Consider the following 72089-nt stretch of genomic DNA (forward strand, 5'->3'; position numbering starts at 1 on the left):
CGAGAGGGTTTGAAGCACCGTCTGAGTTGAGAAGCAAATCTTGGCAAGGTTAGGCGAGAAGTGAGAAAGAAGGATTTTGAGAGGGTTTGTACCTTTCAGAGAAGCCTCCTCGTGTGTCACTTAATCCTCAAGCACGTTAGAGTTTAAAAGAGGGTTTGAGTAGGGGTGTAAACGGACCGGATTCGGATCGGATAGTGGTACATCCATATCCGCATCCTATTATATTCGGACGGATCCGGATAATATCCTATCGGTTTTCGGATGGATTCTGTTGGATTCGGATGATAATCGGATAGTTATTTTCTTAAGTAAATTCTTCTAATTGAATACAAGTTTTCGGCCACCTGTTTACATCTTTACCTTTTTATTTGTAAGGCCTAGGTAAGAAATTTAAGAATTTAACTACTTTGGTAGTTATTTTAGTAGAAAATTTAGAAAAATAGTCACATATCATAGGTAAAATTTATAAAAATAAGAATAATAAATCTAAATAAGTAACTTAATCGGATAGTTTTATCAGACGGATAATAATCGGTAAGAAAGGGGTATACCATATCCGCATCCTATTAATAATTGGACGGATTCAGATACCCCTAAACGGATGCGGATGCGAATTTGTAAGCGGATTTCGGTTGTCCATTTACACCCCTAGGTTTGAGAGTGGGTTTTATAAACTTATGTGTATTTATTGTTAAACCCTAGCTTAACTTTAAAATTTCAAGTAACCCAGCGCATAAATGCCAATGGTGAGAATAGGGGTGTCTAATTATAGCCTGAACCGTTAAAACCGAACCGCACTGGCCCCAACCGAACCTTAATGGGCCGTAATTGGGCTGAGGGTTGTGGAGCTCGCACCAACCCGAAACCGAACCGCAACCCGTTATAACCCGTTTGACAACCCGTTTTGTAATTTTACATTAAATAGTATTTGAATCATTATATTACCAGTAAGTAGCTCGCACCAACCCGTTTTGTATAAACAATTAAAAAAATTAATCATGAATTCAAAGATCAAATAATCATTTTACTACTTAATATCTAGGTTTTTGATTTCTATAGAATGTATGGGTTTTTTTTTAATGGAAATTGACCGATAGCAACTTTGTTTTCCATATTATTTTCGCTTTTGTTGTTGCATGCTCAATTGTTTCTTCTTATTCTTTTTCTTACACACCATAAACCATTAGTCAACTCGAATCTAAACCATTAGCCCGAACCCAAACCACACCAAACTGAAACCGGCCTGAAATCATTATTTTTCTAATGGACCGTGTTTGGGCTAGGTGTTTTTCAGCCCGAAACAATTAGGCCCAGCCCGAAATCGCCCCAAACCACACCATTGACACCCCTAGTTGAGAATGAATTCTCACGCATCATATCATATCATATCATACTACTATTTAAATTATAAACTCCAAACACTTGTGGTATGTATTTTACTTGACCAAAATACCCTCCTTGGACATGTAAACATACCCTCTAGATGTACCTACTCATAAAACCCACAAGCTACACGCCCCTCCGCTTAAAAAATACCCTTCCAGCTATACACTCGTCGCTTAAAAACATACCCTTTTCACGTACCTGCTCATAAAATCCACTAGCTACACACCCCACTGCTGTAAATCGAGGCGCCTGATCAATGGCAGCATCACCAACAAATGCACCCGTCCACACTCCCGCCATTAAAAAAAAAACCCAAAAAACTACGCACACCACCACTGTTAAAGCCAAATTTAAAAAAAAATTATTGTTGTTTTCTAAGATAGCTTCATGTCTTTATCTTCGAGGAAGCATCCCTTCAAAATTGCTCTGAACCATGATTACATCGCGAGGACACTCTTAGGAACCTCTATGTACACCATCAGTAACTGAAAGTTACGAGGTCGTTTTTATTTCCGATCCCAAAAGCCTCAGGAATCCGGATCTTCTCCCCGTCGGGGGAGCGCAGAGCCATGGCTTCCTGACCACAAAAACAGTAGGTCCCACTGATGAAATTTTTTTTTATTTTTTATTTTTTCCAAAAAATATTTGTCACCGTAGGCCCCACTGATATTTGTGGTCAGGAAGCGTAGGGGGAGCACAAAGGGGAGCTGATCCGGACTCAAGCCTCAGACCCCGTTTGAGACCCAAACTTCGGCTCCAAAGACGTCGCCTCCAAAAAATAAATCTTCAATGAAGCATGCCATGCCTTTGAAATTGCTCCAAATCCTGGTCGCTAAGATGCTCTCAGGAAGGTTGGATCTTTTCATCCCTTTGCTGAAATTGATGGATTGGCGGGTTTGTCATCAATGTATTGAGTTTCTTTTTTAGATTCATTTCTATCGTTCTGATTTGTTTCTCAGATAATTAGAAGTTAACACAGAAATGCTTCGTTTTGTTTTTGCTAATTTTGAAGAATGTGGGTTTTCTTTACAAGTCCTTAGAGAGGATAAAATGTTGTTTCTTTGTAGAGTTAGATTTTGGCAAACAAGGATTTCCCCTAATTTAGTGTCAAAAGTACCAGAGTGCTTTTGGGATAGCTGAACTTGCTTGGACTCCAACTGAGTCAACTGTGTGATATATCGAGGTAGGGATGGAGAGAGCCGATGAGATAAGTAGAGTGCCTGAAATCAGCGGCCTGGGTGCTGGTCCGTCCTTCTCAGGCAGAGACGCTAAGTCAGTGGGAGGAAGAGGAGGGCGTCAGGACAAAGCTCAGGCCTCAGAAGCAGATGGCCCTCAGCAGTAGAGGGGTAGAAACCCTGCTGGCAAAAAAGAATAAAAGATTAAAAAGGTTGCGTTTCAGTCACTGCTCCATTTCATTTCATTGTTTTACACTAATATTCCCGCTAAGAACAATGATACTGACCACTGGACACTACCATTTTCACATATTCTCGGTTACCTTTTCTTCTTCTTCTTCTCTCTTGCTGATGTTTATCGTTTATTTCTTATTTGCATTGTAACATCTTCTTCTTTGCAGTCCCATTTTCAAAATCTGATTTCTTCAGGTACAGAAAGAGTCTCATGGACTGCTAGACTGCCATCAGTTCAGGTTAGAAGCATTTGAGTTTAATCTTGTTTGTGAAGATGATTACATGGAGTTGGGAAGAACTGGTTAGGTGCTTGTTGGCTTGATGGTTTGCATGATTGGCTGCTTGTATATTCAGCTCAGCCGGTTGGTCTTTTTGCTGCCTTTCTTCCTCTCTATCTGAATTAGCCTTCTCTGTTTGGTGTCCGAAATACTTGCATATGTGGTAGAAGGTCAGGTTTAGGAATTTTGAGAGGACAAATTCCAGCAGAGATTTTGACCCATAATATGGAAGAGAAGAATTTCTCTGGATATTTGCCTAGAAACTGAGAAGACTGAGGTGGAGGTCCAAGTAATTTTTTTTTATTCTACTACCAAAGACTTCAAAAATTGACAGTAACTCTTGACGAGGTGCTTGCCTTTCTTCCCCCAGTTAAGCCTTCCTGGTCACATTATTGCATTATGAACTTAAACTCCCTGGTTTGGTTCATTTACACCAAAAAACATTTACCCAAGGTTATATTGGTGTCTCATTATATTTGTTGTCTAAGGATTATTACTGTATTGTTTCACATTTCTGGTTTGCACGTTCAAGATTATTTTGTATGCTACAATCTGTGCAGGACTCCACTTTTGAGTCTAGCAAAATACAAGTTTCTACCAGTTCCTGTTGCCATCTTGTATGAAGAAGATGTTGATGCTTTCCTCTCTTGCAGCATATTTGAACCTCAGCTAGGTAATGCTTTTCCTGTGCTTAAAATGTCTATAGGAGGCTATAAGACACTGAATTAATGATCAGATATATGCTGTTATGTGGTTAGAATTATGAGTTCATTTATGTCTGCATAGATTTGATTTCTTTTTCCTTTTCTTCCCTCACCAGATGGATAAAGTAGTTGTTAAAACTGATAAAGATAAAAAAAAAATGTGGTGATGGAACAAAGCAACGTAAAAGGGCTAGAACTGTAAAGAAGGCCAACCTCTTAATTTAAGCAAATTGATGTTCTTCCTTGAAGTAGGAGTTCAAGAGAAGGTTTACGAGGATGAAACTTCAAGGACAGATAGAAGAAAGCAGCAGAAAGTAAATAAATCTGAAAATATTATATGTTTGCTCCTTCTAGTATATCAGATATACCAGTAGCAATTCCACACCCCCCCCCCCAAAACCAAAAAAAAGAGAGATATCTTAGTAGAAGTAGAAATTATAGAAATATATTATGATACGAGGGTGCAACTGGACTATTTAAAGAAATAGAGATACTGATAAGGAAACGGGACTTGTAATGGGTGGATTAGAGATGGATTTTGTGGCTGGTTCTGACTTCTAACTGAGTTGGAAGATCTAGAGACAATGTCGATATTGCTGATACTTTCAGGGCTTTTTCCTTGAAGTGCTCTCATAGGGAAGACTGATATTGGAGGGTCAAAAGAACTAAAAGATGAAGTTGTAGGATGAAGAACCAAAAAGTGGTGGGAAGATATGAATGGCTTTGGGGTTGACAGCAACATGGCTTTAGTAGAGTTGCATGGCTGAACATGATTTAACCCTACAGTTTTTTTTTTTTGGATCTGAGGTTCATCCGGGCCAGCTTGCGCGCACCTTGATTATATCCTCAGGGGAGCTTGTTATATTAATGCCGCTGAATGGGTGCGAACCCAAGACCACCCCTAGGGAAGTTGGGTCTTTAAGGATACATGGTCCTTTCAACCAGACAGCTCAATTGAATGATTTTCCATTTCAGACGTGATGCGTTCAAAATCTGCTTAGCCCTTAGATCTCCTCGTGATGACCTGCAAAACGAAAGCGTCAGATGTGGCCCGACCGCGGGGGTCGGGAGTCCACCTCCGAAGGCTAAGTCAATTGATGAACTTAATCACAAACGGCTCTGCTAGAAGCACAGAGCTAAGGAATGAAGAACTGGGAAAGGTGACCTAGATTGTAAGCCGCTGATAGTTTAAGTCTATCAGTATGCATCTGAAACTGAGTCTTAGATTGTGTGTTTTCGATCTCCCTCACCTCGTATGGTAGTGAGGTTTATATAGAGTGTACCTTCGAATCTCCTTCGTTGGATGCACTTGAGCCTTCTTCGGGTAGTCGTTGGATCTTAACAGATAGATCCGTTGAGCAACAGACTACTACTAGTTTGGACTAGTAGAGGACTCCTGAAATAACTCTTTAGGTTATGCGATGGTTATCCCTTCGATAATGATTAGCTGCAGCCGTCAATTCGAGTCTGCCATCATTAGGGTAATTACCCTAATCCATAAGTAGGATTAGGGCGTGCTTGTAGCTGAATCAGTTTTCTTCTTCAGCAAGCCATCTTCTGGATCCGGTTCGCTCGGGAGCGAGTCGGTTCCCTTTGCCTCGACTGGGGTCGAGGGTCGAACTAGGTATGAACCCGGTTTGATCATAATTTCTCCGTATCAAGACGGTTGCTACCATTTCGATGATATTAGAAAATTTGGGAATCTATTTTAGAAATATTCTGAGTTTTTACTTTGGCTTTGACTACTGAGATTGTTTGAATTCCCATGGGCTTAGCCATGATCATGTGAAAATTAAATATTTGATTCCTTTCAACTTGTAATTTGGATATCAAAAGAAAAAGGCTCTGGTCATTGAAATTAAACTATAAACAACAACTCACCGATTCAAGTATTTGGGGCCAGGTTTGGATTTGGCAATATAACGATGAAAACGAATTACAACAAAAAAAAAAGATCAAGATATATATTGAAAGGGAGAGAAAGATATATATTAAGGATTTATGATAGTGAATGAGAATTGTGATGAATAAGAGAGATAAATACAAAGGTTGCAGTTTCTTTATGATATGAAGTTACACACATGTTTGTTAAGAAATGAAGCATTGGGTGTTAAGTTGGCTTGAAAAAACAAGAATGAATCTTTTGATGGGTTGGAAGATGGGAAGGGAATAGGAAGTAAAACGGGGCTTAAGGTGTCTGAGTTATGTTCATTGCAAAGAAACTCCATTTCCTTCTTTAGCACCCAACTACATTCATGTAAGTGTGATATAGAAGTGTTCTTTAAGAAGTGGGATCACTTATCAATATAAAAACTCTAATGGACTACTATGTAGATTGTAATGCTCATTCATTTAACTAATTTAAGATGGAGACTTGTGGAACATTCGTACAAAGAAAAGACATACATAAGTCTTAAGCTTTCCTGAAGAGGGGGTTTGGTTGGATTGTATTGCTGAGTTTTTTAAACAAGATAACATGGATGGTCATGGATGATGTCCTTCCTAAAAACCAAGTTTTATAGTAATGAAACAAATTAGTTTTCTATTTATGTTTATAATTGAGGTACGTGGTCTTTAGTAACAAACATCTTATCTTGGTGTCTTATTTTCTCTTTACTCTTACTCCTTTACCAAAAGTTTTACCTCTAATTTCCCTGAAAAGAGGAATCATTACCTTTTCTTATCATGATATTTCAAAATGGGCAAGCTACCATTTGTTTTTATCTCCTTAGTTGAATATGTTGATTTTTAATCCATTTATCTTAGTTTTCTTCCTCATTTCCTTGCCAATTTTTTTTATAGGGATTCATTATACATGACTTACATGAAAAGATTTTGCAAACACCATAGCTTTTTCTTTCTTAATTATAGAAATTTTTTTTTTTCTTTCTCTTTTCTTCTCTCTCTTCCCCCATGTATGGTCTCACGTGCATTTGCACGTGTTACTTAACTAGTAATCCATAATGGACAAAGAGTCCATTATGAATTTTGGATACTTTTCTATTATTTCAAAATAAAATTAAAAATGATAATAGCTGCCAAACAATTTTAAATAAAGAAAAATTCTCATAATAGAGAATGAGAATTGATACAAAAAAGAGCCTTAGACCATTGGTAGAACGCGGTACGAATTGGTAATTCATGGCTTACCCATAACATGAGCCCCCAAGCTTGCTTACCAAGTTGACCTTTGTTTAAACTCTGGTTTGGAGGCTTAAATTATATTCTTAATTAGCATGATGAATCTTCGTCCAACTCACTTAAATTCATTATGAGTTCATCTCTATTATAACGATTGAGGAATCTGCACGCACACTATAACTGTTATTGTAATCACAATACTCCTTTAGAGCTGAAACGTACATGAAGTACTTTCTTTAAGGTATTTAGACACCCCGATTTGTGCAATACGGGTTCTAAAAGTGTCTTCACCCCAAGATCAGTTAGCCCAAACCTTTAAGGTTGCACCCCAGAAAGGTTTACTCAAGGTATAATTAGGTTATGTTCACTGCTTAACAGAATAACAGGGAGAGAGAGAGAGAGAAAGAGGAGGAGGAATTCTGTGTGTCAAGAATGAGCACGAAAATGAGTTTATATAGAGCCCCAAAGGCTGTGGGTGAAAGGGTAAGGCTGTGAGGGTACCTTTCAGCTCAACTCTCTTCAGGAAGGTACCTCCAGCTGACCTCCCTACATGAGAGTGCCACTCAAATGGCTTCCCCACGTATTCACCCAGTAGTGGGCTATCCAGAATAGGGCCCATGACAAAATGTGCCTTCCGGACCAAAGTCCCAAGTCATATAGATTTATTAATATTAATATATATCTATATAACCATAGCAGGGTCACAACAGGATTCAAGCTCGGTTCGTCTTGCACAAATTAATAATACATGGACCCTTACTATATATAAACCATATAATCAAATCCTCTCAACTCGATGTGGGACTAAATAAAACCATAGATAAAAGACACGATTTAAAAAAATATTTATATAAAATAACTTTAATAAGTTTTAAACATATTTACAACAATCTCTAATTATGAGAATCCATCAGCACTAAAGTTCATCCCCGATTAAGAGAGTTCATCAGAGGTATCTTTTATGTCTCAATGCAATCCATTTGATCACATCTTCATCTTCGAATTTTTACTAACTACATGGTTGAATTTGGACCCTTTGACACCTGAGATTCCTTGGGAACTGATCATGGGTTGCGTTGCATTTTTATCTTGCTTCAGGATTATTCGGAGTCTGATCTTCTTGCCTTGGGAACATGCTCAACCCCTTATCATTACAGCTGCCTAGCAAAAGTTCTGTTGTGTCAGTTTTTGGCACGTTTCTCATAAATGCTAGGTTGTGATTATCCAATATGCTTGGTCCTTTGAAGTACGGTTTTGTACCTTCCTTATTGGCTAATCCGCTAATTCCATGTGTTTAAATGTTTCCCTCCAAAATGTGGATGAACCGTTTCTCCTTCCTCAAGTGTTAGTACAATTTAACTGCGACCGTTGATTCGAAACATCATGTTTTTTCCCTCTAGATCTAGAAAGTTTCCAATCACATCACTTCACCTCCCTGATCTTGTCGCTAACCAATCAAAATAAAATCCTATACTAATCTAGCAAGCAGAATGTACGGGGTCGAACTATGGGGAACTAAAAGGCTAAGTCACTAAGATTGAATTCAACAAAACTAAATTTAAACTAAATCTACTAATTAATGCAAAAACGTTAACTATGAATATGTGAAGATCTTTGGGATTTCGAATCCCCAATGCTTTTTCCTAACCGATATAACTCTACACTTCAAAGCAAATTAGGGATGGTTTTCCTAGATATGCCCTATTTTCGCAACACTATCGTCCTTCGCGGAAGCTTGGCACGCTTAGTTTGCTGAGCTATAGAACATCTTTGGCCAAACTCAAACACAATCAACTAGAAGAGATAGAACAATCAAATTAATGAAATAAACATGGTTCATCTACATCCCAAAGAAAAGGAACTAGCTACTCATAATCACAAAGTTCATAAGAAAAATAAGGTGAAACATAGGGAGAGAGAGAGAGAGAGAGAGAGAGAGAGAGAGAGAGAGAGAGAGCTGCATTCGCTGTCTTCTTTTCTTCTCTGTGGCTGGCTTCTCTTTTATGTCTCCCTCACACAATGAATCCCCTCTCTTTACCCGTCGATTTAACCTTTATTCTTTCGGATTTTGGAAAACCTCAAAACTGGAAAGTTGTAAATATTTTCAATATCATTCCATAGCATTTTGAATAACTGAAATCCAAGCTCATACGAGAGAGATATGTCCAAAATACTGAAGGTAAGTCTGTTTACCCGATTTTTAGATTTATTACCAATTTTGTTCCTTAGACCTCCACCTGTTTCCAATTTGACTAAGATCTCACTTTTCATGATTTCTTGGGCAACAAGATTGAATGCCATGATTTAAAATCCGCAAATATCTAATATATTTTCCAACTTTACTCCATATTATCTCTAATATCCAAAATCACCTTATTCCTGGAAAATACACAAAAATACTTAATTAGCTCTCTTCAATTAAATAAGTATGGGGAATTAAATCAAATAAATAATGGTAACTGCATGCTTATCAAATACCCCTACACTTGAGTGTTTGCTAGTCCTCGAGCAAAACGAAACAATAAATAAAATACGGGAAATAAATAAAAAGAAACCTAACACACTTTCGTAGGAATCACGGTTGCACTTAGCATGTGTAACAAGGCTTTAAACCCCTAGGTTACCCTAGTGGACGAGTTGTGTCTCGTGAGTGTTTGTAGAGAATATACACATAAAATTCTTAAGTGCTCTTCTAATTATTCTGGCAGTAGTAAGAGTAAAAAGATAGATTCCAAGACAAAGACACTCCACTAAAAACTGAAGGGAATATAGGCACCCCTACACTTAAGCTCTTTACACCCTCTCTTGAGTCTAGCTCTAGGCAAACAATTCAATCGAGAAGTCTCCTCTTATCTTCAGTCTACCAGTTCACCCTCAGATTAGACTAAACTAGGTACCAAATAATATCAAGAACTCAAGATCTAAGCAATATTGACCTTCTTAGACATTTCACCTTTATAAGCACATTAACTCACTTCTTTCTTTAATGGTCACAGTTCTAGTCCATGCAATGTCTTGCCGCTTAAGCTTTCTAGATGACCTATGTAACGAGTGTTGGGTCAGCCGCTCTCAAGCCAGATGGCCTTAAGGGACTTGGTGTAGAATACCCCTCGAACTTACTTACTCAAGCCAACTAGGCTACAGGCCAAGACTGGACCAAAGACACCCCAACTGTTTGACGCGAGGCATGATGTTGGTGACACTGAGACCCGGTTACTAAGAAGGAGGTCTAACCTTTAAACTTCAACATATTTTTTTCTTTTTCTTTTCTTTTCTTTTTTTTTTTTTTTTTCACATTATACTTCAATTCACTTCATATTTAAATAGTCTAAAATCGGTCTCAACTTGTCACCATAAGCACAAGGCAATACAAGACAACTAGATGATCAAACCTTTTGGACTACCTGGAGTTCTTATTTTCCAATTCAACCTCAGTCTCAAAATTTAAAACCCATTACTATTCTCTCAAGAGGGTGCTCATTACATCAGATAGGATTTCTAAAACACTTAAACTCTCATTTTGTATCGAAGCAAGGAATTAAAACATTTATCTTACCAAAGCCAGAAAAAATTGGGCACTTTATATCTTTGTAACTATGCTCTACCAATTATCAACAAGTCTTACTCGAGTTGACACCCCTCCACACTTAAATTATGCAATGACCTCAATGCATGCAAGATATATAAAAAAAATGATAGAAGCAAATAGAGGAAAGAGTTTACCCGATGTTTGAAATCATGATAGAGCACGCAACAGTAAAACCAGCAACAAACAAAGAAAAGAGAAGAAAAATAACAAGAAATAACATCTAAACAAATGGGTTGCCTCCCATAAAGCGCTAAGTTTAGAGTCTTCAGCCAGACTTAGTGAGATGCAGCCAATGGAGGTGGAGGCTCAAATCTAAATGTGAATGGTGACTTCTCCAAAGAAGTGGAAGAGTCCAACAATGTGTTGACTTCCTCAATATTTAGGTTAGATTCCCCAAATGGCAAGTAATGTTGTAGGGGATCATCAATAAGTATGTTTGGAATATAATCAACCACTACCTCATCAATAAAGTTAATCGCAAAGTACTCTTCATCTCTATTTGAGCTTAAGGATGCATTGAAGATGTTGACTCTAAGTTTCTTATTGCCAAATGATATGTCCATGACACCCGATCTACAATTAATGCAAGCATTTGCAGTGGCTAAAAAGGGCCGTCCAAGAATGACTGGTGGTAACTTATTTGTATTGTCCATATCTAGGATCAAAAAATCAACAGGAAAATATAGATCCTCAACCCTTACCAAAATGTTTTCAAGTAGCCCACGAGGACGTTTGATTGAGTGGTCTGCTAATTGTAGAATCACATTAGTGGATTTCAAATCTCCTAGACCAAACCTATCATAAACTGAACCAGGTAAAATATTCACACTGGCTCCCAAATCAAGTAATGCTTTACTTATGGATAAATCTCCAATGACACATGAAATTAAAGGTGTACCTGGATCTTTAAGTTTAGGGGGCAGTTGGTTGGAAATTACCGAGCTGACTTGTTCAGTTAGGTGCACAATTTTAGGTGTTTGAGTCTTCAACTTATGCTTTTGGGTGCACAAATCTTTTAGAAACTTAGCATAAGCTAGGACTTGCTTGATAGCATCTAATAGTGGGAGATTGATACGAACTTGTTGGAATAAATTAATCATCTCTTGCATCTTAGCATTCTTTCTAAAATCTGGAATTGAGGACTCAAGAGCTTTAGGGAAGGGGGCTTTGGGAGTGTAAGATTTAGGAGTAGGACCCTCTACAATCGGAATGTTCAACCCCTTACAAGGAAATTGATGGGGAATACTCACAAGTGGTGTTTCTTTACTAGGCTTGTGTGCATCATCGCCAGTCTCATGGGTCAAATCAACCTCCTCTCGACTCTGAAGATCAATGGGCAATGGCTTGGGAGTAAGCAAAGGTGCATAATATTCCTTCCCACTACGTGTCACAATAAAGACTGCTTGGACTTGTTCTTTCCTAGACCCAATTTGATGATTAGGGTTACCTATTAGTTGACTAGGTAACTGACCAACCTCCCTCCTACTAATGGCATCAGCTAGTTGACAAAGTTGGGTTTCCAATTTGTTAATGGACTGAGAATGGGAATGCAACAATTGAGTGTTTTGCTCTAGTCTACTAAGCGCCTTTAGTACCTTATCCTCAAATGATGAATTATGTGAGGGTTGTGGAGATAATGGTTGCTCATTCCTATAGGCATTTTGATGCATATCAAATGGAGGTGGCCTATAAGGTATTTGATTAGAGGGATTGGGCATTGAGTTTCGCCATGAAAAATTGGGGTGGTTTCGCCATCTTGGGTTGTAGGTATTGGAATATGGATCATTCCCCAATTTAGAGACTCCTTGGGCCAAATGTGCATGCTCCTTAACAAACTCAGGGTATTGTGTAGCCAAACAACAATCAGTGACATGATGGGATAGGCTAGAACATGAAACACATGCTTCAATATGATTAGATGGAGAGAAACTTGTAGGAAGTGGAGATGGGGTTTGTTGTCCTAATGACAAGAGATGGTCCAATTTCTTTGATAGCAAGTCAATCTTAGTGCTCATCTCAATGGTAGGATTGATCTCATAGAGACCGCTCCTCTTTGGTTGCCCAATGGATGGAATCTCAGTCCTAGCTGCTGAAGCATGGTGTTGGGAGTTTTCACTAAGGGTCTCAAAAAGTTCCCATGCCTCATTCTCATTCTTGTGCATGAAAGTCCCACCACAAGAAGAATCAATCATTTGCCTATGTCGGTCTCTAAGGCCATCATAAAGGCATTGAACCAATTGCCATTTAGGAATAGCATGGTGGGGGCACTTTCTAAGTAATTCTTTTATTCTTTCCCAGGCCTCATGAAATTGTTCTCCTTCTTGTTGGGAGAAACTCGTTATCGCTCTCCTAATGCTATTAATACGGCCAATGGGGAAGAATTTTTTAAGGAACTCCTGTTGCATTTTTGCCCAAGTACAAAATTCAACATTGTCCAAAAATTGAAGCCAATGCTTAGCTTTATCTTTAAGGGAGAATGGGAAAAGAAGTAACCTTAAAGCACCAACTGAGAGGTTTTGAATTTTAACAAGTGGATGACACCTCTAAAAACTCATCTAAGTGCTTATAAGGCTCTTCATTGGCAAGTCCATAAAAAGATGGTAGCATTTGAATCACACTAGATTTGATCTCATATTGAGCCGTCTCTATGTCAGGCAACTTAATACTAGAAACCGGAGTATATATCGAAGGAATGAAATGCTCACTCAAGGGCCTCATTGGAGGCTCATAGTTTGCCATGGTTCTTTGCCTTTTAAGGTTGGCCAAGGTCTCTTCTAACTCTAAGTCAAGTGGGGTTAACTCAAGGTTTAGGGACCGACGACTATGCATACACACAGAAGAATATAAAAAGAATAAGCTAAATAAGTAAAATTAAAAGAAAATAACTATAGCAAAAGGGAGAGTTTAGGACGTACCTAAAGGGCAATCCACGTGATCTTTCGAACAAAAGTGACACATGTGGGATCTGAGGGATGGGGATTTTTAAAAATTAACCTAAACAACCCAATCTAATGCAAATATTACAATTGAAAAGTCCTAAATACAATTATATCTAAGAAAGAAAAGATAACAACCTAATCTAATTATCGAATCGCTACTCTTGCAGTTACCTACAAAACAAAAGAAAAAGAGATTAGTTAAATAATCAAAGAAAAAAATTAGAAATTAAAAACTCTAAGATTACTCTAAAAATTATGTCTAATTGAAAAAAATCAATCCTAGCAACCGTGCTTTGGTTCCCCGGCAACGGCGCCAAAATTTGATCGTGTCGCTAACCAATCAAAAATAAAATCCTATACTAATTTAGCAAGAAGAAAGTACGGGGTTGAACTATGGGGAACTAAAAGGCTAAGTTACTAAGATTGAATTCAACAAAACTAAATTTAAACTAAATCTATTAATTAATGCAAAAACGTTAACTATGAATATGTGAAGATCTTTGGGATTTTGAATCCCCAATGCTTTTCCCTAACCGATATAACTCTACACTTCAAAGCAAATTAGGGATGGTCTTCCTAGATATGCCCTATCTTCGCAACACTATCGTCCTTCGCGGAAGCTTGGCACGCTTAGTTCGCTGAGCTATAGAACATCTTTGGCCAAACTCAAACACAATCAACTAGAAGATATAGAACAATCAAATTAATGAAATAAACACGGTTCATCTACATCCCAAAAAAAAGGAACTAGATACTCATTATCACAAAGTTCATAAGAAAAATAAAGATGAAACATAGGGAGAGAGAGAGAGAGAGAGAGAGATAGTTGTGGTCTTCTTCTTCAGCAATGAGAGATGAGAGCTACATTCGCCGTCTTCTTCTCTTCTCTGTGGCTGGCTTCTCTTTTATGTCTCCCGCACACAATGAATCCCCTCTCTTTACCCTTCGATTTGACCTTTATTCTTTCAGATTTTGGAAAAACTCAAAACTGAAAAGTTGTAGATATTTTCAATATCGTTCCATAGCATTTTGAATCACCGAAATCCAAGCTCATAAGATAGATATGCCCAAAATACTGAAGGTAGGTCTATTTACTCGATTGTTAGATTTATTACCAATTGTGTTCCTTAGACCTCCACCTGTTTCCAATTTGACTAACATCTCACTTTTCATGATTTCTTGGGCAGCAAGATTGAATGCCATGATTTAAAATCCACCAATATCTAATATATTTGCCAACTTTACTCCATATTATCTCTAATATCCAAAATCACCTTATTCCTGAAAAATACACAAAAATACTCAATTAGCTCTCTTCAATTAAATAAGTATGGGGAATTAAATCAAATAAATAATGGTAAATGCATGTTTATCAGTTGATCCAGGTTGTTAACCGATGGCAAACCGACTCTGACCACCAGACCCTATTCCAGCAATCTTGTTTGGAGTCAGATTTTGGTTCGGTATTGTTCCAATTTGTAATCAAGCTATTCTTCATAATTTTGCTAGGCTCTAGGTGATTGTTTGGCTTTTTAAATTGCACATTCTTGGTTCCCTTGGTGATTACTAACATCGTAGTCAAGTGAGGAAGACCATCTTATATAATAATGTGTTTAAATTCATGTTCTATTCATGTATATTATGCTTGTGTGTGATTGTGCAACTTTGTTATAGGGCATGTATGCATGAGTAGCAACATGCGTTATATTTTATTTATTTTGTGTTATTTACTTTCAATTACAATTATGACGATAATGATATGATGGGAATGAAAGAATGATGCATACATGTATATTAAACTCAAAGTTGTGGGTTCATCCATTATTCTTGGTACCAGCATTCCATTTGATTCTTTATTGTGCATGCTATTTATGTGTCTAGATGCATGGCTAGAAACCCATATCATGCCATCACCCTTTTTGTATGGGTATTGAAGCCGAGTGACCCGTGACAACAGTGCTAGGTGAGGGGACACAACAAAGCATGTGTTATTCATGGTAGGGTTGCATATGGATAAAGGAGGCATAGTTCAAGTTGGTTGGAGCCATAGGATGCGACCTGGGCCATTTTATGCGGATGACCATAGGGTTAAGGTAGGCATAGTCTGAGTTGGTTAGTGCCATAAGATTCAACATTTCCTAGATAGATGAGGATATCATATCGAGTTGGCTAGTGTCATAGGAAGGATATCCAATCCTAGTATGTCATGACTACATAGATAACCCCCTTTGCATTGGGCTAGAGAGTTTTCGTGACACACGCCAGATCTCATGCCAATGGTCGTGATGAGAGAATGTGGCCATATTCCCCAACCATGGTCAATAATTGGACTGTTACTCCATACCTCAGTCATGATGCCCATACGGTTGGAGCCGTTGGGGTCTGTGTGAGACCTTCTAGAGAAGATTAGTGTTATGTCTTAAAACGTGTCTACCTATAGAGATTGGCACAGTTAGATTCATAGGAGCATATTCGTACTCACATTTCATTTGAACATCATAATATATACATGAATTAAATGCTTGGTATATGATATTGCTGCCTTCACTAAGTTCATTGGAATTCATCCCTTGTGAAAATATTCTTCTTAGACTTTTATACAGGTTATGAGGACACCGTCTTCTCGGAATACATGGTGCTACCGGAGTCTTGCGATACACTAGTGAATGAGGAGATTGAGACCCATGGCAAGGCATGTCCATGAATGGAGTGTTCGTACGCTATTTGACTATTTCAATCATCGTGTGCTTTTCTTTTGGAACATAGTAGAGTTTGATTGGGGATACATAACTTTAATTAGAGTTATTGAGGGTTTACCCTTCCAGACCTTTGGATAACATTTTAAGACTTCCGCTATTATAACAATGAATTAAATGTTTAACTTTGATACTTAATCTTTGGATAACTGTAATAACTTATATTTAGAACCTTTTAATTGCTTGCTCTTTGATTATGCTATTGTATATTATGTGTTATGGGTTGGCCGCGAACCTAGATCTTGTGATTATGGATCACCTCCACACGTATGCGGATAACTCCAATATGGGCTGAGTGGGGTGTGACACCCAATGTCCTGAATGCAAGATGGTTATAGAAAATTTGACCACTATCAACTAAACGAACAAGATGCAATATGGAACTTGTAGTGGGATTCCTACTTAAGTGGACCTTCTCCATTCTTCTCGGCATTGTCCTAAAGAATGATTTAGCAGCACCCTGGAAAAGACAACATAGTCATCAGAAAATATTCATCAAATCAAAAGGAAGATATAAAATAAACTTAGTCCCAAACTATTTTACTGGTATTAAAAGTAGAATACAATACACATGAACTTCTCTCAAGTTAAAGGTATCTCACGAGAGATTAGCTATCAAATTTCATCTTAAGCTCTATAATGGAATTATACCTCCTAAAAGAAGTAATGGATGTTATTGTTGGAGTGGAAATAAATTGCTTCATAACCACATGGAACAAAAAAACAACAGAGCCAAAATGAAGAGTGCAACATAACCAAGCACCGAATGAAGAAACGAATTGAGTTAGCCAAATACTCTAGTCTCTTAAAACATCCACCAAAGGCAAACATATCATACCAGCCAAATTTCCCAGCTAGGGGATTTGCATCAGCCCAACAAAAAAGAGAGCATGGGAGAATGTGTTGGGTTCGGAATACTAGTAATCTCCAACAGCATTGTTTACTGCTTCTTCCTGAATTTCTAGTTAATCTCTGACGTCTTCAATCATTTAAACTAAGGCAAAAATAAGCATCAGTTAAATGATATAATGATAGGATGAGCTTTTTTAAAGAAATTTGAAGGCAAAATTTCACAATGAAGATAAAATAAAACAATTGAAGAAGTTTGACCCGTCTAGAGTTCAAACGTTATGTGTCATGCACTAAAAATGATTTTCAAGAATAAGATCATTAAAAGACATGAAAATGGGCGAGAAGTAGTGATGCAAACCTGATAGCAAGAATTTTTTGATCCATCTGTATTAGAACCATCTACATACTAGAACAAATCATGTCAAATAGAAGGTTCATTTAAATAGGTCTGAGTATATGACCGCATGAAACACAGAAAATGTCATCTTCCACAAGCTTTCAGCGTTCAACTGAGCTGGTCAGTGATTTCCAAATTTGCTTCTCCCTGCAACTGGAAATGACTCTACACATTCCCCACCCACATAATGGATGTTGGCTATCAGCTAAAGCGTGGTGCACCCTGTAAAAATGAGATTTAAGCATTGGGTGAGAAGAGGAATTCACTAGAAAGAGATGAGAAGAGGACTGATTAACCGAAGGGGAAAGATGATCGCATTTGGCTGTGAGAATACAGGAGGAGTAGGCTAAATGAATAGGAGTGTCTATCACACGAAGAAGAAGAGCAGGTTGGTTTAGAATAGCTAGGGGAGAAACAAAGAATTGTTACATTGACATTTTTATCCTTTGGAAAAATTAAAATCCCTACTTTCTAATATTTATATGATAAGTCTATATAGGTCTGAAAAAGGATAACATGGACTTATAACAAATTTATTTAAAAACAATGAATGAATATTTTTACCCTAAATTACAATTAGCATCTAAAATTCTGAATAGCCATGTATGAAAAGTCATTTTGGTGGAGAAATATTACAATTTTGTTCAATGAAAGATTTGTCACAAATGAAAGTGCATACTTTTATATGATAGTGATAAGCATGCATTTATCATTATTTATTTGATTAATTTTTCATACTTAATTAAAAGAGAGCTAATTGATTTTTTTGTGTATTTTTCAGTAAAAAAGTGATTTTGGTTATTAGAGATAATATGGAGTAAAGTTGGCAAATATATTAGATATTGGTAGATTAAAATCATAACATTCAATATTGCTGCCCAAGAAATCATGAAAATTGAGATCTTAGCCAAATTGGAAACAGGTAGAGGTCTAAGGAACAAAATTGGTAATAAATCTAAAAATCGGGTAAACAGACCTAGCTTCAGTATTTTGGGCATATCTCTCTCGTATGAGCTCATATTGCTATGATTCAAGATGCTATGGAACAATATTGAAAATATATACAACTTTCTAGTTTTGAATTTTTCCAAAACTTGAACAAATAAATGTCGAATTGACGAGTAAAGAGAGGGCATTCATTGTGTGCAGGAGACATAAAAGAGAAGCCAACCACAGAGAAGATAGGAGGACGGCGAACACAGATCTTGACTCTCATCTCTCTCATTTATGAAGAAGAAGACCACATCTCTCTCTCTCTCTCTCTCTCTCTCTCTCTCTCTCTCTCTCTCTCTCTCTCTCTCTCTCTCTCTCTCTCTCTCTCTCTCTCTCTCTCTCATCTTTATTTGTCTTATGAACTTTGTGATAATGAGTAGCTAGTTCCTTTTCTTTGAGATGTAGATGAACCATGCTTATTTCATTAATTTGATTGTTCTATATCTTCTAGTTGATTGTGTTTGAGTCTGGCAAAAGATGTTCTATAGCTCAGCAAACTAAGCGTGCCAAGCTTCGGCAAAGGACGATAGTCTTGTGAAGATAGGGCATACCTAGGAAGATCATCCTTAATTTGTTTTGAAGTGTAGAGTTATATCAGTTAGTGAAAAGCATTAGGAATTCGAAATCCCAAAGATCTTCACGTATTCATAGTTAAAGTTTTTGCATTAATTAATAGAATTAATTTAAATTTACTTTTGTTGATTTCAATCTTAGTAACTTAGCCTTTTAGTTCCCCATAGTTCGACCCCGTACTTTCTGCTAGCTAGATTAATTAGTATAGGATTTTATTTTTTATTCGTTAGCGACACGTTAAAAAAACTAGAAATTAAAAACACTAAAATTACTCTAAAAATTATGCATAATTGACATGCTTTGGTTCCCCGGCAACGACACTAAAATTTGATCGTGTCGCTAACCAATAAAAAATAAAATCATATACTAATCTAGCTAGCAGAAAGTAAGAGGTCGAACTATGGGGAACTAAAAGGCTAAGTTACTAAGATTGAATTCAACAAAACTAAATTTAAACTAAATCTATTAATTAATGCAAAAACTTTAACTATGAATACGTGGAGATCTTTGGGATTTCGAATCCCCAATGCTTTTCCCTAACCGATATAACTCTACACTTCAAAGCAAATTAAAAATAGTCTTCTTAGGTATGCCCTATCTTCACAAAACTATCGTCCTTCGCCGAAGCTTGGCACGCTTACTTTGCTGAGCTGTAGAACATCTTTGGCAAGACTCAAACACAATCAACTAGAAGATATAGAACAATCAAATTAATGAAATAAGCATGGTTCATCTACATCCCAAAGAAAAGGAACTAGCTACTCATTATCACAAAGTTCATAAGACAAATAAAGATGAAACATAGAGAGAGAGAGAGAGAGAGAGAGAGAGAGAGATATGTGGTTTTCTTCTTCAGAAATGAGAGAGATGAGAGCCAAGATCCGTGTTCGTCGTCCTCCTCTCTTCTTTGTGGTTGGCTTTTCTTTTATGTCTCCTTCACACAATAAATGTCCTCTCTTTACCCATCGATTCGACCTTTATTCTTTTGGATTTTGGAAACACTCAAAACTAGAAAGTTGTATATATTTTCAATATCGTTCCATAGCATCTCGAATCATAACAATCCAAGCTCATACGAGAGATATATGCCCAAAATACTGAAGGTAGGTCTGTTTACCCGATTTTTTGATTTATTACCAATTTTGTTCCTTAGACCTCCACCTGTTTCCAATTTGGCTAAAATCTCACTTTTCATGATTTCTTGGGCAGCAAGATTGAATGCCATGATTTAAAATCCACCAATATCTAATATATTTGCCAACTTTACTCCATATTATCTCTAATAACCAAAATCACATTTTTCCTGAAAAATACACAAAAATAATCAATTAGCTCTTCTTTAATTAACTAAGTATGTGGAATTAAATCAAATAAATAATGAAAGTACATACTTTTATATTATAGTATGATAAATTATAATTATAATTCATAATTCTGAATAACTATATATGAAATATCACGTGGCATTTTTTATTTGAATTATCAACTGGTACCATTTGATATGATTCTAAAGATGAGGGCAAATTGCCACTAAGGTCTAGTTATAAGTTGCAAATTAGTTGCAAGATCACAAAATTTTACTAACATGATCTCTGACATTAGAAGAAACAGAGGTCCTCCAACAAAACTGAAATGTGAGGGTCATAAATTTTAAGATAGAAACTTTGATACGAAGAAAATAACAGAGGATGCAAAATTGATAAACAGAGAATCTAGGAAGTCAAGTGTAAGGAAAAAGTAAGCACCAACCTTACATGAATAATAATGAATGATTGAGAAACAAGAACCTTTCTTTATGATTATGAGGATGAGCACAAATTGAAACCAAGGTCTAGTTGTCGAATGTATAGAACAATTGCAAGAACTGAAGAATCACTCAATTTTACAAACATGATTCTGACATTAAAGAAAATAGAGATCTTCGAGAGAAAATCCAAGACACCCATGTCATATTCTCACGAAATTGATTTGTAGTACGAAACAAGAACTCAGCAACTTCATGGTATACTTTAAGAATTACAGATAATTACATAAAGTTTCTAACATCCAGAGATGCCCATTTCGAGGGAGCTAATACCACTAATAAATGCACTTCCTTTCCTCAATATAGATTTAGTCATTATTTTTTTGTTTGGTTTTCTTATTCTTTTTTCCATTATGTGATTGAGGCAATGAACTTCATTTAATTTTGATGCACACCCCCAATAAAGATATTAAACTCTTTGGCAATGCATTTTCTTGAACTTAAGATTCTTTTAGCAAACTAAGAAACTATAAAACCAGTGCATAGGATGTCCTGTATCTGCAATTCTTTGTTACTAAATTCCATCAAAATAGACAACTGAACCATGATCGGAGAGGGCTTATAAAGGCCATTTTTTGAATATATAAATGTAATCAAATGAATGTACAACAAAACTTACAATAACCAAAGAAGAAACAAAGAACTTCTTTGATTAATTTTTAGCTGACTAAGAAAATAGATAAGCAATGGATAGGATTAAGCCATTAGAATAGATAATTAAACCATGATCTGGACAAACCTAATAAGGTAAAGATTTTTATATCATGCAATGAATATTTAGAATGCATCACATCATAACACATGTGGGTACAAATTTCCTACCAAAAAGTAATTGAATAGAATACTTTTAGATGATTTCCAAAAGTTGAGTTATCAATCCTCATAGAACTCGCCTCTTCAAGGAAACTAAACACCATCAATTGCCATCATATCTCAGACCCCTAATTCATGGATCGATATAGTGAAAACAAATATTTAGCAGCAAATATAAATAGGCATACCAATTTATTGATCTAAAACATCAATGACGCAAAAACATTTTAATCTCTAATTAGAAGGCGATCATACCTTCTAAGATGAAAAAATAGTTTTTTTTTTTTTTTGTGTGGAGAAAATGAGACTTTATATTAATAGAAATAAATAGAATACAAACAATAATACAGGATTATGTTCTAAAGAACTTACGACCCTATCGCTCTTCTACAACATATTGAGAGAGCTGAGTAGGCAAAGAGAGAGGATCCAACAAAATTTCTTGGTCCGACGTTGCCAATCCGGTCAAAAAATCCGTGCATCTATTAGTCTCCCTAACACCATGCACCAAAATATACTCCTGAAACAAAGATCTCAAGTGAAGAATATCCTCAACAATGTGTAGTATCCCCCAAAGTGGGCGGTAAGTACCTAGTAAAGTCCTAATTGCCACTTCGGAGTTTGAATGCACCAAAACCTTATTGCAGCCGTATTGTTGCGCAAATTGCAAGCCACACCGAATTGCAAGCATCTCAGCATGAAAAACACCCACATTAGCACAGCCACCAGAACAAGCAAAAATAACATCACCTCTGCAATTTCGAGCCATAGCACCATACCCTCCAATATGTCCCCGGAGAGAACCGTTACAGTTGATCAGGATCCAACCCCATGGCGGTGGTAACCAATAATGAACAGAACTCTTAACCTGGGCAAAAGAAACCGAAATACCCCAACTAGAGAAGAATTGTCTCTGTCTCGGCCAATCCTCCACCACTAGCTTTGCAAATTGAAACCGTAATCAGGTCATCTTAGCCACTAAGTAAAAGATGTCAAGGTCACTCTGAGAACCCTTCTGAAAGGTACGATTATTCATTTCCTGCCACAAAAAGTAAATCATGGTAACACAGTTGAATCGTCTCACATCATTCAAGCTATCGGATCCCCTGAAATGCTCAATGCACCATTGCAAGGCCTTTGCCCACGAGAGAGGACCAGGATCCTTAAGCGCATGAAGGATCATGAGATGGCTCCAAACACCAAACAAGAAAGGACCGGAGAAGAAGATATGAGCATGTGATTCTCCTACCGATTGGCATAATGAGCAAGTTGGGTCAATATTCTTACCCCATGAGATTAATCGGTCCTTGGTAGGAAGGCGCTCAAGGCAGGCTAGCCAAACAACAAAAGCGAACCGTTTTGGATTTTTAGAAGACCAAATCACATTATACCAACCCACTTCTTCACTTGCTTGATGAAGCATACTATAAGCCAAACTAATAGTGAAATCACCTGAAGAACTGGCTGTCCACACAGGCTTGTCCCCCTCCAAACGACGAAATATGGGCGTCTTAGAAAATTTAGGCCACTTGTCATGAATCACAGGATCATTTACCTCTCCATTCCACATTTCATGATCACCTATCAAGTCTGAAACACGAGAATGAGGCACCCTGCCAACCGCAGTAGACACCAACAACCCAGGGCTATAAAGTGGACCCGATTCCAATCATGGATCAAACCAAGTTGATATGGTGGATCCGCCATGCACTAAGTATCGAATCTTATGAATAATCAATGATCTAACCTTCAATATGGCCCCAAGAGAGAAAGAACATCGACTCGGCAGAGGAAGGGACCAAATAGTGTTCTTCTTCAACCATCTATGTCGAACAAAGGTTTGCCACAGAGATGGCGAATTCATGCATATCAGCCAAATTTGCTTTGCCAAGGCTGCCAAATTCCAATTGGAAATATCCTTGATGCCCAAGCCACCTTCCTTAAAAGGTCTGCAGATCTTTTGCCAATAAACTTTAATTGACCCACTTTCTCTATCACCCCACCATAAGAAGTGAGCCATGGATCGTTCCAAGGACTGCACGACCTTGCGATGAAGGACTTGTGGAAATACGAATATATGAGTTAGCAAAACGATTCTTCCATTTGCCAAGTATTGATTTAGATTTTCAGTTTCGATCTCCTTTGTATTGAAGCTAACCTTTGCTAGAGATTCATGTGAAATCGACCATTGGGAAGGAGAGCTACGCCTAAACCTAGCTTTGTAATTTTTATATTTTTTTGGGTGGGAATGGGTGATTCTTGATCTATGATATTTCATTACCTTACTCATAAAGAGGATCATATTTTAAGAGTAAGATTCCTGTCTAACACTATATTCCAATAACATTTAAATAAATACCAATAATAAAGTCAGAAAAAAAAAAATCTTTGGTCAAAGTTAGGAAAGTTTTAGGGGAGAGCATTAGATTCTGGTAATAAAATGGAAATGAAAATCATAGAGGGAAGTTTGGAGAAGATTTTTTCTTCTTCTTTTGAAGGGTATATAAATCTTGTAATTAATAACCAAAATGTCAAAAATATCCAACAAAAAAATAAGTAAATCAATAATAAATAATAGAAAACTAAAGGTATTTCAAATAAAAAGAAGGGCAGAAAAAGATTTGACACGAAAACGGAGTATGTGCTTTTATATAATAGTATGATATGATATAGTCAGATAATTAATGCTTCATAACCAATTATCTATTTTTAAAACCATATATTAACACAATGTATTAAATAACCTAAGGGGTACTTTGGTCCCTTCATGTCTGAAATTTGAATATACTTAACGGTGGCTAATGGTGTTAATCTGCTTGGGACCCATACACAATATATTGCATTAAGGAGACTCAACATTAGTTTATAGTACACTAAAGGGACCCACACGTAAAAAAACTTTATAAAATAATATCCCTTTTCTCAAAAAAAAAAAAAAAAAAAAAAAAAAAAAGAAGAAGAAGAAGAAGGAAAAGATTTTACTCACATATTAAATTCAAACATTAAAATTTTTTTTTTGTTTAAAAGGAGTTTTTTATGTGTAATTCACTTAAGTTGGTGTGAAAGGTTTACAAAAAAAAAATTGGTATGAAAGCCTTGTTGCCTTTCATAGGATGGTTATGTTACATGTAACTCAATCCAATATTATATGTAGCACACAACTTAGTCTTAGTTAAGTCCCATAATGAAATGATCAAAATGCCCTCTTAATATCAATTTACTAAACTACACTTGTGTCTCATTCCATACCCAACATTTAATAGGGTGAAGGGAGACCCATAAATCGTAAGCTATGTTGGTTTACATGACTTACCCTCTCTCTCTCTCTCTCTCTCTCTCTCTCTCTCTCTCTCTCTCTCTCTCTCTCTCTCTCCTTTGAGCAATCGAATTCGAGACAAAAGAAATGCATGAAGTTGAGAATAAAGAGAGGGGTCCGCGCACACTCTGTCTCGACATTACCTCCGAAGCCTAATAGCTCCGATACTCGCTTTTTTCTCCTTCTAAACCCTAACTTATTCACTCTGTAGATCTTATCATTCTTTGTAGATTTTTTTCGCAATTTTCTGCTTTCATCGTATAATCAAGCTTCTTCCTTTCTAATTTACAGTGTGTTATTATTATTTATCAAAAATTTAGGTTTCATTATCATTATGTTCAGAGGAGTTTGAGGATTTTGTGTGTGATTAGAGTGTGGAATTGAAGAGAAAAAAGGGGGAGGATATGTATAGAGAACAAGGAGAAGGCAGATCTTGGTCAGAGATCGGTGCTATTAATCGTAAGCTAATAAATGATGCATTAGACAAGGTTATGGAGAAATCATCTCCTTCGACGTCAAATGGATTGAATGGAAATGACAAGGATAGGTTGTTTGTTTTGCATCCTAGGTGGTAAGCCACTGGGCTCACAGGGATAGGGGACGATGGTGGCTGATTTCCCGTGGGGGAAGGTGGTGGCAATGGTGGTTTTTTCGGGGAGGGGATGCGGTGATTTCTAACAAAACATATAAAGAACATATATCACTTACCTAAGGGTTAGATTTGAGATGAGACACAAGGGTAGTTTAGTAAATTGATATCAAGAAATTATTTTAGTAATTTATTTTGAAATTTAATTGAGACATTAATGTTAGTTGTGTGTTAAATGTAATATTGGATTGATTTAATTGTAAATCCATTTAATATAATTACACAAAAAAAATTCAAAATTCAAAAAAAAAAAAAAAAACTCCGAGCGTATGCAAGTAGAATTTGTTAGTGAAAATAAAAAGTTTTTTAAAAAGTAAAAATATAGAATAGAAGACCAAAGAGTAGAAGACGAAAAAAAGAGAGAGATGTGAAAAGTCACAACACCGAAGAAGCTTTTGTTCCCATAAAAGTGAAGAAGTAAAGAAGCAAGGACTTGCGATTTTTTGTTTTCTCAAAACAGGAAAAAGGATTTGCGACTTTAAGGTTAGCGTATAACTGTCACATTCCAATGTTCCCAAGCCATTCCGAGGATTTACATTTACCTTCATTCTGGTATTTAATTTTTTTCTTTTGAATCCGTAGGTTGTTGCAGATGTGGAAAAGGATAAAATCATAAAATGGGAGAGAAAATAGAAGCAAAAAAGGGCAAAGGGAAGGGCATTATCGTCATTGTAACTGAAAAGGAAATGTGGCCATGTGGCTGGGGCGAATCGATTTTACGGTCTCTCCACTCTACTCCAGTCGACCCCACCTTAACGCGCACATCAAGCAAGCGAATATCCTTTCCCACTTGTGTTGGTTTTGCTGCGCATCGTTTCGGTTTTAAGTAAGAGAGAGACTAAGAGCTCTCTACCTCCGTACCTCGTGACTCTTTCACGTTATCCAATCCATTTGGCCTGGGGGTATTACTTAGCTTTTTCGGAAGAAGGGCAATGGCGCTGTAGGGTTTTAGGGTTCTTCTTCTTTTACCATTTCTCTTCTAATTCGCCTCATAACTCCACTGTAAAAACTACCGAAAACCCACCTGCACTGCACTGCACTGCCTTCCTCTCCACCTCCTTATCCTCCTCTTTCCTTCTCTGCTCGCCTCATCGGAAAACATGGACAGATATCAGAGAGTCGAGAAACCAAGGCCTGAATCCACCATAAACGAGAACGAGATCCGAATCACCACACAAGGCCTTATAAGGAACTATATCACCTATGCAACTAGTCTCCTCCAGGTAATAAATATCTCATTCATCCTTTTAGAGTGAACCTCTCAACTCTACTTTTGCTTGTAATTTCCTTTCTGTTTGATTTGATGGCTTTGCAGAGACTGTAAATCATCGATTGTTTTTTGCCCGTACGTCGTTCGTATGATTGTCGATGGGTATTTTCAGTTCAGTTTCGTTAGAGCTTTATGGGTTGTTATTATTTCTTCCTTTCTCTATTAACATTTTTGCATGCATGTATGTGCCTGCTTGTTATTTTATCATTGCTTGGTTTTCCCCCCTCTTCCGTTTCAGCTTCCATTCTCGCTCTTTCTCTCTTGTTGGGTTTGCTTTTTGCTTTGGTTTTCGCACACAAGTTTTTGCATTACGTTACCCATTTTTTTTCTTTTCTTGGGGCATAGGTAAAGCAGCGGTTTCGTCCCATCCATCGGCTCCCTCCCTCTGTTGTGTGTCAAATGTTGTATTGAGTAATGAAAGTATTCTAGGATCAGAAGAACATTGCTTATCGGGAAATTGTAATATTTTAGCTGATGGTTGAAACAGAGATTAATATGTTGTTCCCTATATTTTTCTACCAGAATGAGGAACTTGGTGACTATCCTTAGTAAGTTTCCGAGCAAGTCATATGCTTTTTGGTGCTTTGAGTTCCAGAATTACTCCATTTGTTGCTCTAGATGTGATGCTTCCTTCTGCTTGTTCTGGCTTCTTCTCAATTATTGCCAATTAGACTTTGCGAAGTTTAGACAACAAAAAGTAAGTGTAGACTTTTACCTACAGATTATTTGGGAGGATTACGCTCTCAGTAACCACAGTTGGTTACAGTTACCGAAACCAGTTACCATAGGTATTTCTTTTTTTTGGGGGGGGGGGGGAGGAGGGGGAATTTTCAGGTGCTCTAAGATGTGATACAACAGAAGTGTATGGGAAAGTGTTCATGCTTTTCACATTCTCCGACACTGCCTTGACAACTAAACAATGCCTTCATGTTATCTTTATTGGCCTTCTCGTTTTTCCCCATGACATTTCCTTTTTCCTCTGTTTTTGGTTTGGATATCTTCTATTTTAAAATAAGGTTGTTCCAATTGGGGGTTTGAGTCAGAAACCACCGCTTCACTATTTTTTTTTGAGTTGCGGGGTGGGTTGTTATATTATCACTTGACTGGTTGGACCAATAGGACAGGCTTCAGTGACCCAAACCCAGGCCAGACTGGTCCAATCTAGGATTTTGCTTGGAAGTTATTTAGTTTTTCTATTTGTTTGTTCGGATTTTATTAGTGTTTATCTTCTGAATGCTTGCCAGTTCAAGTCCTTGAAACAGAGGTATGGTTGTGTATGTTTGACTCTCCCTAGACCTTGCTAAATAGAGGAGCCTTGTGCATTGAGTACAACATTTATAAGGCTTCTTTCTTTTTTTTTTTTTTTTGGCTTTGGGTTGACTCCAAAGAGAGTTTTGAGTTTAGGTTGCAAGTTATTTCAGTTAGTGAGGGATTCTTGTCATTTCTTCTTTAAATACTTGCATGCAACCCAACAATTTTTTTGAGTTTTACTTGGCGAGTGTTTCCCTCTTCCCTGTGTCTTTTCCCCTCTCTAGTCCAGCCAATTCACCATTGAGGCTGCGTACATCATTACCTTCACCAGATGTTGTTGCAGTGTTGACAGCCTTGTGTGCTGGGTATCCCTTTCTTATTCTCTCTTTTAAATTTATTTACATACTTTACCTCTCTCAATGTTGTGGTCTTGTTTAGCATGTCTTGCCTTTGGACATGGTTGTTTGGCTGGTTCTTGTTCCACCATCATGAAAATATATTCTGCAGTTGCATGCATTTAATGGGTTGTAAGCTTTTGTGTTATCTATTTATTTTCACTTTTAATCATACAAGCCCTGTTCCAATGAATGCAGGCAGTATTAGGTTTTGTTATCAGTTCAGCAATGATGTATTTGAGCTAAATTCTGTGCAATGAATTAACAATATATAAGCATAGTTCAGCTTAAATTTGAATGTTGAGATTGATAATTGGTAATTCTGGGATATATAATATGGTGAATGTACAAATTAGAGTTGATTTGAGTAGCTTCTGATACATTGGAAGTACATTGGGAGAAAGTTGGTTGAAGTGGCATAAACATGTACAGCAGAGACCATTGAATGCGCTACTGCTAAGGAGTGGTATGACTCATATTGAAGGAACTAGAAGAGCTGGGGGTTAGGCCTTACAATCTCTAGGATAAGTGGTGAGGAAAGATGGTCATGGTTTAGGACTGGTAATAAGTATAGTCTAATTTAGTTGATTCACTAAGACTCCCCTGTTTAGTAAGGAACTGGGGTAAGGCTGATTTGAGCTTTAACGAATGCATGCTTCAAGTATGTTGCCTTCTTTTTTTGTTATTATAAAGAATATTTAAAATCTTAGGTTTTGCTTTTGATCATGTAAGGTTGGGCACTGATCTAGGTGTTTGCACCCAAAATGGGAATATCCTATTCCATTCTTGTTTAGCTGGGCTTAGTGAGTAGTAGCCTTTTGCTACTTTCATGCATCCATCTCTGCCTCGGGCTCATTTTCTTTCTATTTGACTTCTCCTAAACTATTCATGGATTCTCTGAGAATCCTGAATTGAATCAAAATTGATTTGCTATAGGAGATCCTTCTGTAAAGAATTGGTTCTTATACTTGTGTACATGGATTACATCATAGCCAGTTGGAGGGATGATCATATAAGTTAGTCATTTTTGTTTACGTAGTTGTATGCTTGTAAGCCAATGGATTAAACATATTGATGTGTGTTGAAATTTAAGCTTGGTGGTATGTGGCCCTGTTCATCATTGTGCCTTCCCTGCTGCCCTTCTTCCCCATCCCATGTGAGTGCTTCTTCTCCATTCCCTCTTTCAATTTTTTCTTCTCTCTTTCTGTTTCTCCATTCTGCCCCTTCTCCTTGGGTATCCTCTTTTTTGCACTGCCCTTGGTTAATGAAAGAGGGCGTTGATCTGTCTGAATGTTGTTTTCGGTCAGCCTCTATTTATAGACTATCAATCAGTGGTTGGGGGCAAGGGCGATTCACGCCTCCTAGTGATTCATCATTCATATCTTCCTGGTATGATCCACTTGGCTTAGATCAAATCTGGCTGCCAGGTCTGATTCAAGAACTGAATATTCCTCGTTTAGTTGGTGAATCATCCTTTTATTGGCTTTACTCGTGAGGTTCCTGAATTACAAACTTTTCCCTGACTGGACTGCGATTTCTCTTTGGTAAGGTTGAAGACAACACCATATTGTGAGTTTACAGTATTCTTCACTTGAACCCCCCAAAAAAAGGGGAAAAAAAGAAGAAGAATTAAGTAATCTTCCCACTTTCCCCGAGTACCCCTTATTTCTTCCTTGATTCTCTATAGTCCTTATCTGGAAACAGCCTCTCTAGAAAGCCGGGGTAAGGCTGCATATATCACGACCCTCCCCAGACTCTGTAGTGGTTGCAACCTGTTGAAGTGACTACCCCCAATTTATTTATTTGTTTATTTTTGAAAAAAATATATTCCCTCTAGTCCTTATTTCCCTTTGAAGTCTACCTAAACAATAAATCCTAATTCCATTCTTATCCCAAAACCTATTTAACTACCAACTTGTCCTTTGGTATTCTGATTATGCAGCTCTGCCCCCCCCCCCCCCACCCCACCTATGAACTCTGAAACTTTTATGATTTCCGTTATCTTTGTACTATTTTCTATTGTGCAACGAAATAGGGTTTTGTGGCCAGATTCCATATCATGAAAGATATCAAGGGAGTCTTCTTATTGAAAAACTGGTTTACCTAGTAGGTTTTTCTGACAAGTGATGCATTGGTTTCACGGTCGTTCCCCACTAGTATATTGGGTTGGGTCAGGTATGGAAGCATATAGCAGGAGTCTCATTGATGGACTTTCAAGTAGCCTAATGTGTAGCCTAGCCTCTTCAAGATCAAACCGATTTTCATTTAAAAAAAGGACAAGTAGAATGAAGTTGCTTTACCAGCTCATCCAGATGCCCATGGGTTCTGCAGAACTTTTGTTGTGAAAATTGAGTACTTTTTACAACTTTTGGGAGTGCTACTTCTACTATTTCTAGTAAAAAAAATAAATTTCAGAAGTGGTATACTCAGTGCATGAGGTTTGTGCCGCTGCTTTTACTATTTCTATTCAAAAAATAATATTTAACAGAAGTGGTATACTCAGTGCATGAGGTTTGTGCCGCTGTTGGTTCTGGGGAGGCAATTATGATTGCAGCCCCTGGCTTCGTGGGAAGGCTGTCTCCACACCAGAACGCATGATCTGCAGGTCCACATTGGAGAGATCTCGCCATTGGATCAACTCTATATGTGAATGGTTGAATTTAATTCTGTTTTTAGTAATTCAAGATTCTGATTACAATTCTTCTCGTGCCTAGTGCTGGATAGGATTAGTTTTATTATGATCAAATGCTCTTTGCTCTCTACCCCCACCATTGGGATCTGCTTATTACTTGTGTGGATGCACTGTTTCTGTGCCTTGAAAAGATTTTTTGCTGGTCTTTATAATTAATATGACACTTTATTCAGGAGAAAAGGGTGAGAGAGGTTGTCTTGAAGGCAATGGGGCAGGCAATCAGCAAGACGGTGGCAATTGCTGAAATTATAAAGGTTTTCCTATGTTACCTTAGTCGATATATTCTTCTATTTTATTGTGATTCTATATTCATGCTCAAAACTGTTTACATACAAAAACAGAAGAGAATGCCTGGGTTGCACCAAGAAACTTCCATCAGCTCTACAAGTATAACCGATGTATGGGAGCCCATTGAGGAAGGCCTTGTACCGTATGTCTCTTGTCCATTTTTGGCTTTCAGTGTATTCATTGAATATGATTATTCATTTGGGTATAGATGTGGTATACAGCTTGGAGATGACTCGTCATGTTTCGATGATTTCAATCTCTTTGTCCACGACGGAGCTAAACAAAAACTCTCCTGGGTAATGGTCAAATGTTCTGATTTTTCGTATTTCATAATAACATCCGATTGACCTGAGAATTATATTCGGAACTTCAGTTGATTGGCATGCTGATCTTTATGGTTGAATAACTTAAGGCAAATATCTTTTGCACTATAGGTATCAGGCTCCATCATATGTTGAGCAGCCAAAGCAGCAGTATCAGCAACCGCAGCAGTATCACCAACCGCAGCAGTATCAGCAACCAAGACAAGCTTCTGCTCAAATTACTGATGAAAATGAAATTTATATATCTATGAATGGTAAGGAATCTTGCTCTGATGTTCCTCTTTAGAAATTCTTAACATGATTTTTGAACCTTCTTTTTTTTTTGCCCTGAATGGAAATAGATTCATATAGCCGGGGACGAGGTCGTGGTAGAGGGAGAGGAAGGGGTTGGGGGAGAGGTGGATATGGGAACCGCATCCAAGGTATTATATTATGCTTGTGCATTTGTGTGTGTGTGTGTTTGTTTTCGGTTTTTTGTTTTGCAGGATTATCTTGTACCTTTTATGTTCCTGCAGAAGTAATTTTATTTTTTTTGGGTCACAGAAAATGGTGGCTATTGGGGTCGAGGTGGGAACAACACACAAGGTATTATATGATTATTATTTAATTTTTTGGGGTTGGGGGTGTGGTTTGTCTTGCATGTTTTATGTTCCATGGGAAGTAATTTTTTTTTTTTTTTTTGGGGGAACAGAAAATGGTGGCTATTGGGGTCAAGGTGGGAACAGCAACCAAGGTATTATATAATGCATCCATCTTTTCCTCCTTAGGGAGGATTATCTCGCATCTTTCTGTTCCTTCAGGAGTGATTCATCTTCTTCTTCTTTTCTTTTGTGGGGTGGGGGGTTGGACAGAAAATGGCGGCTACTGGGGTCGAGGTGGTGGACGAGGCAGAGGTTGGGGTTATCGTGGTAAGTGATCATATTCTAATGTTGTAATCAATGCAATCTTGTATTAGTCTTGAGGTCTATCCCGTTAATAAGAGCTAATTCTTAGGAAATGGCCTGAGACCCCCAAAGTGGGAAAATACCAGATTAGACCGGTTTGCACTTACATTGTCTGCAAGACCTCTAGACTTAACCAAATTGAGATAATAGTTTCACTAATCATCCAAAACATTATCTACCTACATTGTTATCTTTGCCTTAATATCATGTGGAAAAAGCGATGTAGATCCAGCCCCATATTAGGCTCTTTTGCCTAGGATTGGTGATGTAGATGCCAAGCTGTTTGGCGATAAATGTAATAGAAGATTTAAGAAGAATAGGTCTGGTTCACTTTTGAACCAACCTAATGCAGTGTCAGACCTGTTCAATTGCTTCCAGTCTCACCCAATAGAACAAATCCTGTGGGGTTTACTTTTTATTTATTTATTTATTTATATTATTTCTACATAAGAGTGACTTAGACTTTGGTTAGGATTTTGTTTTGGATTTTTTTATTTCAGTTAGGATTTGCATTTTATTTCTTTTAAATATATCGTATTAGGATACAATTTTTACGTTGAATAGATTGAAGAGTTCTTTGTGTTATTGAGAGATTCCCTATCCCCTCTTCTACTTCCCATTTCTTCGCCTCCCTATTCCTCTAATTCTCCCTCCGTCACAGCCACCATTGCAGCCCTATTCCAGCCCTGCATCATCTCTCCCGGTGTTGAGAAAAACTCGTGAGCCGAGTTTTGTAAAATGAGAGTATTATTACCATGTGATTTGTATCTACAAATATGGACTTCAGTGGGGTGAAAATCCAGTGCATCTCAGGGTCCATCAACTTATAGTCTTTTATGGGATGATGTCTCCACATTGGCAATCTTCTTATGGGCTTTGACAACCAAAATTGGACTGTTGAACAATTCTTCAATTCCAACGTTGATTGAACCATGCGAATCAATTTGATTGTTGCTTTTGTGGGCTTCTGTTTCTTCTACATCTGATCCATCTTTGAAGGATTGTAACATACGCGACATTGTTTTGTAGAAATTATGGTTACCATTGGCAAGCTCCAGAAGACTTTTTGTCATGTTGGAAAACTCTTCTTGCATCACCCTTCCTGTTATCCTAATTCTCCTTCAATTTGGTATCATAGTCGAAAATCATCGCCTTCCCCATCATTCTTCTTCTTCTTCCCTTAGGCTCTGTTTTCGTTGTTTTGTGAACCAGTGGTGTGGGGGTGGTACTCTAGGGTTGTGCTGGGAAAGGGAAGGGGTGGGGAGGCTGAAGACAAGGAGGGGAAGGTTGGGAGTCTTCTACTTGAATGTTGGTGATGCTTGCTGGGATTAATGCTTTGAATGCTGAGAGCACACTTGAAGGTTGAATGCAGAAGATTAGAATGCTTCACTAGGCACCCCCAGGGTCCCCTCAAAGGAACACTGCCACCTCATGGCAAAACACTCAATTCATTAATCATTCTGCCCATAACATTCATGAAGAGGCTATTTATAGCCTGAAAATAAAAGACTCTGACCAACTTGGAACTACTCAAGAGATATGGATCCAATTACATCTTGGACTGGACTCTTATCTTATCTCAATTGACTAATTTCCACTCACTTAGGTGTCATTCAAACAATTTTAACTCAAAATAACTCAAAGTAACTAACTGGAGTCAACAAAAACTGGGGAAAATTCTAAAAATAATTTCAGAAATTAAATAAGGTTTAAAATGCCCAAATACCCCTCAAAAGGGATTTGACCAGCTTAGGGTGGCTTCTTGGAGCCATCCTGGGGGCCCCACCTAGAATTTCGTCCCGGGGGGGGGGGGTTCCCTGTTCATATCAATAAATCAACTACAATTAGACAATTTATCCCATTTGATGAGTGAGAGGTTCTCTGAAATACAAGAAGAGCTTTCTAACTTGACAACTGGACTTAGGGAGCTTGCTGATGTTAACAACAATTTCAATGTCATGCATCTTACGATCCTCAAAAGTTGATTTGATTAATGAATAACTTTTTATAGGAGTTTTGGTGCTATTTTGGCAGTGCATACGTGATTGTTATCCCGTTCTTTGATTACTTCTCTTTTCTTCCCAAGAGTTCTATTGTCCAAGTCAATTCAAGAATGTCTTCAACAACACTAACTTGCATTATTTCCAACTCAAATTCTTCTAATAATCTTCCTATTATTCAAATTCCCCTTCCGTGAAAGGCACCATAGCATTCCAATTGCAGGTTTTGATCATCTGGTAATGGGCCAGGATCCACTCCTATCAATCTTCTTCCTCCTTGATTCCCTCCTCTCCACTGTTTTAGCATTGTGATAGAGCAGTTCAAAAGAAAAAGTAAAAGAGAAAAGACTTTCTTATTGACAGCAACCAGAACAGAGAAGGAAGAAGAGTCGACAGGATTCGACAAGCAGAGAACATGTGAAGCACAGAGGAGTGACAAGTTCAGAATTAGAGAGAGAGAGAAAAGAAGACGCAGTAGGGGAAGAGAATTGGAAAACCATAAAAAGAAAAGTCAAAGGACATAACCAGAGAAAAGAAGAGTAGATCAAAAAGAAAAGCTGAGAAAAGAAGAGAGATCAGAGAAAAAGCTGCAGGAGCAAGAATAAAGGGAAGAATAGAGTAGAGAAAGAAGACATACTTGAATCTAGAATCCCCCATGATGTAATCAGCCAGGATCACTCCACGAAGGCTCGAAAGAAAGCCTAGGGCAGCAGCCCTTCTTGGGGCATCCCCTAGGGGCCAAACTATACCAAGGGCAATATGGTCATTCTCCCTCCCTCATCTCAAGTGATAGTAAGTTTTGTTAAGTCTAGAATATTTTAAGGAGTCCATAAGAAGTCCTTTAGTTGTTAGTTTGGGAGTCGTTAAGTTTGTCGAGTTCAAGTAGAGTTTCTTTGTTTTAGGCTGGCTATCAATTCAGGTCCTGTTTCTCGTTAATATAAATTGATTTAAAACATAAATTCATAAATGGAAAAGGCTATAATTCAGGTCCTGTATCTTGTTAATATGAATTGATTTAAAACATAAATTCATAAATGGAAAAACAGTCTATAATTTATCACCATAAACTGTTAATTTTTGTTTATGCTGGCGACTTTTATGAATGTGTGCAGCAAAAGAAGTACATTACCAAAAGCTTGAAAAAAAACCTTGTTTTTCCTCTCTCTTTAACCTCCACATTGCTTCCATCTCCACTTTAACAATATTTTAGGGATATTCAAACTAGCCCATACCAATAAAGGCGAGTGGAAACTGAAACTATAACTGATATGCATTTTACAAGGTAAAGCAAAGCCAACCAAAACCGAATAGATGATACATAATGTATTATTCACCCAATAGTACCAAACCTATTTCTTTTTATTTAATATATATTATGTCTAGTAGTAACCAAAAGAAAACTGTTTACCACTCATAACCAATTTTCATAATTGATTATCTTTTATATGGGTCATTCAAGATTTGCAAATCTTTTTGGATTAATGGGCCGGATTCTTAGCCGGTTCTGTTACAAAGAGGTGAAGGTCACCACAAAGAAAGTGTGGTTACGGAGGAACTTTATCATTTTGGGCCGCGAGAAGGGTACCAGGCTAAGCACATCCGTTGACATGTTCCAGGGGGTCTTACGTATGGTCAGGTCTTACACGTGTTGCCCTTTACTGCCCATGGACTCAGAAGTCTCGAGATTAGGCTAATTCTAGTCCAAAATCAAGGCTTAAAAGAATCCAATTTGGAATTCTAATCCAAATAGGATTCCTTAGTTAAGTCCAAGTTGGTTTTCTTTGTTGAGTCCTAATTAGTTTCCTTCAATGTAGCAAGGCTATAAATTGCACCTCACACCACATAACAAAGCAGTTTTGATGAATTGAATAAAGAAAAGCATTGAGGGAAGACTTGAGAGTCGTGGGGAGAGCCCATGGCCTGTGTTTTGGAGTTTTTATTTTTTTCAGCAATGTCACCATGTGTTCCTTCTTCCCTCAACCTGTGGTAGCCATTGAAGCTTCTGAACTTTTGCAAATCTTCAAGAAATTCATCAACAAGTTCAGACCTTCCCCAAGCCTTCCCCATCCTCTCCTACTGATGTGCACAAGGTTGACCCCTATAATTGGGTCCAAAAACCCAGGTCCAATTGGTGCATCAAAGGCTGCCTGAACCCTTATTGGGGTATGTTGGTCATTTTGACATTTTTCGGGTGTCTTAGGTCTGGGTCCCATTGAGCCTTGTGTGTGGTCTATACCCCAGATCTATTTTTATTTCATTTTTCTGTTTATTATTTTGCAAATTATTTGAGAGTCCATGTGTAGGTGAGATTCCTAGTTAGGTGGGAATCCCACAACTTCAATCCGCTTTAATCTCTTAATTGTTAGACTCCATTTCTACTCTCAACATTTGGATTGGAGTCCTCTAGAGTTAATTATTGAGGTTTTTTTTTGGGGGGGGGTTGGGGGGGGGTTGTTATTTATTAAGTTGTAAAGGGTATCCTAGTTTATAAGGGATTCCCTAGTTGAGTCAAGTTAGGTTTCCTCCAGAGTCCATGATGTATCCTGGGTTGGGCTCCCCAAAATTGGGCAAAAAATCAGACCCAAAAGGTGCACCTAAAGCTGGCCAAATACCCCCCCTAGGGTGTTTGGTCATTTTCCAAGCCTACTTGGGGCTCAATATGGGTCTTATTGTACTCCGCACGATCCTAAGTCGGGTCTATCTTTAGTTTTCTGTTTGAGTCAGAGTTTAAGAGTTACAATCCCTTTAAGTTAGTGTTGAGTTAGGATAAGGTTCTCTAAGCTTAGGAATCTTATCTTAAACAAGGTGCAAAATGTTGCTGACACAAGGGGCGTTGGTGGCTGTTGACACCACTGAAACCCCGAAATGTCGGCCGCATTTTGCTGACATTTGGATTGGTTTCGGTGAAAAATCAACCAATAGTTTTTTTTTTTGGGGGGGGGTATTTAGGGTATTTTTTGCCTGAAATTTGTTGTTGAACCTAATTTGAGGCCAATAAATACACTGTGAGTATTATTTTGGCCTAAAACATCACCTAAACTAATGTTCCTGATCGGCAAATGCAAGGCTATATGCAGGCGAAACTGGAAGTCTAGAAAAGTCATATGAATCAATGTAAACATGTAAAGAGAACACAAGTACACAACTAGTGAAGAGAAGCTTTGGGAAGCGCTGGAAAAGAGAGAGAAAATGACAAAAATCCAGTGGGAAGATCGTCTTGACTGACATTGGAATAAATATCGCCAATAAAAATCGCTATATCGCGAGAAACGGTGATTTATCGCTAATGGTCGAAAAATCGACTGTTTGGCGATGTATCCCCTATTTCTCGGCGATATATTGCTGACTAATTGCAAACCACATATTGCCTTGAGGTGTCGTGTTAGTACCTATCGACACGGCGGTATATCGCTGACATGGCGTACCTTGATCTGAAAGTAGTTCTATTTTTAATTATTTCCTAATTTGGAGTCTGAGTAGTTGAGTGAAGTTGGTATTTGATTGTGAATGTGATTTGTTTAAGATAGGGTTCTCTAAAATTAGAAACCTTATCTTAAAGTAGTTCTATTTATAGTCAGGTTCTAATTAGGTAGTGTTGGATCCAAACAGTTGAGGGAATCTTTTTTTGAGTCCAGTTCAATTGTAAAGGCTATAAATAGCCTAGTCCTTCATGTTATTTCTCAGTTTTGATGATTAATGAATTTGATTTGAGAATTTGGCTTTGGTATAAGTCGTGGGATCCTTCTTGGACACCCTGCGGCTGGGATTTGTGATTTGCTTCTTCAATTCAAGGCTGCCATCAACCACTTCACACATTCAGCTACAGATCACAGCAAGTTTCTTCAACCAAGTAAGTTAGGAACCTTCCCACTCCTCCCCTGCATCTCCAGCCATTCCCCTACCCAAAACCCCCAACCACCGTAGGTCACCCTTCCCTCTTCCCCTATCCCAACATCACCCTGTCCTACCCCCTTTAGGAAACTATTCATCCCAGCTCTTTTCAGCCCCTTTTCAGTCCCTTTAGGATTACATAAGTCTAGGAAACCCATCCCTACCCTTAGTTCTGCAAATACAGTCCACTTTCCCTAAGTTCTAAAATCCCTGCACTTCATCTCCTTGCTTGAAGTTGCAGAAAAATCTGGAATTGCAGAAACTGAATTTTATGGAGTTCTCACAGCTAGAATCTATTCTGGTTGAAGGAATAGGATCAGAAAGAATTTTGATTTATAGTACCAGCAACACTAAACCGTTTTCCAACTCCAACCTAAATTAGCCCTAAAACCCCTAATCCAAGCATCCAGAAATCCAGGCTGAGTGCTGGTTCCATTCTAGAAGATCCTGAATATTTAACCCAAAACCCTGGGTTAATCAGTCCAAGTCTTTTCCGTCCACTTGTAAGGCTATTAATAGCCCACCCTATTTCGTTGTATGGCAAGTTGAATTGATGAGTAAAATTTCTTAATTTGAGGGCAAGTAATGTTGTGGTCTGTTGTGGATTTGAGTGATTTTCTTCCTCATGTTCAGCCCTTGTTCTTCAATTTCCAGCATTAGTTCAACAAGTCTCAGCAGTCAGTCAACCTCAATAGCAGCTCAAGTCTGACACCAAGTAAGTATTTTCCATTCCATCCGCAAGCCTCCCCCTTCCATCCCAGCGTTAGCAGCAGCAACCCATCCCCTAATTCTCCATCGCCCCTTCCCTTTAGGCCTCCCTTCTTCCACCATAAGAACCACCCCATCCCCTAGAACCTAGCCATACCCTTGTTACCTTGAACTAACCATTAACCCTAAATCTGAAAATCTTGCACTTCATCTTCAACCTCTAGAAACCCAGAATTTTACCCAACCCTCGAACACCTAGTGTCTCTCCAACCCCAACTGTATTCACCTTGCCCTTTTAGGATTAGCATCCCACCCCTTTTACACTCGATCCCAGTCCCACTCAAATCCAAGAATCCTAAATCGTTTAGGACTCTTCAAACACTTTCTAATCCATCTAGGACTGACTTAAACTTATTAGACTTAGCCTGAAATTACAAAACATTAAAAAACAGCCCCCTCCTAAGCCTAACCGAACCCTATAAAAGCATCCTTTAAAGCCTTAACCTGGAATTTCAGTTCTGGAATTATACTACAGCAACAAGTGAAACCCTAAGAACCTTCTATTCAGCCTTAAAACTCTGAAACCTAATCTTATGCTTAATTCCCAGATCTGAAACCTAATTACAGCATTGTCTTAGCCCCTAAAACCCACATTCCTTCAACCCTAGAAGATTGTTGGTTCACAAAAAGAGCATCCAGGAGTGACCCAATTTTAGGGTTTAGTTTCAAATTCTCAAACCCTAGAATCTGGGTTACATCACCTACCCTATCCCCTTCTAACCCCCATGTGACAGTCCCCTCTCCTCTCTCTTCCTTGCGGCACAATAGGCCTTCTCCTAATCCCCAAACCCCTAGGATTCCCACCGCTTCCCCTCCCTCACCCAATACCTCCTCTTCCCCCTAGGTCCCAATTTTTGAAATTATGCATTTCATCTTCTACCTCTAGAAACCCGAACCCTGAGGTTGGAAATTGAATTCAAATACTAAACAGAATTCTGTTTTCAATCAAACCCTTGCACCAACCCACTGGCTGAACCTTAGTCCTTCCCCCTCAAACCTAGCCACCCACACAAGAGTCCTAGACACATCAGGAACCTAATTTTAGAAACCCTATCTTGGGAATCAAATCCGAAGCTTGTGTTTCCACAGAATCAAGATTTAATTCCCTACTTTTGTGAGCCCTAACCATGCTTGCCGAAACATATTCCCCACTTCAGTCAACCCTAAATATCCCTAAACCCTAGCTTTTCTCTTAACCCTAAATTTGGAAGTCATTTCTGAGTTATAAATTACAGCAAGGTTTTGAAGTGAAATCTATAAACCCTACAATCCTAATCCCACCCTAACCCTTGCCAACCCCTCTTAAAACCCTAGAATCATCTAACAGCCCTAGACCTATAGCTGCAGGAAATAATTGACCATCTACAGCTGCTGTCCGTTAAGAATTGACTGAGATCAGACCTACAACAGCTAAGTTAAAACCTTGATTTTACTGCTGGTTCTTTAAAAGAGGATCCTCAAACTGGCCCCTGACCTGGGATTACATCATCCAGGCTTGTAAGACGGCTCAGGTTATTGATTAATGAAACTGAGAACACAGAGTTGCAGCCAGAGAAGCGTGATGGATATGCTTCAGGGTTTCCAAGCTTTGAGGAAACCCTGTGGATCCTATTGGGAGCATTCTTCTCCAACTTCAATCAATTTCCAGCAGTAAATCAGCAAGTAAACATTACTCCCACCCCTCCCCAATGCCTATCCCCCTCTTCTAACTCTCCCATTCTCTTCCATAAAGCTTTTCTGCACCTGAAGTTTTCTTCGAAACCCTAAAACCCAAAGTTCCCTTTTCCCTCATCTGAACCTTCTCCACTTCTTATAATACCATTGCCACTTTCCGGGCCTTCTGCCTTAATTAGAGACCCAACCTCAAGACCGGAACCCTAGTTTTAGAGTCCAAGTCTAGTTAATGATGCAAACCAGGATCTAGGGTTAGGGGTAACAAGGTAATTTCCCTAGATTTATGGTTGCCCAGGAAATTCCAGTAATTAAAGATGAAAATTCTAGGGTTTCAGAGGGTGTTTTCACACTTTAGAAGTCGGTCACAATGTGAACAGGGTTCAGGTTATCTGTAGGATTCAGATTTAGGTTTTCGAGGTTTCGCCAGAGGGAAAGTAAGGGCTAACCGTTGCTGGTTCTGCTGCACAGAAATTGAATTTTATTGATGTTCTACCAGCTGGATAAGGAAAACAGAACTCGACAGAATCAGTTTTTGAGAACTTTAAAATTTCTGCAGAATCTCAAGTAAGAAGATGAAGTGCGGGGTTTTCCAAAGTTAGGGAAATAGGGCTGATTTGAAGAAAATAGCCGAGGGGGTTGTTCCTACGGTTCATGCAATCCTAATGGAGGAAGCTTGAAGGGGGCTGGGATTGAGGGTTTCCTAGTGGGGGTAGGATGGGGCCGATGGGCTGCCATGCGGAAGACGGGGAAGGGGAAGGGGAAGGGGAAGGGCCACAATGACTAGGGGAGGGGCTAGGGCTTGAAGGAAATTAAAGGGGATGGGGCAGGGGGTAATTGCGAGGGAGTGGGGATGGTTTCCTAGGTCTAACAAGAGGGGAGAGGGCTGGTGAGGCTACCTTGGCGAGGGGGTTGTACTTTAGGGTTGTGGAAGGGAAGGGGTGGGGAGGCTGTGGACAAGGAGGGAAAGGTTGGGGCTGAGGTTGGAAGCCTTCTACTTATTTGAATGTTGGTGATGCTTGCTGGAATTAATGCTTTGAATGCTGAGAATGCAGTTGAAGGTTGAAGGGAGAAGATTAGAATGCTTCACTAGACAAACGCAAGGTCCCCCCTTAAAAGAACCCTACCACCTTTTGGCAAAACGCTCAATTCGTTGATCAATCCAATCTGAAAATAACATTACATGAAGAGGCTATTTATATCTTGAAAATAAAAGACCTCGACTCGACTTGGAACTCATTAACAGGTAAGGATCCAATTACATCTTGGACTGGACTATAAATGATAAAGCAACACCTAATAGATAAGATAAGGAATCAATTAACTAATTTCCAACTCATTCAAAACAACTATAACTCAAAATATCCTCAACTAACGAATTTGCAACTCATTTAAAACAACTTCAACTCAAAAGTAAAATTCTCCAAACAAAACCAAACCTAACTGAAAATAACAAACTAGACTCAAATGAAAATTCTAAAAATAATTTTAGAAAGAGAAAATTACATGGCACCCACTATTTTTGGGTGAGACTAGTGACCACCTATTATTGTCTCCAAAATTACATGGCACCCACATGCATAATTAAAAATTACCCACAATTAAATTCTACTGTTAAATGGTTAGTAAAATTACTTAAATACCCTTTCCCTATTTAAAATTTGAATTTCAAATTGCCCAAATGCCCTCTGTGTAGGGAAATTACAATAATGCCCCCCACTTTAATACCCTCCAATACCCAACTACGTGAAGGGATTCTCCCTTCACCCATTTTCTAACTATCCCTTGCCTCACTGTCTCTTCGTCTCTCTCTCTTTCTCTCTCTCTTTCTCTCTCTCTAACTCATTGTGAAAGCTTCAATGAAGAAACATAATTCACCAATGGTCAGTTCATTTCATCTGTGAATATCCGTCGCTAACCCATCGTTTCGTTCCCTCTTTTGTTTCATCTCTTTCTTCTTCTTTTTCTTCTCTCTGGTTCTCTATGTTCTGGGTTTTAGCATCTCTCTTCTCTCCTGTGTGTGGGCTCCACCCGAAACACATGCTTCTCTCCTGCAACGGTAATGGAGTATTCTTTCCAATAACATGGTTTTAGAACGATTTCAGAAGGTAATAGATAAATGAATATTTGTCAATGGAAGATGCAATCTTAAAAGACAAAGTAATGGTTCCTTTGATTGTGTGTTGATACGGAGCTTGCAGAATCAAATGATGTAGGACATATTGTTCTGATTCAAAAAATGGCTAGGGAAGAAGTGATGGCCGTACAAACGGAATGCTTCGTTGGATGGGTTTTTCTCCAAAGTGGCCAGTAGCCGATGCCGGAGACGACATCATTGTTCCGACGTTTGATCTCCCTAGGGATTCTTTTTGGATGATCCAAAAGATTCAACAGAGCAGAAAGGAAACAAACACCAGTCGTGTTTTTTGGAGTTTTAGAAAAAGGACTGCGTTAGGGTTTCTGCTGGTAGACGATCTTAAATCCTACAATTCGGACCCGTGCCGAAAAGAAAAACAGATGGAGAGACCACACTGATGAGATTTTGGTGCGATTGGCTTATCATTTTATTGGAAAAATTTCCAGATGAACCATGATCCAAGTTCATCCGTCCAACTTTTTCCCCCTTTTGCAAATTAATCCAAGTTGTTACCTTTATAAGTTGGCCATTTTGATTTCCAAGTTTAAATCATCAACTTTCAAGTCTGAAATTGCAAAAGCAGACGGTAGAAAAATCATACTCTTTTAACTTTGAATTGACGATGTTCTTGTCCGAGGACAATTGTGCTCATGAGTCGTTCATGTATCCCAAATTAATTTTGTATTCTCCTGTTTCCTTTGCTATTTTCAGGGTTTTTTAGTAGCATCACTGACTGGGTTATCTATTCGAATTATTTGAGAGGTTAAATTTGGTGATACACCAAATTTGTCGGCATCAACTTTTGAGGACTTAATCCATAGGAAAACCAGAACCACCGGCGCGAAGAACCGCCGCAGTAGTGACGCTACTGAGAGGATTTGCTTTGCGATGATTTGGCTTCGATTAGAAAGATAGAAAGGGAGATGTAGGGATATGTGATCGTCCATAGGAAGATGGGTGAAGGGGAAATGATATAATGCTCAAAAAGGCATTTTTTTTTAATTAATTTTACTAAACATTTAACTGCAGAATTTAACTGTGGGTAACTTGTAATTATGTATGTGGGTGTCATGTAATTTTAGAGATAACAGTGGGTAGTCACTAGTTTTACCCCAAAAATAGTGGGTGCCGTGTTATTTTCTCTTTTTGAAATAAAATAAGGGCTAAAATTCCAAAAACACCCACCAAAAGGTGTTTGGTCAGCTTAGGGTGGCTTCTTGAAGCGCCATCCTGGGGCGCCTCCACTTGAGGTTTCGGCCAAGTGGGTGGTCCTTGTGTTCACATCAGTTAATTAATTAGAGTCCAAGTGTCCATGTAATATGGCTTTAAATAGCCCCTTTTATTATGAATAAAGCTGGTTGGAATTATTGAGTAAAATCAGACTTGGGCTGTGGAATGAAACCCTGTGGGACTAGGCTGGGAATTCTCTTGAGTTTCAGCAATTTCAGCATTCTAGTCTCCAGTTCCAGCAGCTTTCAACTCAGAACAAGCAAACCTCCATTACAGCAGCAGACGCCTTCTTCCAGGTGAGTATCCCCCCTTCCATCGCAAGACCCTCCCGCTCCCTTTTCTCCCTTCGACAGCAGCAACACCCCCTTTCCCCCTTCATCCCCTATTTTTCTTTCATGATTCCTGCAGCAGCATAGGAAACCAAGAGCCATCGTAGTCCTTGGATTGCAGAAATTAGTGCAATTCAAATTTTCTTGAACCTGTTTCTTTATTTTCCTGTGTTTCTTTTAGATTCTTGTGGCAGTAGAATTTCCCTGTTCTGTTTTTATTTTTTTATTTTTTTGTTTCTTGATTCTTGCGGCAACACACCCCCCAAAAAAAATATGGAAAAAAGAAAGAATCACAAAGGAGAAGAAGACAGAAAGAAAGAAGCTGGAAAAAAGGGGGGAAAAAAAGAATCACGGAAAAAAAAATTAAAAAAAGAAAAAGAAAAGAGAGAAATGTAGGGAAAGAAAGAGGATCTGATGAATTCCAAGATCCATGAATTCTTAAAGTTCCCAAATTTCCTTTCCATCTATCTCTAAATTATTTGACGAAACTTCTTCCCCTCCACATTCCCTTTGGGCATTTTCTGCCCTTCCTTTATCCAAATTATCCCTAATCCATTCCCTAAGATCTTTAGGCACTTCCACAACCAAATTTACATAGCCCATTATCCTTTTTCTTCACCAAAACCATTGCATAGGAGCTTAGGATATTCCCTCCCTTCTTCCATCAACCCTAGAGCATCCCATACCTTTCCTGCAAACCCTAGTTTATCCAAGTATCCCCATAAGTTAACCAATAATTTTAACTATCCCATGACATACCCAAACTCTCCCATAGGATATCTGTTGGATCCAGGAACTCAAATACACGTCTTTGTCAATCCACAGATCATAGCCTAGTGATTTGATATCCCATTATTTGTTGGTTCTTATTAAAGAGGATCCTGGAAGATCTAACCCAGACTCTGGGTTACATCAGTGGTATCAAAGCTACAATAACCACCAAGAACTTGACATAGAAGGTGTACTAGAAGTCAGCCACAGGACCTGCAAGTTCAAGCACCAACATATTGGAGCCGTGAATGGACCAGCAGTAGCTTGCGCTCTAGAGAGCATACAGAAGGGTCATACAGATTTTCTTGCAGGATTGCAAAGATTGTTAGAACAACTACATGGCTTATCTAACATTTAGAGCGAATCCACGGACAAGTACTACCCCCCCCTCCACCTTCATGGTCAAGTCCCCAGTCCCCACAGAGCCTTTCACCCTTGTGAAGAAGCTAGTACAAATCACACATACTGGGATGAGAAGTACAGAAACATGGATAATCATACTAAGAATTTCAGGTATGAGAATCCTTTGTATAACAGGTTTGAGGATGAAGACAGACTCCATCATCGTGCACGACCCACTTTAGAAGAGCTTATTAGGTCTTACTACTTGAGTGACCATGATCAGAGGAGGTACAACAATCAAGACACTATCTGTAGGAGGGATCCCCCACCCACTAATTCTTCCTGAAAACAAACTCCTCAGACAGTCTACAAGGTAACACACTACCCCAATGACAGCAGCCCTAGCTACTACATGGAGGATCCTTTTTCCAAGGACTCTCTTCAGAGGAGGGAAGTTGTTGACCTCAACAACTAACTAACTAGTTCTTGAAGAGGTCCTTTTTCCACCTCTAGAAGCAAATCCCAGATGAGACTGCTACAGACAAAACTAATACAGAGAAGAACCTAGCCCATGATGACAAGGTCGTAGCAACTAACCCACTCCCCCAGAGGTTCTTTATTCGCTTAATGGTATTGGTAGAGCCCACCAATATCAGGCCCGTACCAGCACCAATCCCATGCGAAACTGGCCCTCCTTTGGGTCTCAAATTTTTTCTTGGAGAAGGTACTACATGTATTCTCAGAGCTATAGCTACGGTACTGATGGAGCTGGTGACAAGGAAAGGCTCCAAAGGGATGCCCATTGACTTCACCTTTCCTCCTAGGGGTATTGACAAACAGACCCCTAGGATTGAAGGATCAACACTTTTGTAGTGTAATCTTGTAACTATCGTTAGAATGACTTGGAATTATGCAAAAAGGTGATGGTAAAAAGTGTATCCCCCTAATGGTCGATTTAATGGTTTGACTCTGAGATGCTACCCTTCTCTAAAGAACAAAGGGAGATACTACTCTGCTGTGGAAAACTTGTTTATCTTTGGGAAACATAGCATACATTAATAGAGGAAAATAATGAATAATTAGCTGTATGCTGTCTGTCGGTACGTGATGATGTTTCATGTTGATGTTATATTTTCCCTTAGTGTTTTAAAGTAGTTATTTAAATCTAGTCGGAAAGGGCAAAATGATTTGTAGATGACTAATCATCTTTACATTGTTCTTGAGTACTATTTCACCATTCAATCCTCATCGATTGAAGTTTGCTTGTCACAATATTTCTAGATGCATTGGCTTCCTTGCATAATACATCCAGGCTGTGTTTTCTGTTCACAGGTGCTGGATATGAAAGAGGGAGGGGTGGAGGCAGGGGTTATGGTCGTGGCCGTGGGCGGATGGGTGGGGGACGTATGGGTGGCCGTTGGAGGGGTGGTGGTGGTAATCAGTTCTAGGAGTTGGGTTGGCATGTTTTGTTCTACTCTAAGCCAAGTGCTTGCCCTTGCGTTATGGGGGAAGGGGAGTGTGAGGAAAAGTATTGTGATTACGGTGTTTCCAGCTTCAAACTGTGGGCTATTCTGAAGGGGGTTGTTGGAGCAGTGTTTTGTTCATATGTTCTATGATATGGATATTGGCTTGGCCTGCTTGATATATGTTTTGTTGATTTTCCTTAGCCAAGGGCAGTAGGTGATATGATGTGCTCAATTTGTTGTAAGTCATCCATCTCTCAACGCTTCCCTCCTGAATCAATCTTTCCTTTGTATCTATATCCAATTTTTTTGCAGTGTATGTATTTGTTTTTAAAACCTCCATTCCTAATGCAAGTTTTATCTGTACAAGATGCAAGTTTCCCCCTTACTTTTAAAGGTAGATTGGCTGACTGGCTCTTTGAGTGTTAAGAAAGGCTTCTGGAGCAGGTTGTGCTGTTGACCTTCAAAAAAAGGCTCCTGAAATGGGTGTTGTTCGAATTAGATGTTGAACCTGACACACATAGTTAGCAACCTGAAATTGAATCCTACTTTGTTCCTGTTATCGTGCCTGCATGTATGGGTGTTGTCGAGCACCCTTGAATTTGACTACACTACAGGATTGCAACGAAAACAGGAAGGAACCAATCGAACAGTCAATCAATGCGGTTTGGCATGCATTCCAGTTTCCAATAATTCATTCGTTTAACCGTAAGCTATTGAATGTTGCGGTTTGACCATTTGCAACGTTAGCAAAGAAATCAAATGTCTAATATTTGTTGGAAAGAAAATCTTTACCAAATGATTAAGTTTTAAAGATGAATTACTCCGTTGTACCCATGCTGACCTAGATTTTATATTCCTACTTAGGATCTATTGACTCTATAAAGTACCATGCAAATAAAAGAAGCAATAAGCCTGCTTACTTCAAATACCTTTGAAAAGTACTACCTATTAACTATCTTGCAAGTAAAAGAAGCTATAAGCCTATAGAGTCCTGGGTCCCAAGTCCTCTATAAAAGAAAGCGTGATCTTATATACGGTGCAACCAAATTGAACCAAATTGAAATAAAAAAAAAAATTTCTAGAGTCTTGTGCACGGGAGGGGGTATAGAAGTTATATTCTTTCTTTGAATACCTTTGAGAAGGACTTGTTGTCTGTCTTTCAAAGAAAAGTACTCATAAGCCTATAAAATCCTTGGTCCCAAGACTCTTTCATTAGGATCATTTTCATCTTTCCTTCTTTGCGTGCGTGTGTGCATGGATGGCGTGCGTCCAGCTAAGGGTGTCGATTCGGTACGGTAACGGTAATTCGGTACGGTATGGTACGGTATTGAATTTGAAAACCTCAAACCATAACCGTACCGTACCATATTTATACGGTACGGTATGAAAACGGTAATTTAAAAAACGGTACGGTATGAAAACGGTATAAAATCGGTATGGAAAAACGGCACGGTTCGGTATACGGTGCGGTTTTGTTACGGTATTGTCTTGCTTCTCTGTTGCCATCTTCTTCTTGTTTTGTCACTTGTAATGGGTTTTTTATATGGGAACAGTTCTTGCTTTTTTTAAAGTCTAGGTATGTGATGGTGGAAGAAGCCACATATGCTAATATGCAATTGCTAAAGCTGCTGAAATGCTTGAGCTCAGCAACATTGCCATGATCTACAAAAACCCATAAAAGAGCAATCATTAAATCTATCCATTATTTTCTGTCTTTGCTTGTCAACTAAGGGAGAGGGAATTCTTCTCTCAAGACTTTCAATTCATTCACTAGATTTCTGTCTATTCCATTGCCCCTTCTGACTATTTCTACTTCAGTTTACTTGACTAAAGTCCATGTCCACGTTTTCAAACAGAATAAGAAAGGGTAGTTAATAATTAATTAGATCTATAACATTTGATTAGTTACTTACCTCAAGCATTATATAATATCACTCTCTATGCTCCCAACACTGGCAGTGTTCTCTATCTTTGTGACTCTTGTCCTTTGATTCTTCGAAGTGAAGCGTGACTCTCTGACATAAGTTTAGAGTTTAAACTTTAAAAGGGATAATATCTTTACGGTATATGGTACGGTAAATGGTAATCGGTAATCGGTAAACGGTACGGTAAACGGTATTTACCGACGGTATGACACTGTTTACCATAACCGTCTATTACCAAATTCGGTAATGGTAAAACCGTGCGAATTTGGAAGCGGTGTGCGGTAAGGTTTAAACGGTTCGGTACGGTACGGTTTAACGGTTTTTTAACCAAATTGACACCCTTACGTCCAGCAGCCAAATGTCCTGCTTGTAGTATTCGGTTGGTTTCTTGGTACCATATGTAGGGAATTCAGCATATGTAGGGCATTCAATGGCAGACTTGTAGACGCATGCCTTGCCCAGACGCCGAAGATCTTGAACTCTCCGTTGTCCACTAGCATTTAATAACTTTTGTCCCACTTAGCAGACCAGTCTAATGAGAATTGTACACATCAGGTGAGGCGTTCACATGATTAAATTTGTTGCTCTCTTCTTTTGCCCCTCTAATGAATACTTGGTTTTTCTTTTTATTTTTTCTTCAAAGTAGAGTAGATTGATCAAGTCTTACGTTTGAATTCTTATTCTTGTCTTGGAAGACTAATATCATGAGAAAGTAATTTTAACCCAATAAACAAACGTGTACGTTAAAGAAAATTATTATTATTTTTTTGGAATTGATGATTTTTATGTATATATTAGGGATAGAATATTGCATAATATACCATTAGGTAAATTCAAAGTCACAACCTCTCCACTAAAAGGTGTTCTTACCGATTGAGCATGCCAGCAATGGTTTAAGAAAATTATTTAAACAAATAAAATAATAGGTGATCATATGACTTTTGAGTGTAGGACTCTAGGATCTAGATAAGGGTGTGAATCGGTACGGTTTCAGTAATTCGGCACGGTTTCGGTGCGGTACCAACTTTGAATACCGAAAACCAGAACCGTACCGTACCGAATTTAAACGGTACTGTACGGTTTCGGTATTTACAAAAACGGTTCGGTACGGTTTCGGTATTAAATCGGTACGGGAAAACAGTTTAAACATAGTATCTAGTGCGGTACAATTTTGTTACGAATGAACTTGTGCCATTTTTGTTATTAGTTCATTAAGATCCTAATGAATTTGTGATCAACCAATCGATATAATTTGAAATTAACATAGATAAAGCAAATAAATCTAATTAATAGAAATAAAACAAGTAAATCTAAGAAGAGAAGTGAATGATGAAACGAAAAATTGAAATAGAGAATTAGGGATAGGGAAAAGGTTAAGTGTTTTAATTGTAAAATTACAATTTATATCTCTTAATTTGGTACGGTACCAATTCGGTACGTACCGACGGTATGAGTAGCTAAAACCGGAACCGTACCAAATAAATTCGGTTTCGGTACGTATCGTACCGAATTTTGAACGGTACGGTACAATGCGGTTTTAGACGGCACCGTTAAACGGTTTCAGTACGCAATTGACACCCTTAGATATAAGGATATTGGCAGATCGTCATATAATAAAAAAAAAATTCGAGTCAATTAAATTTGGATTTATTCAATTTGGTATTTCTTTTTAACATGTATGTGAACAAAGTATAACTCTTAATAGTCTTGATCGTGTTTCATGTTTTATTAGACTAGACTATGATAATCTGTACACTAATAAAAAACTGACTTTCCAAATATATTCTTTTTTGCCTTTTTTGGGTAGAAAATTATATTCCTTAGTTGCTTCATCTCCATAGTTAGGAATTATGTATTTCATTTCCCCCCCTATTATTTTGAAGTAAAATTCGTTCTAATATAAAAAATGTTATAAATAATATTAATTGTAGATATCCATCAACTCCAAATAGATAATACTTCCAATTGAAGATCTCAACATGCAATCTTGGTGATTCACATTCCCATCTTAATAGAAAATCACAATCATCTCAATATATACAGTGTTGGCAGTCAATATTTCTTTTATATGCACTTTATATCTTGGGCGACAATCTATCCTTTAATATCAAGAATATCTTATTGTGTGTAAGAATCATATATTGTATTTCTTTGTAGACTATGATATTTCCATATCAGAAAAGATGTTACGTTCTATTATATATATGTAATGCACTCAACTCAATGTACAGTTTTGATTGATCTCGTTTTAGTTTTCTTATTTGTCTTTAATATATTTTATTTATTTTATAACACGTTATTAGCACGACTTTGCTCAAAGTGTTGCGTTTTGAGAAAAAAATACAAATTATATACCATTATGCTTTCTATTCCAAGATGAAAATGATGATCGACCTCCCCACGTGTTTCTGTAAACAATGGAGTTTGTCTTGTTCTAATGTAAGTGCATCGTGATTAACGTATGCATTTTATTGAATCTAAGAGTTAAACAAATAATAAGATATTAGATTGTCTTAACAATTGTGGTTAATTGGTTTGTCATTAACCAATCTCAACTTTATGATTTTATTTATTGTATATAGTGGTTGCTAGTTTTGCACCACAAATATTGGTGGATGCACCTGAAGTTGTAATAGTTGAAATTGTAAATGAATACAGTTCTGCAGATGCACATGAAATTGTCACATTTAAAACTGTAAATAAGTATAGTTCTGCAGTTTTTAAATTAGTTCTCAATTGAAATTATGTAGATAAAATATTATTGATAAAGACTTACTCGAAAGAAAAATATTTTTTCAACTTTTAATGTTTCAAATGTGCTATTACAATAGTAATATTATGAAAAATGTTTTAAAAGATATCTTGAATTGATCTCATGCCTTATTGTGACTGAACAAAATAATGAATTATTAGTGAAAAATTATGAAGCTCATCCATTCCCTAAAGTTAATGCAGTAATTAATGATAAGCCTGATAGATGGCAAAGTTATAATCGTAGTTATGGATGTGGATGTGGACGATGCAAAAGACGTAATAATTAACGTTCTTATGATGGAAATAAATAAGAGAATAATATAACTTTTTAAGGAGTAAATAATTTGTTATCGATGTGGTATGAAAGCCATTAGGCATGTATCTGTCGTACTCCACAATATTTCGTTAAGCTTTGTCATGCCTTAATTAAATGAATGAAAATAATGTGGATATAAATTTGAATTTTCTAAATAATGATACTGGAGCAAATTTTGTATAAAGATGATGATTTTGATGACCTCACACAGATACTACACATCTAGATGTTGGAAACTTATTAGAAGATAATAATTGAAGATTTTGTTATGTTAGTGTAGTTCAAATAAAAATAAAATTGATATTATGTTATTTTGTAATTCTTTTTCCCTCAAATCTCATCTCATATGTTAGTTTATTTTAAATTTAATCTTTTTCATTTCTAATTTTTTTTATTGACTTTCTATATACTTTTTGATGTATTTTGTTTAATTTTGATGAAGAATATGAATGTTCACTAATGTGCTATAATGCATAATATATTAAGAGAGAAAAAATATTTATTTTATTTGATGATGCGGAAGCTAATGTTCATAAAATAATTGATAGTACAACATTGTTTGAGGGCTTTGAAAGAACTAATTTATTATTACCGAGAAGATCAAGTTGGTTATAGATAATGCATTATTTTGTAGTAAGTCTCAAATAAACCTATTAAGTTTCGAAGCTATTTGCTAAAATGACTACAAATGATTGTAAAAGTGAATATCTATGCATTAATACAAAAGTGCTAGATATTTTTTCCCAATTTGTATTACACGAATATGCGCATGGTTGAAGCACATGCTTTGGTTAATCAAATTCTGATAGTTTTATTATTTGACATGACGGGTTAGACCATCCTTGATCAAGTATGATGTGAAAAAAATATTATAAATTCATTTTTCATCTATTGAAGAACAAGAATATTCTTCAATCAAGTGAATTTTCTTGTGCTACTTGTTCTTAAGAAAAATTTATTATTAGGTATTTACCAACTAAAGTTGAAATTGAACATTCTTTGTTTTTGAAACGTATATATGATGAAATATATGAGGTCATTCACCCATCATGTGAACCATTCAAATAATATATGATTTTAGTATATGCATTTATAAGATGATCACATGTATATTCATTATGAACTCACAATTTGGTATTTGCGGGATTGCTTGCTCAAATAATTAAATTAATAGTACAATTTATGGATTATAAAATAAAGACATTTATCTTGATAATGCTGGTGAGTTTACATCTCAAGCTTTTTATGATTTATGTATAGCAACTGAAATCACAGCTATATAGTATATTGCTCATGTTTATATCTAAAATGATTTAGCAAAATCATTATGTCTCCATGTAACAACTAAACCATTGCTTATGAAAACAAATATCCTATGTTTCGGTATGTGATATGCTATTTTTATATACAACATGATTTGTATGCATCAGACCAGCAAGTTGTCATAAATTCTCCCCATTAAAATTGGCTTATGATCAGAAGTCAAATACTTTTCATCTTAGAACTTTTGGATGTGCAGTTTATATTTCACTTATTTCGCCACAAAGCACAAAGATGAGTCCCCAAAGAAAGTTGGGAATACCTATTAGATATGAATCTCCTTAAATAATTTAATATATTGCCAATGATTGGAGATTTATTTAAAGCAAGACTTGTTGACTATCATTTTGACGAATTAGTTTTCCAACATGAGGGGGAGAGAATAAACAGTTGGAAAAAGAGATTGATTGGAATGCATTATTATTATCTCATTTAGATCGTCGCACTGAGCAATATGAACTTGAATTTTAAAAGATAATGCATTTATAAATTATTATGAATCAACTGCCAGATTTGCTGATCTGCTAAGAGTTACTAAATCTCATATTCTAGCTGCAAATGCTTCAATTTGAGTTAATGTCCTGGTAGGACGATCTATTAATGCAAATGAAATTAAACCATGTTTAAATGTGGAATGCCAATTGGTTCTTATGATAAAATCCTAGAAATGAAAGGAGAAAATGATCAAGATGATCATAATATGAAGACAATTGATTATGAAAATCTTGAAGACATAATTTTCTATAAAACCCCAAAAGAGGTTCAGGTACCTGAAAATAATAAAGAGATTTCGATTAGTTATGTTATTGCAGGAAAAAGATGGAACAAAAAAAAAAAGTTTTTTTTTTTTTTTTTTGATACTGAAAGAAAACTTAGTATTAAATAAGAGAACAAGTACACAGACTATTAGTATCTATGATTTTTATTCTCCCTTGATGTTCTATGGAGGATATATATGCTATATATATAAGCCATTCCTGGAGTGTGGTCTGGGTGAATTGTTTCAGACTAGGTTTCTTAATATTACAAAATATATTTACCAAAAAAAAAAAGTTGCCTACAATATTTTTGCATATTAGGTTATTGTTGAAATAATGCAACAAGACGAGGATCTTGAATATAAATTTGTTGATGAATATAAATGAAGAAATGATTGGCCAAAATGGAAAGACTCAATTCAAACAAAATTGAATTCGTTCGAAAAAGGTACATTTTTTGACATGTAGTTCAAATATTTGAAGGTATAATGCCAGTGGGGTGTAAATGAGTCTTCGTGCGAAAATAAAATGAGAAAAAGAATGAAATCGTGATATATAAGGCATGAATTATGACACAAGAATTTTTGCGAATGCCTAGCATTTATTATATGGAAACATGCTCTCTTGTGGTCCAGATATCTTATTAGTCTGGCTGTACATGAAAATTTAACATGAGTCTAATGTATATTATTACAACTTATTTATATGGCTCACTCGAGTGTGAAATTTATATGAAAATTCCTGAAGTATTCAAAATACCTGAAGCATATAAAAATTCATAGGAAGTTTGTTCAATAAGGCTTCAGAGATGATAAGGGTATATATGGTATAATCTTCTTAGTGGATTTTACTAAATAAATTGTATAAAAATGATCTAATTTATTATTATGCCTTTATTAAAGAATATGGAATAATTTTGTTATAGTACGTATATATGTTGATGACTTAAATACCGTTAGAACTCTTGAAGAGCTTCCAAAAGCAGTAAACTAATTTGAAATGAAAAGATTTTAGAGAGACAAAGTATTGTCTTGCCTTGCGAATTGATCATTTGATGAATAGATTATTCGTTCATCAATCAACTTCTATAGAGAATGTTTTGAAATAATGGTACATGAATAAAACACATCTATTGAGTATCCCAATGGTTGTGAGATCGCTCGACATAAATAGAAGATTCATTTGAACCCCATGAAAACAATGAAGAACTTATTGGTCATAAAGTATCATATCTAAGTGCAATTGGGGCACCAATGTATCTTGCTAATAATATACAATCGAATATAGCATTTTCTATAAGTGTATTAGCAAAATTTATCTATTTTTCAATACGAAGATATTAGAATGCTGTTAAACATATATTGCAATATCTTCGATGAATTATTGACATGATGTCCTTTCATTAATATGGACATCAACTTTCTAGTTTTGCAGATGCAGGATATTTATCTGATCCACATAAAATTAGATCTCAAACAAACTATCTATTCACAAGTGAATGTTAGCTATTTCATGACATTCAACAAAACAAACTATAACTATCACTTATTCATATCATGCAGAGGTAATAACGATTCATGAAGTAAGTCGAGAATGTGTTTGGTTAAGATTAATGATTCAACACATACATGAAACATGCGGTCTTTCATTAGAAAAAGGGGTTTCAACAGTATTATATGAAGATAATATTGCATGTATAACTCAATTGAAGGGATGATACATCAAAGGAGATAGAATGAAACATATTTCATCAAAATTTTTTTTATACTCATGATCTTTAACAAAATGGTGAAATCGATGTTCATTGAATTTATTCAAATGATAATTTGATTGATTTATTTACTGGAGGCGTGCTTACTTCAAATTTTGAGAAGCTGGTATATGATATTGGAATGTGCGTACTCAAAGATATTCACTGATATTATCATTAGGGGGAGTGAAATGTGTGTTGCACTTTTTTTTTCCTTCACAAAGGTTTAGTCCCACTAGGTTTTCCTGGTAATGTTTTTAATGAAGCAGCTAGTGATACATATTTAGATATGTGTATTCTTTTTCCTTCACTAAGATTTTTTCCTATAGGGTTTTTTCTTAGTAAAGTTTTAGCAATGTACATTATCTATTAATGAACATCCAAGGGAGAATGTTATAAATAATATTGATTGTGGATGTCCATCACCCCCAAATAGATAATACTTCCAATTGAAGATCTCAACCATCTCAGCATGCAATCTTGGTGATTCACATTCCCATCTTAATAGAATATCACACTTATCTCAAAACACAGTGTTGACAGTCAATATTTCTATTATATGCACCTTCTATTTTGGGTGACAATCTATCATTCTATATCAAGAACATCTTAATAGAACACTTGCTCGATGGACTGAATTTGAACCAATTTGCGCCCTGCGTGGTGAAGAAGTAGAAACAATTTGGCATGTGATGATTTCATGTGAATGGACAAAGAGAATTCATGTGGCTGGACCATTAGGTTTGAGAATGGAGTATTGGACCAATACTTCATTCTTAAGTTTGTGCCAAAATATCCATTGCCAAATGGATAAGAAAACAGCCACATGGATTTTCTTTGTGTTTATTATAACTGGATACTTTATTTGGCATGAACGGAATGGAAAAGTTTTTTACAAACTTCGCCTAACCCTTTAAAGATTCTGGCCAGTGTTAACAAATGGGTCGTGGAACTTCATTTACATGAAATGCTGAATGAAAATCTGGAAATTTCTTTGAATGCTTTGATGAATGATGTAAGCTTAATGGTTGTTGAAGAAGAAGAAAATATTTGTTTATTAATACCACATAATTTGACAACTGTGTTAATGTGTGTATGGATTCTTAACAAACGGCTGAAGACAGTAGGATGGAGCATAGGGATTTTGGTAAACTGGATTGTGAAGACATTTTGGAAGGAACAATTGTAGGTCTACAAGAAGGACTAACAGTAGCAAAATAAATTAATCTAAATGTGGGGGAGATTTGGAGAAATCACAATATGCTACAAATACTCTTACCTAAACTAGCTAATACTTTTTGGCCACTCCATGTAATACCTAAAATAGTAGACATAACTACTAGAATCCAAGATATTAAGGTTAAAGCAATCCCATCCCAGTAATCCATAGTTGGCTAAGTAATATAGCTCTAACAGCCACTTTTGAAGTAATGCAAGCAAATGGCTTGCAAATTCCTTATTGTAACTGCTTTTAAGTAATATATATTTTTTTCTTTTTCGTATAAAAAAAAAAAGAAAGGAACATCTTATTGTGTGCAAAAATCATATATTGTATTTCTTTGTAGACTATGATATTTTCAGAATCGAGAAGATGCTACTTCTACTATAAATATGTAATGCACTCAACTCAATGTACAATTTTGATTGATCTCGTTCAAGTTTTTTTCCTTGTCTTTAATATATTTTATTTATTTTATAACAAAAAGAAAAATATTACTCAGTAGTGCATAGTTAATAAAACATATCTCATTTGGAAATAGTAAATACTCTGCCAGCATCCACTTGATCCATTGGATTGGAATCTACAAACACATGATCTATTCTATGCAAATTTTTAGCTTTAATTATTTTATTTAGAAAAATTGCCCTATTATTTATCCAACTTTAGAAAATGGACTGTCATGAATCATGATGTGATCACCACACCTTCCACAATAACGGATAACAGTTTCTTTGCTACGTGGTAAAACAGTAAAATCAACCATTAAATTATTTGATTACGATTTGAAAGATAATTTCTCCTAACCTAGAGTACGTAGAAGAGATTAAAAAAAAAAAAAACTCTGATTCAATGTAAAAGAACAACAATAAATAAAGAATTTGTTCATGAACTTCATGATCTATTTTCTTAATTCAAGAAAATGAAACAAGAAATACCATAAAATATAAAATTAATACTGTGAGATTAGGAGAATTGACACTCAATAATGACATACATATTTGTTCCTTTTGGAGTAATTTAATCTGTGAATTGACAACTTTATCTTTTAAAATAGTAAAAAATAAAATTGGCATTTCTATCATGTAATCTTACTTTTTGTTAATAGAAAAACAAAAAAGAAAAATGGTTATGGTAAATGAGATGCAAAATGAGATGCAGGTGGGAAAGGAAGAGATGCATGATAAGATGAAGGCGGGAAGAGAAGAGCCGATTGAAAAGGATACTGTGATGATGGAAAAAATTCTGAAGGTGATGGAAAGATTAGAGCAGATGGAGAAAGTGACGATTAACTCGCTCAATACACAAGCTGTAACTTTTGTGTCGCAGTGTGACGGTCCCAAAGTGGATAACAACAGTGGGGAAAAGGAAAAAGATGACAAAACATGCCGATGCTCATACTCAAACTGAGGAGGGACTATCTCAGGATGGGGAAGATGAGGAACCTCATGCATACACTGTCTCCACTAGTAGGAAACCTCGTAGAAACTCTCCTGATTTCATGGTTCTTCCTCCTATCGACCGTTTTAATCTTTTTCTTGACGCCCTGTTATGTGATTTGTCGGATCCAAATACCCTCTTTTGGATTGCGTGGGGCTCCATGGAAGCTCGTTACCTTCTCAATCCTAACCCAATGTTACCAATACAACACATGGTCCATGCTCAACAAGTTCCTCAAGCACTGTTTCAGAATGTGGTGGCGGAACCAGCGACTGACATCCCCTAGGTCTTTCCATATCATAGATACTTTGAATTTTTTGATTTCTACATTGTGTTGTTTATTTGTATACTTGTTGTGATTAATAGTTGGCTGAAAAAAATCCATCCTAAGTTGAGAAATAGGTTCTTTTCTTAACTCTTGTGTATTAGTTGTGTTAAATCTACTTCTAGTGAGATCTATATGAATGTTTGTGATATGGAGAGTTTATGATCAGACCGGGTTCATACCTGGCCCGACCCTCGACCCCGGTCGAGACGGAGAAAACTGAATCGCTCCCAAGCGAACCGGATCCGGAAGATGGCTTGCTGAAGAAGAAAGCTTATTCGGCAGCAAGCGTGCCCTAATCTTACTTATGGATTAGGGTAATCACCCTAATGATGGTAGACTCAAACTGACGGCTGCGGATAATCATTATCGAAGGGATAACCATCGCATAACCTAAAGGTTATCTCAGGAGTCCTCTACTAGCCCAAACTAGTAGAAGTCTATTGCTCAACGGATCTAACTGATAAGATCCAACGAATACCCGAAGAAGGCTCAAGTGCATCCAACGAAGGAGATTCGAAGGTACACTCTATATAAACCTCACTACCATACAAGGTGAGGGACGGATCGATCGATCGAAAAGAATACTATCTGAGACTCAGGTTCAGATACATACCGATAGACCTAAACTATCGATCATCCGCTATCTAGATCACCTTTCCCGTTCTTCATTCCTTAGCTCTGCGCTTCTAGCGAGAGCCGTTTGTGATTAAGTTCATCAACTGACTTAGCCTTCGGAGGTGGACTCCCGACCCCAGCGGTCGGGCCACATTTGACGCTTTCGTTTTGCAGGACATCACGTGGAGATCCAAGGGCTGAGCAGATTTTGGACGCATCATTTGGCGCCGTCTGTGGGAAACGACTTGAAAAGCCATGGTGACTAGATCAGCAGCCGCAGCAGCCGCTGCACAACGCAATTCCGGTGTTTAGATACCTGGAGTGAATGATCCAGATATTCCCCAGGAAAGCCAAAATCCTATCGAGGTGGATGATGGCCAGGGAGGACGTAATCCTCCTCCTGATACAATCCAAGATCAATTGGATCAGGTAAAGATTCAACTCTTGGAGGTGAGCCAAGCACTCCGCATACTCACCAGACGAGTGGTTTTACCACAAGAGCCTGATCAACGCGATTCGGGGAGACGTGCATTGCCACGTGACCGGAGAGATGGCTGAAGACCGGAATGTTGATCAGAATTTCCGTGAAGGAGACCGAGGACTTCGGAGGATCGATGATCAACCGAGGCGAGGCGATCGGTTCGACAGACCGCAAGAGAGTACAACTGATTCAAACACAAGGTTGGATACAGGGGTAAGAGCTCACTCACCCACTGTCAGAAGAACCGTTCGTGATGATCGAGTAGCATGGGATGATCGTGCTAATCGAGGTCGTGATCATATTGCTGAAGATCACCCGACCCAGATTGGTCAAGAATTGGCCAACATCAATGAGAAATTAGGGCGGTTGGCTAAGGGAAGAATAATCGAGGATATTTACTCGGTCATTCGGAAGACTCCTTTTCTTGAGCCAATTGCGGGATATCGGTTTCCCCATAACTTCCGTTTGCCTACCTTCTCAACATTCGATGGCTCCGGAGATCCAACAGCTCACATCGGCTATTACCAACGAGACCATGGCGGTTTCGGGTAATTCGATGAAATTTTATGTAGGGTTTTTGGTTCATCTTTAACTGGAGCAGCACAAAAGTGGTTTTCGAACCTCCCCTATGGAAGGATTGTAAACTTTGACGAATTGGCACGCCAATTCATAGGGCGATTCCGAGTGGGATACGGGTCAAGAAAACGGAAGAAACCTTGTTTCTTGTCAAACAAGGAAAGAGCGAATCGATCGAGAGTTTCCGAAAAGATTCAACCAAGTGACGATGGAGATAGAAAACTTGGATGAACAAGTAGCCGAATCTGCTCTATTCACAGGACTCACTAATCGGAAACTCCCTGGAGTTATTACTACGGGATATGCCTGCGACTTATGCTTGAGTTGGTACGAGAGATGCCGAAACGGTGAAGTCATGGAGATTCTAGATGCGCGCCAAGGAGATAATAAAGTCTCCAATAAGGAACAAAAGGCTCTCGAGCGAAGCGAAGCCAAAGAAAAATGTTCGCGATCGGGTTGGAAAATCCCAGCCTTGGCGCCAAAGGTCCCCCGGTAAAAGTGAGTACACTCCATTGAATGCTCCTCGGGCTGATATTTTGAATATCCTCAAAAGAAAAAATATTTTAAAGTGGCTGCCTAAAATTCTTTTGAAACCCGGGAGAGCAGCGGGATCGGGAAAAGTATTGCCGATTCCACAAGGACTATGGTCATTATACTAATGACTGTCGTCATCCGAAGGCGGATATTGAGAGATTGATATCTCGGGGACATCTGTCCGGTTTTGTTAGCGGGAGAAGGGAGGAGCCACGTGGGCCACGTGCGGCTGCTCCAAAGAGGGATCGTTCGGTTAGTTCGTAACGATCGAGGGAGGCCCCGAAGTCTAAAAAAGGCAAGGAGGTGATTGAAGCTGCTACTCAGTCACCGATCCTTACCATCTTCGGGGGACCAGAGCCCGAATCATTCCGGAGTCTGAAAACAAAATCCAAATTTGTTGGAGCCGGAGAGGCGCGAAGCGGAAGAAGCTGAATGGTGAAGATTCTATCACCTTTAGCGAGGAAGACGAAAGAGACGTTTGTTTACCTCATGATGATGCTATAGTCATCAAGGTAGAGATTGCACGGCGGGAAGTGCATAGAGTTTTGATTGATACAGGGTTTGCAGCTGACCTAATTTCCTACGAAGTGTATCAAAAATTGAAGGTGGATTAGGACTTGACGAAACCTTCATCTACACACCTATATGGCTTTGCGGGGTCATCTCAAGAGAGCGGAAGGATCGGTTCGGTTGGATTTATCCATTGGAAGTTTTCCTAAGGAAACAACCGTCCGAATCAATTTTTTGGTGGTTCGAGAACTACTAGCCTATAATATGATTCTCGGGCGACCATCTTTATCCAAGATAGGTGCTATTGTTTCGACAAAACACCCGAAGATAAAATTCCCGACCGATATTGGAATTGGTCAAGTCTCCTCGACCGGAAGATCTCTCGGCGGTGTTATGTTGCCTATTTAAAAGACAAGGAGGGTCCGAGGAAGGTAACTGCCCTCCCCATAGAAGTTCGAGATGATCGGGAAGAGACAGAGATGCAAAGGCCCGAACCAGTGGAGAAACTGGAGCAAATCCAGCTGTGTACCGAAGATGAGAAAAAGATTACTTATATCGGGTCTGAACAGCTGGAAGAGTTTAAAGATGAGTTGAAGTTATTTCTTCAACAGAATAAAGATGTATTCGCATGGTCTGCTGAGGACATGCCTGGAATCGATCGGGCCATTGCAGAGCACAAATTCTGGATAGACCCTAAGGCGAAACCAGTGATACAGAAAAGAAGAAACTTCTCTATTGAAAAGTATGAAGCCGTTCAAAGCGAAGTTGAAAAACTTAAGAATTCTGGTTTCATAGAACCAATTGAGTGCCCAACTTGGTTGGCCAACGTGGTAATGGTAGAAAAGGCAAATGGGAAGTGGAGGATGTGTACAGACTACACAGATCTAAACAAAGCTTGCCCAAAAGATTGCTACCCATTGCCTCGGATTGACCTCTTGATAGATGCGATCACAGGATATGAAACTTTAAGTTTCATGGATGCCTACTCAGGGTATAATCAGATCCTTATGAATAAGGAGGATGAGAAGTATACGGCTTTCATGACTGATCGTGAGAGCTATTATTACAAGGTCATGCCTTTTGGCCTGAAGAATGCAGGAATAACATATCAGAGGGCCGTCAACAAGATTTTCAAAGAGCTGATAGGAAAGAATGTTGAAGCTTATGTTGATGACATGCTAGTGAAAAGCTTTACAAAAGCAAATCATATTGCAGATTTGACTGAGGTTTTCTCGATCATGGAAACATCAAATGAAGCTAAACCCGAAAAAATGTGCCTTTGGAGTCTCCTCGGGCAAATTTTTGGGTTTCATGGTATCACGAGGGGAGTTGAGGCTAATCCTGCCAAAATACAAGCTCGATTGATATGGAGGCTCCCAAAACCGTTCGGGATGTACAATGTTTGACAGGGAGAGTTGCTTTAAATCGATTTATCTCCAAGTCCGGAGAAAAATGTTTGCCTTTCTTCAAGGCACTTAAAGACCCGAAGGGCGGTAAGGAAGCAAAGTGGACTGAAGAGTGCCGAAAGCTTTCGAGGAATTAAAAGAAGCACTTGGACAACCACCGATCCCGTCCGGACCGAGAGAGGGGGGAAATATTACAGCTATATCTAGCAACGTCCCTTTTGGCGGTCGGTGCAGATACTTGTTCGGGAGAAAGATAAGAAACAGTTGGCCGATTTACTATGTAAGCCACGTGTTGCTAGATGCGGAGACGAGATATTCGCAGATTGAGAAGTAGGCTCGGCTCTCATGATGGCCGCCGGGAAGCTAAGGCCATATTTTCAGGCTCATCCAATTGAGGTATTTACAACTTTTCCTCTTAGTAAAGTTCTTAACAAACCTGATTTGTCCGGAAGGATGGTTTCCTGGTCGGTTGAGCTCAGCAAGTTCCAAGTGAGCTTTAAGCCCGGAACTCGCAATCAAGGCTCGGGCATTAGCCGACTTTGTAGTAGAAACTACTGCACCAGTGGAGCCCACCATTGAGGATCCCATTATACCAACCACTTGGGAGGTATAAGTGGATGGTTCGAGTAATAAAGATGGAGCAGTATTGAATTCTATTAAAAAGTCCAGCAGGATTTATTATTCGATATGCTTTGAGATTCGCATTTGATGCAAGTAATAACGAAGCGGAATATGAGGCCCCGATAGCGGGACTTCGATTGTCAAAAGCATTAGCTATTGCAGATGTTACTATTTATAGTGACTCTCAGCTTATAGTCAACCAAGTCCAGGGGGAGTATGGCATTAAAGAACCACGGTTGCAAAAATATCGGGAGATAGTGCGGGCATTTCAAAACCAATTTCGGAATTTGAAGATATCTCGGATTTCGAGGAATGAAAATTCGGTGGCGGAGATGAGCTATCCCGACTAGCCAATGCCAAGGAAAAGAATCTAGACCCTTCGGTCTACATTGAAGAGATAACTTTTCCAAGTTATCATGAGAAAGAAATTTCTTATATTGAAGCGAACGTTGCTTTGGATGGATCCAATAATCGAGTATCTAAGGGATGACAAATTACCCGAGGATCCAAAGTAGAGGCAAGGTTGATCAAGATTCGATCGGCTAGATTTGTCATTCGAATGGGAGACTATACAAAAGATCTTATGCTGGACCTCTTATGAGATGTATAGGCCCCGAAGGAGCAAAATCAGCTTTGGCTGAAGTTCATGAAGGAATTTGTGGAGCTCACATGGGTGGTCGAGCTCTGGCCCACAAAATTCTAAGACTTGGGTTATATTGGCCTAAGGTCCAAGAGGCTGCTATGGACTATGTTCGTCGATGTGGTAACTTTCAAATTCATGCTACAAGATCGAAGCGCCCGACGGAAACTATGACTTCAATTCTAAATCCCATTCCCTTTGCAATGTGGGGAATTGATATCATGGGCAAATTCACCAAGGCATCGAACGTGGACGGGAATATCCGATAGTAGCAATTGATTACTTCACAAAATGGGTAGAAGCCGATTGCTGGCGACAATTCTCGAGAAAAAAGTGGAGAAATTTGTGCTTGAATCAATCATATATCGCTTTGGAATTCCAAAGATTATTGTCACTGACCATGGAACTCAGTTCGACTGTCCACAATTTGAGCAATTCTGTGGAACATATATGATCGAGCATCGTATGTCCTCAGTGGCATACCCCCAAAGCAATGGCCAGGTAGAGGTTACTAACCGAACGCTCTTGGAAGGAATAAAGAGAAGACTCGAAGCGACAAAGCTTCTTGGGTCGAAGAACTACATAATGTCTTGTGGGCTTATAGAACTACGGTTGGAACACCTACGGGAGAAACTCCATTCAGGTTGGCATATGGATCCGAAGCATTGGCACCAGTGGAGATAATGGCGGGGACATTACGGGATCGTGAGTTCGAGGAAAAAGCAAATGAACAAGGACTGCTTGATAGTCTTGATTTGTTGGACGAAGTTCGGGCAAAGGCAATAGCACGAACTCAACATTATCAAAGAAGGATAGCGTCTCATTATAATACTCGAGTGAAGAATCGTAGGTACTTAGCCGGAGATTTGGTGTTGAGAAACACCCTAGCTTCCGACCCGCGTCACCAAAGAAAGTTGGACCCTTCCTGGGAAGGATCTTATATGGTTGTGAAACCGGTCGGTTCGAGAGCTTACGGGCTGAAGAACATCAATTCCCGAGAAAGAGTTGGATCGTTCGTGGAATGCTAGGCATCTCAAAAAGTTTTATCCTTGAGGATGATTTCAATTTTGTTCGCGATGTAATCATTTTCAACTCAATCAATGCAATTTTTGGCTTTCAACAAACTATCTTTTGATTGGGGGGCATCATACACCACATTCAAGAACAAGATCCAACTATAAGGCATCGGATGAAAATTCGTATGGGTCCTTCAACACTTATGGAAATTTTTCGAACTTTCTTAAGTCGGGGCATCGGATGAAAATCCGAGTGAGTTCCTTTTGCAAGGCGTCGGTTTGAAACCCGAGTGAGTTCCTTCGAGACTTATTGAATTTTTGAATTATCCTTAAGTAAAGGCATCGGTTTAAAACCCGAGTGAGTTCCTTCTCAGACTTATTGTATTTCTCCAGAAATCCTTAAGTAAAGGCATCGGTTTAAAACCCGAGTGAGTTCCTTCTCAGACTTATTGTATTTCTCCGGAAATCCTTAAGTAAAGGCATCGGTTTAAAACCCGAGTGAGTTCCTTCTCAGACTTATTGTATTTCTCCGGAAATCCTTAAGTAAACGCATTGTTTCAGACAACTAAGACCTAATACAACGGCGATTCAAGTGGCTAGCAAAGTTCAAGATAAAGTAATTTCTTATTTCTTCAAAAGATCCAAAGAGGCCAGTATCAAAACAATTACAAGAGCTGGATACAATCTTCCATCAAAGAAGAAAGTCATTATAGGTGACTGTTAACAAGTTATACAAGATCGACGCGACTTTGCTAGAACAAACATATGAGTCAACCATTGGTGGGGATTCAAGGAAAAGAAGAGAAGAAATGAGGATTACAAAAATATTTCGGTATGCATAAAATCCTCCGCAATTTCATACTCTTTGTCCAGCTTGTCCAGGAGAAGAATGGTCCTCGACCAAACTCGCATTCAGTACAAGCTCGTCATAATTGACTTCTTCTAGCGGAGAATAAACAGGAGAATCTTCTAGATATTGCATAATATCTGGATCGGAAGGTGGAGGATCAATCTTATCCTTGGTCCAGTCGGGAGGAGGAATACCCAGGTCGGTAAATACTTCAGGATGACAAACAAGACCTGTGGGAGTCGTATCAAAATGAGGATCCTTCCTTAATATTGATTCCCATACTTCGTTCTCACCATCCCGACGCCTGCAAGTTATAAGCATTCAGCATATCAACAAAAGGCTTACTTGTGTAAATACTTGAAGATGCGAGGCTCTGCGAACATCGATTGGAAGGGATTCGGGCAAAGGAACGACGACTTGCCTTTCGGGTAACGTTTCAGATCCTTTGGCTCCCGACTTTCCAACTGTTCGCTCCGATCGCCGGATCTTCTCCCGGCATCATCCAAATCCGATCGAAGACGACCAATCATCGAATTTTTTTCTCCTCGCCACCTCCCAAGCTAGTTTCGAAGGCGAGCAATCTCAAGCATCTTTAGCTTCGAGAGATCTCCCGAAGCCTAGAAACTTCATTGCTCAACCTCTTCGAGCCTAGAAATTGCTTCCACTTGGTTGTGGAAGTTACCAGCAAGACTCCTGCAAACAACTTTCGAGTTAGCAAGGAGCAGAAAAGTAATTTTTTCAGAATCAGAGGATAATGAAGAAAGACTTACATTACCAGTGACTTCGTAAAGACTTCATCTGGAAGTTTGGAAAGAACTGCGCTCTCAGAAGTCATTCGAGCAGCAGTACACCATTCCAACGCTCTGTCAAACTCGTTTGACACTAATTCAGGCGAAGGATGAGAAAGATGAGCTACACCAAGAGAAGGATGAGCTTCATCACTTGTCACCTGACGGCGCTTCCTAGTGGCAAAATCCTCCAACTCAGAAGGAGAGCACTGGAGTTAGAAATAGGAGCAGCACCTGCTGGGACCACACCTTCATCAGATGCCAACATAGTTGCCTCAGATGCTCGAAGAGTCTCCTTCGGGGGTGCACCAACAGGCTCACCAATAGGCTCACTAGCAGCACCATCGGCAACGGAGTGATCAAGATCTTCCTGGGAAAGACGAGCGATCACTTCGGGCAAAGGAGGCGTAGGGACGGCATCAACAGAAGCTGCGGGAATCGACTTGAAGATTCACCGCCGCGATCGCCTTACGCTTGGAGGATTCACTAGCTGAAACCACCGCACTGGCCCCAACCACCACCGACGGAACGATTTTCTTGCAAGATTTTGCTATGATAAAGTTCGGGTTGATCTTGGGAGCCACTATGCACAAAAAAACCAGCCGTATCAGTACAGAAGTAAACGACAGCAACAACGGGGAAACCCTAGTTTTCTAAAACTTCTGACAAACCAACAAACTAAACCCCAAGTATAACTATTGTGCAGTTTACTCAGGGGGGAAGTGGGGAAAGAGATGAGTAATCAAAAAACTCACTTGTTCAGAAGTTGATAGAGCTGTTGTTGGAGTACGAGGAATACGGAAGCAGGCCGAAGGACAAAAGGTCGCTTTGGCACTTTAGCAAATCTAACTTGCAGAAGTTAGGATAGATGGAGAGTACCCACAAAGGCTTTAAATAGCCTCAGATATAAGACGACGGTTGAAGGCTAAGGACAACCGACGACCTAGATCGAAATGACGCTTCAAAATCCGCAAAAAGCAAGATCAACGGTCGAAGGGATGCCACATGGAAACATGTGGAAGTGAGCACCTGATGCAGAGATACCTCCAATCGTCGCACCGCCATTAAAATAACGGATGTATTTCCGATTCATTGGAAACAAGGAATGGTATACAAAAGCGGAAAACGTTTGAACTTCGCAGAAGGGAAACGTGCGGACTTTGCAATAAATGAAGTAGTGGGGAAGATTAATGCATCTTCCCGAAACGCATCTTCACAATATTTCTACAAGATTATTATTCGGCGAGGAATGAAAAGTTAAGTGATAAGTTTTATCATTAATACTTTGATATTCAAGGCAAGATTCCGGCAGGAGACGGGGAAATTTAGAGGCCAACATGAAAAAAGAAATGTCTATTCATTAAATTGAGGGTAAATCTTTACAAAAGGACAACTCCCTAAGCCTTTTCTTCTTTGTTGCCCGAGGGACCCTGGTCGGGAGGACTTTTCTCAGGACCATGAGAAGAGCCTTCCTCAAGAGGGGCATCGGCTGAATCCTCTACAACAACAACTTGAGACTCGGCTTGTGATTTCTCCTCTGGAAGTGCCGGCTCGTCATTCAGGTATGCCTCATATTGAGGGTCAGCTGGAAAAGGATCATCTTCTTCACCGGGCCCAGTCCGGGAGATCCATACCAACTTTCCCGAAGACCTCTTGGTGGCATACCTCACGAAAAAGGAGCGATGTCGAAGTCAGGGATCGATCCAAGGATTCGCTCCCAAACGTCGTTCTGCCCCATGCGATAAGCTTGAATGTTGTAGAGACCTAGCAACTCGGAGAAAGGTACGTTGTTTAGGTATTTTCGAATGCACTCCTTCCGAAGCTCTGGCTTTATATGCTCAGGCTTGCTAGGGATCGCCAACTTCAGATGTTCTTCGAGCTCCCTGCTTTTGATTTCAAGGCTGTCACCAAACAACGTGGCAGCTGCCTTTTGCTTTCTGGCCTCGCGCTCGGCAGCAGTGACACGAATTTTCGAAGCTTCGAGGGCTTCCTTGAGGGAGATCACTTCTTCCTCATGCTTTTTCTGCAGCTCCACGGTAGCTGCAGTCAGCTGGTCTATTTCAGAATTGGCCTTGGCCAATTTCTCTTCACAAGTTTGCAGCAAGGAGCTGGTGCGACCAACCCAGCTCAATGCTTCCATGTGTTGATAAAAGCTCAACACAGCATTCCTGGGAAGGCGGAAGATATCAGAAGAAGTCATAAGAAATTATGAAAACATAAGTAAGCAAGAAGACCGGTACCTTGTAGATTGACTAACAAGGGAGGTGTCATCCATGGCTTCAAACTCCTGGCGATCAGAAGGAGAAAGACTGAGGGAGCTCCATTCTGCAGCTTTCTCGGGATCCCGAGTAACCCTGTCGGTCATCTTCAGGGTCCACTGGGGGTGAAGACCTCCTCACCATCCGTCGAAGCTTTGGATTTTTTTATTGAAGGGAGCATCAATTGTGTCATGCCTCCTCTTGGTTCGGGCGGAGGAAGAGACATTAGATCTCTCCACCATCGGTTTCTTCCCTTTACCCGAAGCATCAGCTACAGGCTTGATATTCCTGATACCCCTATAAGAGGGGTCGGGAGAGGGAAGAGAAGCCTCTTGATCTACGGTCAAGACCCTGGGCGATCGTTGCTCGACTGCCACAACGGCCCTAGCGGCTTTCACCCGCAGGCTTTCAGGGTTCATTCTGGGAGGCATTGCAAAGAAGAAGGACAAGAGTCAGAATTCAAAATATATCACTTCGGTCAAATCAAAGGATGATGGTTAGAAGCTCACAATGAGCCAAGCCCCAGTACTGAAGGATGGAGTTATACTCCACTTCAAGTCCATGTATCTCTTGATACCATGAAATGGATTTGATCTTCCTGACGGCCGCCTCATCTTCTTTGGATAAGGGAAGGTCTCGGTTATTCTCGAAAGAAGAAGTACACCTCCTCCAAGTGGTTGGGAAGTTAAGATCTGATGGAGGCGCTCGACAGAAAAAGTATCGTTCGCGCCATCTTTTGTGGTTAGAAGGGCAAGTTCCTTTGACAAGGCTGCTGCCTCTCCAATCAAGTTCAGCCTTATTGCGTTTGGACAGAAAAACCCATCCGGGAGGATGGGAGATAGAAAGAACATGAAAATGTACAAAAAGAGAAAGAGAGGGCGTAATGCCAAGCTCAAAACACAAACCCAAGAAGCCGACGATGAGACGCCAACTATTGGGGAGGAGCATTCCAGGACAAATGTTCCAGTGATTCAAAATTGCGGAGAACAAAGGATTAAAAAAGGGAAAGCGAACCTCGCTTTCCAGTGCATCTATATACAGAGAAAATTCACCCGAAAGGGATGAATCAACCCTCTCATCAGGGTGGGGAGCCCTAACCTGATATGAGGAAGGAAGATCAAAATCTTGGACAGCTGAAAGAAGGGTTTCCTCATTGTAAATGGAGGGAACAGAGCCAGGTCCACCACTGGACCCGGAGGTTTGAGGCTGCCTAGAAGACTCGACAATCTTGGAAGATCCAGACTCGAGAAGGACAGGAGAAGTTTTGGTTTTTCTTTCAAAATCTTTTTGAGAAACTTCAGCGAACTCCCCGCCGGAGGACGGTTAGGGTTTTGTTATCACTATCCGATTGTTCGGGAGCAGGAGAAGCAAAAGCATCACTGCTATTACCAACATGGGGTACTAAAGAAGCCCTATCGTCCGCCATTACTCGTTTCGAAGAAACTACAAAAGAAAAAGACCAGTAGAACTTACTGATTCGAGGAGACGGAAGCTTGACGAGCAGGAAGGCGCGAAGCGACGACAAAGGTTCAAATTCCAGGACAGGAATAATGAAACCTACGAAGACAACGAACCGCTTTTAAAACTCCCGCACGAGTGTTCGTGAATCTGAACGATCGAGATTGATTCAAAATCAACGATCAAGATTGAAAGACGTTTTGAAAGTTTGAACTCATGAATCCGAAATAGGCGTTCGGAAACCGTCGCTTGGATGACGTGAGCCACGACAGATCAACTGCAACGAGATATGTGGCCTTACACTCACAACGCTCGAGGAAAAGTGACCACCGCATTAAATGTGATATGACATTTAATGAAGCACGCAGAGATTATCACCTCGACGACGAACCCGATTTAAAAACCAAGCCCTCGGGATCGACCGAACGCTTGGTCTGGGGGGCTCGTGATATGGAGAGTTTATGATCAGACCGGGTTCATACCTGGCCCGACCCTCGACCCCGGTCGAGACGGAGATAACCGAATCGCTCCCGAGCGAACCGGATCCTGAAGATGGCTTGCTGAAGAAGAAAGCTTATTTGGCAGCAAGAAGCGTGCCCTAATCTTACTTATGGATTAGGGTAATCACCCTGATGATGGCAGACTCAAACTGACGGCTGCGGATAATCATTATCAAAGGGATAACCATCGCATAACCTAAAGGTTATCTCAGGAGTCCTCTACTAGCCCAAACTAGTAGAAGTCTATCGCTCAACGGATCTAACTGATAAGATCCAACGAATACCCGAAGAAGGCTCAAGTGCATCCAACGAAGGAGATTCGAAGGTACACTCTATATAAACCTCACTACCATACAAGGTGAGGGACGGATCGATCGATCGAAAAGAATACTATCTGAGACTCAGGTTCAGATACATACTGATAGACCTAAACTATCAGCGATCTGCTATCTAGATCACCTTTACCAGTTCTTCATTCCTTAGCTCTGCGCTTCTAGCAGAGCCGTTTGTGATTAAGTTCATCAACTGACTTAGCCTTCGGAGGTGGACTCCCGACCCCAGCGGTCGGGCCACATCTGACGCTTTTGTTTTGCAGGACATCACGTGGAGATCCAAGGGCTGAGCAGATTTTGGACGCATCACCCCCTAATTTAGTCTAA

The 72089-nt window shown here is 38.6% G+C and overlaps 1 protein-coding gene, 1 long non-coding RNA gene and 1 other non-coding gene across 3 annotated transcripts; all 3 read left to right on the forward strand.

Annotated features, from left to right (window-relative positions):
• The first annotated feature begins 2873 nt into the window (after positions 1-2873).
• On the forward strand, positions 2874-16250 carry LOC149018100 (uncharacterized). Its single transcript, XR_016173178.1, has 3 exons — positions 2874-3157; positions 3634-3746; positions 16038-16250. It is a non-coding gene; the product is annotated as an uncharacterized LOC149018100 (long non-coding RNA).
• Positions 12758-12864, forward strand: LOC149018101 (small nucleolar RNA R71). The gene has a single exon (XR_016173234.1). It is a non-coding gene; the product is annotated as a small nucleolar RNA R71 (small nucleolar RNA).
• A 10176-nt stretch (positions 16251-26426) lies between the features above and the next one.
• LOC149018102 (uncharacterized) lies at positions 26427-48318 on the forward strand. The gene is made up of 10 exons (XM_089152428.1): positions 26427-26822; positions 31381-31461; positions 31549-31637; positions 31717-31791; positions 31930-32072; positions 32160-32240; positions 32362-32403; positions 32510-32551; positions 32670-32726; positions 47234-48318. The coding sequence occupies exons 1-10, from the start codon at positions 26700-26702 to the stop codon at positions 47347-47349; spliced, it is 849 nt and encodes a 282-aa protein (XP_089008554.1). The 5' UTR covers positions 26427-26699; the 3' UTR covers positions 47350-48318.
• Positions 48319-72089: the final 23771 nt, after the last annotated feature.

Source organism: Hakea prostrata, chromosome 4, assembly GCF_041222555.1.
Source record: "Hakea prostrata isolate BN-2017 chromosome 4, UWA_Hpros_2, whole genome shotgun sequence".
Taxonomy (NCBI): Eukaryota; Viridiplantae; Streptophyta; class Magnoliopsida; order Proteales; family Proteaceae; genus Hakea; species Hakea prostrata.

What these genes read in the sequence shown, in the direction of transcription:
- LOC149018102 (XM_089152428.1), top strand. Translation starts at nt 26,700, where the DNA reads ATGGACAGATATCAGAGAGTCGAGAAACCAAGGCCTGAATCCACCATA. An exon ending in CTAAACAAAAACTCTCCTGG is followed by an intron (nt 31,792 to 31,929) that starts GTAATGGTCAAA and finishes TTTGCACTATAG; the next exon opens with GTATCAGGCTCCATCATATG. An exon ending in AATTTATATATCTATGAATG is followed by an intron (nt 32,073 to 32,159) that starts GTAAGGAATCTT and finishes GAATGGAAATAG; the next exon opens with ATTCATATAGCCGGGGACGA.